The sequence below is a fragment of the Hyposmocoma kahamanoa genome, unplaced genomic scaffold, assembly GCF_003589595.1.
Source record: "Hyposmocoma kahamanoa isolate Upper Pololo Valley unplaced genomic scaffold, ASM358959v1 116, whole genome shotgun sequence".
In the NCBI taxonomy this organism is placed as follows: Eukaryota; Metazoa; Arthropoda; class Insecta; order Lepidoptera; family Cosmopterigidae; genus Hyposmocoma; species Hyposmocoma kahamanoa.
In genome coordinates, this window is record NW_020653391.1 from 3,014,732 (window position 1) to 3,078,386 (window position 63,655).

The 63,655-nt window shown below is 38.0% G+C and overlaps 2 protein-coding genes across 3 annotated transcripts; one reads left to right on the forward strand and one right to left on the reverse strand.

Annotated features, from left to right (window-relative positions):
* Positions 1 to 7,095: 7,095 nt before the first annotated feature.
* Positions 7,096 to 25,229, reverse strand: LOC113239781 (trypsin-like). The gene is made up of 7 exons (XM_026476893.1): positions 25,121 to 25,229; positions 24,196 to 24,430; positions 15,036 to 15,217; positions 12,317 to 12,414; positions 10,622 to 10,789; positions 9,556 to 9,674; positions 7,096 to 7,290 (listed from the first exon to the last, which is right to left on the reverse strand). The coding sequence occupies exons 1-7, from the start codon at positions 25,215 to 25,217 to the stop codon at positions 7,107 to 7,109; spliced, it is 1,083 nt and encodes a 360-aa protein (XP_026332678.1). The 5' UTR covers positions 25,218 to 25,229; the 3' UTR covers positions 7,096 to 7,106.
* A 5,436-nt stretch (positions 25,230 to 30,665) lies between these two features.
* LOC113239780 (facilitated trehalose transporter Tret1-like) lies at positions 30,666 to 60,726 on the forward strand. 2 transcript variants are annotated; one of them, XM_026476891.1, is made up of 8 exons: positions 30,666 to 30,744; positions 37,386 to 37,463; positions 38,067 to 38,218; positions 39,763 to 40,086; positions 42,053 to 42,179; positions 49,507 to 49,724; positions 50,983 to 51,165; positions 57,930 to 60,726. In XM_026476891.1, exons 1-8 carry the CDS (start codon positions 30,672 to 30,674, stop codon positions 58,167 to 58,169), a joined length of 1,395 nt encoding a protein of 464 aa, XP_026332676.1. In that variant the 5' UTR covers positions 30,666 to 30,671; the 3' UTR covers positions 58,170 to 60,726. The 2 variants fall into 2 exon arrangements, with proteins under 2 accessions (XP_026332676.1, XP_026332677.1); XM_026476892.1 differs by lacking the exon at positions 57,930 to 60,726 and adding an exon at positions 54,497 to 54,640.
* Positions 60,727 to 63,655: the final 2,929 nt, after the last annotated feature.

The following is a 63,655-nucleotide window of genomic DNA, read 5'->3' on the forward strand; positions in this document are numbered from 1 at the left end:
ATAGTTTTTTATGATATTTCAAAACATTATTTTGTCACTTAGCCGCATTTTAGGTAGCGGACGGCAGTAATGGTTTTAACTCATTTCCGCCCAAAATCGGGAGCCGAAACGGCGAATACGGAATTTGGTATAATTCCATACTTCTTGCAAATTTCGATGTAAAAAATCTTTTTGGACTAAAACGAGGCTACTCCATACCTCGCAATCCAGTGAATTCTAACTACTAAGGTTACGCATTACGATTCGTATGAAAATCAATTCAAATGCATACGATCTAACGATTTTTTGTGTCGATTTATGTTAATGCGATTTTCAACGAATCGATTCAATAGATAGGCAAATCGAATCAGTAGGCAATAAATGTTTTGTAATAACATCATAAAATTTGAACAAAACCGATTTACAACAAATATTTAGTTGTGTTTTTGTCTTCGATTTCGGGTATTAATGAGTTTTAACACGATTTAAACCCGGCGATAACAAGCGCTGGGTGCAAGCAAAAGATGAGCAATCATCCAGGTATTAACCCGGACCCTTGCTCATCTCTGGGCAAATTGTAATATTCATAATTTCATTTTCTTTCAAATTTCATTTAATTAATATTCGTGGTTTTTTCGCCTGTCATCGTTTTTTCACCTTTCGTCATTTTTTCCCCTCATGTTGCTCTTAATTTTTCTTCTAGGACATTAATATTATGGTTCTTCATGACGACAATGGTTCTGTAACTTAATTTTAATTTAGAATATTTAAAGTTTCTAATCCAAAAGTCTACAAATTCTTTACAAATACGCCTCCTGACTCCGATTGTGATATTTTGACGAATTACTAACTTTTAGTGTTTAGTATTATTAGAGGATAGTGGTCTGCAAAGACAATAAAGTATTTCTATTTATAAGAATTGTTGCATTTTATTTTTAACCTTGTTAAATCTACTACCACTGGAACTGTGGAGCTATCCAAAAATTCAGGCTGTGCCAAAAATCACAAAATTCCTTACAGCTTCTATGTAAATTATAAATAAATATTTGGACATCGTACACGTTGCTCTGATCCCAGAGTAATTGTGCTTTAGAAATAGGACACGTACCACAAACACCCAGACCCGAGACAATATAGAAAAGTTAGTTTCTACATTGACCCGGTCGGGGATCGAACCCGGGACCTTAGAGAGTGCGACACCATGAAAACCGGTGTGCAAGCCACTCGATCAAGGAGGTCGTGAATATAATGAAAAACCGTTAAACGCACAAAGCCGATATAAAACGTTTTAGCGACCCTGCATGGCCCAGTCACACAATCAAACTTCACCGCGAGTTAACTTGCGCAAGCCATGTACGCTTAGGCGATATATCACACTGCAACGCGCCCCACGACAGAACGCGGGACGCGGAATAGCGCGCGGTGGCGGAGACGCAGATCTGCATCTGCATCAACGCGCGGTTTAATGAAAAGCGGGCGGGCGCGAAGAAAAGAGTTAAAGTACTCGCTTCGTAGTTGATCGCCGTAGTGATTGAACATGTAGCTGAGACCTTCCTTTGACAAGGAAGGTCTCAGCTACATGGTTATGGTTAATAATACAGAACTCATTCAGGACGCTGCAGTTATACTGTCTATTTGGTTGGTGTCCCTATCTACCCGAGGGATAGGGTTTTCCGGAGAGACTACGGGCTCGACGGCAAGACAGGGTACGGCGGGCGTTCGGGCCAAGCCCTCCGCCAGTGATACGCCTTTGCTTTTGTCTCTAGCGGACCCGGACTTGGGGAAGGACTCGCTGGGGTTTGTGGTTAGCTGCAGAGACGGACATGTTTGTCTGCCCCGGTTTTGCTTGTAACGGGGCGTCTGTCTCGTAAGCAGCTAGCGCGTCTTAGTAGCGATCTAGTTGAGGGCTTGTTTGCGAGGAGACGCGCGGGGCACGTGAGTTGCCCTTTAAGTTGGAAGCTATGTCCGTACATTGTCGCAGGACACTGCGACTGGCATCTCCGACACTAGCCCGGAAAGCTAGTAGAGGATAAGCTAGATATCCTCCGGTCCCTCCAGCCGTTTAGGTTATTGGGAACTGGAGAGACGACGTTTTTCGGCGTCGGGAAGTGAGCGTGCCTTACAGCTCCGCCAGCAATGAGAAGATTTGGTAGTGGACTCAGAGTCGACGGCTTAGCGGTGGCAACTGCTGGTAGTGCAATGCGCAACGGGAAGTGAGCGTGCCCACAGCTCCAGTACCTATCTGGAAAATTCCCTATTTTCCAGAGGGTACTGTACGCACACCCGGGGGACTCAACCGAGGCACTAGTCTCTCGAAAAACCGGATGAAGTCAAGTGACAGAGGTCGGTGACCCTGTGAACCCTATGCACTGGCTGATCTGGGGTCAGAACCTGAACTTGTAAGGTTCCTGTGCGCGCACGGGTTATAGTGTCCTTCTCGTATGCCCTAAGGGTAGGTAGGGAGGGTCACTATAATCAAAACTAACATAGAAAGATATGGTGCTTGTCTATTTGGGTTTTGTTTACTCAAATAAAAAGACCGCGAAGATATTGGATACATCCCTTTTTACGAACCAGATCGACAAATGGATAAATAATTTCAACTTCATTACAAAGATTTAAGAAAGTATGAAAATAAATTTGGTCGATTTTCAATAGCAAATATAAATTTATCGACGTCGAGATCTATTGTAGAAAACTGAACATGTCCTTAAGGTTAAAAATCTGCGCGGTAGTGCGGAGCGCAGTGTGCCATACCCTGAGGTTCGCTGCGCCTCTCCGCGCGGGGGCGCGGTAAAACACCGCGCGCCGCGGAGAAGCGTTCGATTGTGTTCGATGGCGCGTGTTTTCCATACAAACTGAGGTACTTCAGTGCAACGTTAAAAAACGCAGCTCCGTCGCGGGGCGCGGTGCATTGTGATAATCGCCTTAGAGTCTGTGATACCGAACTATGGTACCGTCGTTATTTCCGAGTCCCAGAAGCGCCCAGTTACACGACGCGTCTACCACGCTTTCACGTACATTAATGGCGAATCTGAATTCTATATACTAGCCAACAACATTTAAATTCCTCTGAATAATATAACCGTGCGATCGCCGCGCGGTAGCCACGCGGTAGCCGCGTCCGCCGCGTAGACCAAAGACAAACCACGGGACCTACCATAACCTTTCCAAAAACAATCTTATTTCAATGTAAGCTTAAAGTAAGCTTATTATAATATTACTCATATTCGTACCATGACGAACCTGTCAACCAAGTAATGTATTATTGCTTGAAAAATGATTGAAAGAACGAATGATTTCCCAATATTGTCTATTCCTTACTAAAACTCTGAAAGAAATAACGCTATGTGAACTATTTAATGCCACTTCTTTTTTTTCTTTTTTTTTTAGTTCCGAATCGTCTTATCGTAGTATATACAATGTTTAAGTACTTAATGTTATTTGCATTCAGAGAATTTTGACTGTTAAAAAAAGAAAAGTATGTAATAATAAAATCTATTAAGATTACGTTGTTTTCAATAATTTTTCCGCATTTTCATGAAGAAAAATAACTAAAACAATTAAGTCGTGATTAGTGACGAAAGACACTCAGTCTATTAGGCGTTTTATAATGACTCGACTCCATTTTACAGGACTAGACTCCAAAATTAATACTGGGGGTTCGAGTTTTTATTAATAAGACTCAGTCGTTATACTAAAAGACTTGAACGACTTTAAAGACTTAAACGACTCGAGTTGTTATTAAACCCGAAGTTCATAAATAAAAATGAAATAAATAGTATGTAGTAAATAATCACGTTTATTTACTTACAATAAAAATCGTAAAATAAATACCTTGTGGGTAGAAATAAAATCACACCAATTGGCTCATGACTCGCGACTCCCGAGGCTATGAGGCGCCAGTCGTTTGAGCCTTTTTAATCGTTTTAAACCTATAAGTTTTTAAGCTTCCTAGTGTTAAAAGACTTCGACTCGCATTAGTGTTCAGTTTTAGTCTTATGACTCAAGACTTGAGGGTTAAAAGACTAGACTAGTCGTGAGGCGTTGAAAATTAGTCGAGGTTTTTTAAAAGGCCTGAAAAGACTGAGTCTCTTCATCACTAGTCTTAATAGTCACGTTGTGAATTCGGAATTATAGTCTAGTGACAACTGTTAGCTTTGCCAAGGAGCCTATAGGTGGCGCTGTCATAATTTTACGAAATTAACATAGCGTATTTTTATTTAACGAGAGATTATTTCCTATTTGCTATTAAATAAGTTCAACTTAACTTTTAATCATTACAAATCAATATTAAGACAATAAAACTGAAAATAATATTGTTTCCATTGCATCCGTGTAACTATTTTAAGAATGCTAAATTTGACGTAAGAGCAATATTACTTTAATGTCAAAGTCGCGTCATAGTGAGTGAATGAATAGTCACAAAAAGCTGCCAATAAAACATCATAGTTTTAACATTACAATAAGCTTACTTTAAGCGCGTTATGGTGCGAAAAGTCAATGTAAGGTTTAAGTAATATTATTTTAAGAGGTTGTGGTAGGCCCCTAGGCTCCCCCCCCCGAAGGGGTTCCCGCCTTGTCGTGGCGGGGGGGCTCTAGTAGCCGTGGTCGATTTCATCCCACGGTGAAGCTAAGAGGAACCCACGGGGCCGGCCGATGGTGCTAGGCTGGCCCGAGGAGGAGGGCGTTCCGCGCAGGGCTCGTTTGGCCAGCGGGAGACCGCGCGGATTCGCGAGGAGGAGGGTCGCGGGGGGAGAGACGTGTCGGTGTGTCGTTGCCGCTCGTCCTGTCCTCCGCGACCCTACACCGCTTTCAATGATGCAGTGGCGGCGGGGCCGCGGGGAAGAGACGTGTCGGTGTGTCGTTGCCGCTCGTCCTGTCCTCCGCGGCCGAATGTGGGTGGTTGGCCCGTGGTGGGCGCTCCAAGGGACTCTCTTCGGAGAGTCCGCGCGGAAGCGCGTTAGGTGTTGCGGCGGAGCCTGTCATCAGATCCGCCGCGGGGGCTGGGGGAGCAGCCACTGAACTTCACAGTTGAGTGGATGCTGTCCTGGCCCCCCATGGCCCCTGTGTAGCGGACTCGGGGGAGTTCGTTGCCCAGCATAAAGGGGCCCGGGATGGAAGGCTCGTCTGGTGTTCGGCGAGCCTCACATTCGGAGTCGGGGGACCGATGTGTCTCCCTTCTCGAGGAGGGGCTGCGCAGGGCGCGGCCAGCCGCTGGTGGGGGCGCGGACGAGTGCAACAGCGTACCCGTACCCCCACCTACAGCGGAGAGGAGGAACACTCCGGGGGTTTAGTGCGGTCGGGCTGCTCCCCTTCAGGGTTCAGCCCAGTCCCACATAACCCCGGCTCTGCCCCCGCGGGGGCGGGGTATCTGTAAGCAGATTCCCCCGGATTAACCAAAAAAAAAAAAAAAAAAGGCCCCTAGGCTCGCCCGCGCGCCATATTTGTTTACTCATTCAAAAGTCGATACAACACAACGACTTTGCTGCTGCGCGGTTAAGTGACAAGTGTTCAAATAACCATATTTAAATAGCAAAAAAATAGAGGACAAATACTCTTTTACAAACAGTTAAAATTGGTTAACGTATTCGACGTATAGGAACTTACCCTAACGATGCATAGCTGAAATATCATTAAACAATTCCAATATTCTAAAACTGGGTTATGGTTTCGTATGATATCTCAAAAAAATATTTTGTCATTTAGCCGCGTCAATTTGGTTGGTTCCGCATAACAATGGAAGTGTTGAATCAATCACTTCGTAAAAATATATAGTAAAATTGAAGATATTACACTTATTACCATACGCAGTAAAACCACAATTCCTGAACATTTTCACGATAGAAAAAAAACACAAAACTCACCTCGAAATTTTATAAAAAACACCATCGATTTTTTTATATCAACTGAACTAATTAGAACACGTACATATTATAGGACATACATTTTTCAAATGACTTTAATTTCGTTTATAAAAAAAATAAATTCCGAAAAAAGCCAGTGTCCCTGTAAAATTAACCGTAATAGTATGGTATGCATATTTTTAACCGACTTCAAAAAAGGAGGAGGTTCTCAACTCGACTATATGTTTTTTTTGTATGTTACGCGATAACTCCGGTATTTGTGAACCGATTTTCATGATTCTTTTTTTGTTTGAAAGGAGGTACTTCCATAGTGCTCCCATTTCATTTTGAAAGAAATCATCCACCTCTAAGGATGGCTGTTCACGCATGAAGATTCATTTTTATGAATAGCGCCTAAATTTTCTTAAGGAGCAATTATTTTAATGGTTGATTTCGCTATTTCTCCAATTCAAGGCGTTTTTCTCTCAATATTCTTTGAGTAGTGAGAACCGATTTTCGTTATCTCCAGTGTCAAGTCCTGTATAGCGGCGAATTTCAGGATATTTCAATAAAACGTAGCAAATAGACGTAATTCCACGTACTTTTGAGGTCGGTTTTTTTAGTACTCTGCACTGAAATTATGCTATAACAGTTCGGTCTCTAAACACATGTATGTGGTCGCCACTACAGACGGGGCCGCGCGGCGTGCGCGCTATATTCGTTTCAAATAAACGCGCCCTAACGCAAGTGCTTTAGCTACCTACTTAGAGATCACAGCAACGTATATGGTGTTGTCTAATGTTTATTATATGTATATTTTTTTATTATTATTAATAGCCTTTTCTGCTCATTACACACACGTAGTTCATTTTTCGAGATTCATTAGCATCATCATTAACCCTTTGATACGTCACACTATTGGGTTCTTCTCAGGCGAGAGTTTAGGCCATAGTCAGCCACGCTGACGCGCTGCGGGTGGGTACATCACACATTTTTCGAAAACGTGAGCCTTCGACGCGCAGCTTTCCTCACAATGTTTTCCTTCATCAAAAATTCATGGTAAATTTGAAATTAAATTTCGCACTCAAAACCCGGAATTGAACCCACGACTTCTACTTGAGAGACAATAGATTAAACCTACTACGGCTTCATTGAATCAACATTGGAGTAAAAAATGGGCGTAAAAACTATTGTAGTTGAAAACCAAAAACAAGAAACATGATGTTCTAAAAGATCTCAATCTCTCAAATAAAAAGAATAACATCCAATGCTCCAATCAATTTATTTATCGTGCTTCTGGTCCGGCTCGGTGACCTCGTCACGCTGCCAGAACTCCACGAACTGATGTTCACGAGGTTGCTCGACAGTAAGTAAAGGAGGCCGAATCGTGGGATCCACAACCTTCATCGCCTCGATCAGATCTTGCGTTGACTTGTACGCTGATATTGTGTATTTTACAAACTCCCTGTACAGCAAATAAAGATGGCATAGTATAAATTACTTATTATTATTTTATTATGCTGATGGTCCCGCACAAGGTAAATCCATGCCCTATCAGTACTCGGACCGCTCAAATAAAACAAATTAAGAAAACTTTGTTTTCCTACATGAAATAAATGAAAAATTTTCTTTATTTAACCATGCCTAACAAAAAAAAAACGTAATGTTATTCTCATCTGATCCCGTACGACTAATCCACCGCCAATTAAATACCAACTGATTCTTTCTCCATTTTGCAACTCCCAACGGATCCCCTCTACGTAATAAGTAATAAGTTTTAATATCAAATATTCATTTATGGAACAATTGTGATCAAATGTTATAATTCTCACAGACAATTTTCTGTTTTTGTGACAGTTTTATTAATTTTGACATAATATTGCAAGTCACAAATAACAAAAAATCTATCTTAAGTAACATTTAAAATCTGAATTTTCCTAAACGGTGACTAACTGTGATATTCCCAGTAAAAAGTTGTTCAGTGACGTATTTGTGCCAATTATTGATTGCTATTTCTTTTGTTAATCGTCGCCTTGTTGGTAGGTTTGTTAACAGTAATTTATATTCAATTATTTGCAAAGTTGCGTTATCTCTAGAGCTTTTAAAAGATGTTCTTGTTGACTGCACAACAATACCTACCTATAAACATGTAAGTAGGTGTCAGGGTATCATAACATAAATAAAAATATTTATTCTTAATAAAAGAGGATCCGATGGGAATAGAAAATAATATAAAATAAAACGGATCCACGAGGGGATACGTAGTTACCAGGGGATCCGTAGGCACCTCAGTAGTGGTCTCATTTAAATTTGAAGAAAAAATTCCATCTCTAAGGGTGGCAAACTAGGGGATGAATTTTGTTTCGCGCACTTTCCGGTAACCGATTTCAATGAAACTTTGCAAATAGATACATCTCCACGAAATTTTGAGATCAATTTTTTTAGTAGACTATACTGAGATTATATGACTCACATTTCACACAACGAGTTGATTGTGTGTACACCAACATCTCTCACTCAACATCTGGACTTACGGAATAGAGATCTGGAGCTCAGCTAGAAACTCAAATCTCGGGATATACAGAGATTTCAGACCATCTTTAAACTTTGAGATCATAACCAATTTAGAAAACTACGTTTCGGGAACTCGTCATCTAACACCCCTAGTGTTCACCGCTGGGCCACCAAAGTCGTCAAAGACGTAAATAAATAAAAAACGTGCAACTAGCCTTTCATATTTAGTAGGTATCGAGAATAACTTCAGTACACTTCAGACACTTGTACAAACAACAATAAGCACGTCTACTTGATGTCATTTTTTAAACATCGAGTGAACACTTCAGTTTTATGAAGAATCGTTTTATGCGACGCAAAAGCACTTCGTGTTTATTCGAATTCATGCGTTCGTATACGGCGAGCGGCGGGCGTTTACGCTGTCACGTTTGTATGGAGTTAAGCCATTTTTTCTTAGTACATTATGCTTCAAATGTCTAACTCCACTTTTTTTGCATAGAAGGTTAAAAATGAAAATATACTATAGCTCGTAATATAGTAGAGCTCGAGTTCGTCCAGGGAAGTACTGCCACCTTACCTATTTCTGCCGCCAAGCAGTAATGTTAGTTAGCATTACTGCGTTCCGATTTTGAAGGGTTGTTGGTGAAGGGGTGTTGGTGAAATTACAGGCACATGAGACTTGTCAAGTTATGTCTCAGGGTGATGGGTAGTGCTCCTCAGATTTATGCGATTTAAAGCTCTGACTGGCATTGTAACTATTATGGACAGGCGTGTGGCTTACACTCAGGCGCACGACTCGTTCATCCCGTCACTTGATATAATAAAAAAAGTACATACTAACATAAGCAAAAAAGAAATTCACATACAATGAAATAATTAGATATTTCATTGTATGTTACATAATTGTTTTAATACACAAGAAGCATATAAAAAAGAAACACCAACATCGTGGGTATCAATTAGGTAATTGCAACCAATGAAGAATGAAAATTACTTGAACATTGTTGCAGCGAACAGCCAGTACCAAGTAAACAACTATGATAATTAAAATTGATATTAGTGTAAAAGACATGGCATAACATTTTCGTCTAGACGCTCTTCTTTTAAAGTTGGTGAAATAGGACTACGTGACTGCTAGGTCAATGTATATGACAATTGAGTTTGGTTGGCAGAACCTACCTGCACCAACACTACTTGTAAATATTTAGGTACCAACCTGAAATAAAAGGCTTTGATGAAGACAGCTGGCTGGTACTCATGGCCGCAGCGCTCAGGACCAAAACTCATGATGCCCATTAACCGATTTTGCTGCACTGCTGGCGCACCTGCATCGAACTGACCACAAATTATTTTACACACGCGGTAGTACACAGTAAAACATGGAAGACGACATCTGTATGGACTCTTTACTGGCTGTGTGAGAGTTGCGGGGATTGTATCTGTCCACAACCGGATAGGACTTCAGAATATGGAATTGTAAACTAAGAGGCGAATTTAAAGCTGATGCTGAGCAGGAATGTTTCTGCCATCGCGGTTTACAAGGATTTGATTTTCACTGTAGACTAACTTTCGAGTAAGATAGAAAGATGCCACATGAAGTGTTGAAACCACTGAAGAAAAAAAAAGCGATGAAAGTGTTCGTGGAAGTGATGGAAAACTCACACATTCTTAATTTGACAATCTACAAAATCTTGACAATGATTGGTCGTAGTTTCAAATTTAAAAAGAAACAACAAATTCTGTGTTGCTAAAAGAATTTAAACTTTGCCCCGTTTAATAAATTTTGAAAATTGAAATTTATTAAAATCCGACTTACCGATGATATGAAATACCACCGGGTAATATTATTAGTGTGGCTATTATTTTTGCACTTCAAAACAGCACAATAAAGCATTTTTCAGGAATTTTAGAGAATTTGCATGAAAGAATGATACAACCATACCTTTATGGCGGACTGAGCTCTGATAGGTCTTTCGAGACATATAGTTGGCACGCGTCAGACGCTAACTAACCACTTCTACTGTATTTATTGTTCTGTGGTTGAAACGTCGCGAGGCAACGGAACATCGGACAAGGGGGCCAGGAGACGAAGCAGGGAGAGTTCGTTAAGTCGAGAAGCGGTTCGTTAGTACGCGGCCGCGTTACTTTGCGACACCGCATTGCTCGTGTGGCACTCGGTACGTTGAAATCATAGGCAGCGCTCGTAGGCCCCTGATTTCTTAATTATTATAATACGTATTTTGTGTTTCAATATTCTTCACTTTACATCAGGAAGATCTCACCAGACAAGCATCTCTGCTTCCGTTCCGAAGCGATGCGCAGAAGAAGTCATCTGTGAACATGAAGCCGTTGACGAGCTGGTACGCGTCCATGCAGTAATGCTGAGTTCGGACCTTCAGTCGAGCGGTTAGGAGGTCTGGAGTGTGGTCTCTGAAGGCTAGTTCTGAACCCTGGGTACGTGAAATCATAAAATAGATAGATTCATTTCATAACTTTTTTATGATACAAGTGACGAGACGAGCAAGTCGTGCGCCGGTAGTAAACGACACACCGATCCATAAAAAATGCAGTGTCACTTAGAGCTGTAAATCGTAAAGATGTAAGGGACGTTGCCACTGTCCTCCTGAGACATAAATTGACAAGTCCTTTGTCAGCATTACTGTGTTCCGGTTTTGAAAGGTGCTGGTGAAATTACAGGCACATGGGACTTGTCAACTTATGTCTCAGAGTGACGGGAGTAGTGGCAATGCTCCTCAGATCTTTGCAATTTAAAGCTCTGAGTGGCCCTACATCTATTATGGACAAGCGTGTAGTTTACCATTAGGCGCATGACTAGTTCGTCCCATCACTTGATATTACAAAAAAGTCCCGTAGCCTGTAATGTCACCATTTTCACCAGGACCCTTCAAAACCGGAGGGCAGTAATATTCACATTTCGGCTTGGAGGCAGAAATAGTAAGGTGGGAATTCTTCTTTGACGAACTTTCACAAGGAGCTCTACTGCTATTAACTTTGTCGCTAGATGACAAAGCGGGATGAGAAAGAAAAGTGAAAAAAGAAGATGGCTAAAAGTCCCTTAAGAGAATATATTATATAGAATAAAATGTCTTTTTTTCTAAATATTTTAATCTCTATAAGACTTCGTTTTGTTTTGGCATTAGATAGAAGGAAATTTTGGGTTTTTATCAGGCGCCATAATTTCAATCCATCATTTTGTAAGCAAATCATTTTAATAAATACCGTGAAATGAATTCCTCAAATATATTCACAAAATGTTTATAGTTATTAATTACCTTTCTTTTAAGAAATGAATCAATTTTTCCGGATTTAAATCGCGTATATTTGTTTTTACAAACAAACCAACGTTTCGGGCCCTTTACAGGTCCCATGGTCACGGTTGACTGATGAGACCTGTAAAGTGCCCGGAACGTTGGTTTGTTTGAAAAAACAAATATACGCGATTTAAATCCGGAAAAATAGTTTCATTTCCTATTTGTAACAATCGCGAAAACCTAAGAATTCGATACCTTCTTTTACTTGTAGTATTCGCTAAAGATTGAATGAAAACTTTCTATTGTACATACATACTTAATCTATTTCAAAAACTTGTTTGCAAACGTTGAACGGAAACTTTTTATGAAATAATAACATATTAGGTATACTGTCTTTTATAAATGTCGTTTGTGATCAATTCGCATGATGTTTTCCTTTACTATAATTTGTTGTCTGAAGAAAAATGTTTATGATCACTGCTTCTTCGTTTACGTTTTTTCCGATACAAAAAAAAGTTGCGACCGTTTTAGTGCGTTGATGAAGATCAATTTTCATCAACGTACTAAAACGTGGTTTCATGATTTTCCGTCATAACGTTACCGTGTACTCGTAAAATCACGTGGGGAATTTGGTGTTCACGTTTCCAATATCAAGGGAATTTATATTGTGCGCTGTGTTGAAAAAAGAAAGCAAAATGTAGTTACCCTAGTGGCTCCCCAACCGGTGATAACGACGAAGCTCTGGGCATACGGTTCCCTGGATCCGTCATAGATTTTAATCAGGTTCACGTGCTTGTTAAACTCTGAAACATTTTTTTTAATAGGATCACGTGAACTATCAAGGTACTCAAGAGTAGACCTAAAAAAGGACGTTTTCTAACATCTCTTTACAAAAGGCCCAGTGGAGATTATTATGATAACATGTCCCTGCCTCTCGATCCAAGCACAATGAACCGTAGATAGATAGATAATAGACCTTATTACTCATATGCAAAAAAAAAACAAAAACAATACATAGAGAACTTAGTACTAATGTGGGCAAAGGAGGCCATGTCGCTGAAAGCGATCTCTTCCAGGCAGCCTTCGAGGCAGAGGAGAACTGAACAGAGGGAGACGTAGTGTGCCAGTGATAAAAATTGAAATGTATTATTAAAAACTAACATTATCGTATTATGAAATAATAAATGACCATAATATTATATACCGACGTATATATTTATTTACATACATAAATATACTTAAAAAACTTCTACTTAGTACTACATATACAGACTAAGTTGCAGACTAAGATTGAGCCAGAAGATGCTACGTAATGCAGTTTTAAATATAGGAATTTATTTTACGATTTAGAATATCGAATTTCAGACGGGAGTTCGTTCCATAACTGCGCAGCCTTAACAGTAAAGGAGTTTTTAAATTACTCTGAGCGGGTGAAAGGAGGAACCGTATTAAAACGGGAAAAATTTGAATTCTGAGGTTAGATGCGGTAGTATACTCTTAACTGCACATATTCGCGTCGATTTCGCCAGGTCTGTACGTACCCTGAAAAGTTGTCATTTTGCAAATGTGGTCTTATTACACTAAGGACGCGCCTTAACCTAAACTTGTGAGTAGTTTTACGCGAAACAAAAACTTGAGTTTCTGGAAACCACTAGTCATCGTAATTGCAATTTATCATAATTACACTCCTGGACACATAATTCGAGCCACCTTGCATTTTTACCCTTAAAGGGCTAGAATATAAAAATATAGTTAGCATCGAAGAAAAAGTTTTCTCCGGTTTTTTTAATTCATATTTTAATTAAGGACGTTTAATATACCAGTTTCAAAGTTGCATAATAGCATTTTTGATCAATCAAACATTGTTTAAGCTAAGCATTTAATATTGAAAATGCAAGGTGGCCCGAATTATGTATCCGGTAGTATATTTGCTATTCTGTTAAAATCTTGTTGCAATGGCAGTTGAGTCTCAGTGGAATGGCAAATGTTCATTCATGCAATTACTAACGATCGTTGTTGCTTTACTAAAACTACCATACATATCTTAATTTTTATCTCGTTTATTCAGCCATTTATTTAATTTTCCCTACTTTGTCATTTATATCTACTACAATAAAATTCATGTGGACTGAGGATATCTATCATTATTACGCAAGACCTCCACCCCAAGTCTACCAAATTGAAATCATCTCAGTTGTATGTCGATACAGTGCCATAGGCAGGATTTTGTACATTTGGTATTCTGATAAAAGACTTTATTCTGATAAGAGGCATATAGGTGAATTTGATTTGGTGAAGGCGAAGATGTAGAGCCTTGAATACCGCCCTAAAGTTGCCTGCTTATCGGTATTTTACGGGATATATCACGGAGAGACGTAGACTTGAGTATCTGTATGTCGTGGATATTCCAAAGATTCGCACGAAGCGTTACGCTTTCACATTGATATGGCTAATGGCTATGGAGTGGCATTCTCTGCCTGCAGACTTGTTGCCTGTTGAACGGTATAGCTTGGTGCATGGACGTCATCATCGCTTTCCATCAGTAATGTAAGTGCGCGTTTGATCTCCATCGTGTGCTGGAGGTCAAACGCGCACAAAAGGTCAAACGATATAAAAAAAAAGTGATGATTAGCCATCGAGCTACTATTCAACTGTCATTGCAATTTTTTTGGTATTCTGCTCTTCAATGGTGGGTCGATGTTACGCCATCGACCTAATATTAATAATCGATAACATTAATGCACTACGGTGTATTATGTAATATAATAGAAACTATATTTAATTCGCCGATTAAGCGAGATAAAAATTAAGATAATGCATAGTAATTTCCATGGTAGTTTAAGTAAGGCAACATCGATTGTTAGTGATTGAATAAATGCCATCACCGCCGTTGCACTGACATTCTATTAAGTCTCAACTGCCATTGCAAATAGATTTTAGCAGAATAGTAAATATTATCATAATTTTAATACAATTTCAGTGGAGTCTCAGTGGAATTATAATGACTACTAGTTTCAAAAATTAGCGGAATTATCAATAATACTAGCCATTGAAGAGTAGAATACCAAATAATTGCAATGGCAGTTGATAGCAGCTCGACGAAAATCCTCGACTCTTAACTTTTAGCAGAATACCAAACGTACAATAGTAATTTTTAGGTAAGTTTTTTGTACTCAATTTTGGTGACAATTTTTATTATTTAATTACTCGAATATTAAATAATACTTCATGATGATGTTCTATAAATATATAAATAAAAATAAATTGTCACCAAAATTGAGTACAAAAAACTCACTTGAAAATTACCCATAAAGTCTTGCCATTTGGCACTGTATCGTCATACAACTGAGATGATTTGAGATTAGCGAACGTGGGGCCCTGATTGATGTCTATCAGATACGAGCCATGTCTATTAGAAACCTACCAAGATTATCGGCAAGCTTCAACAACGCGATGTCAGCATGTGGAACTGGCTCCTCCTCGAACTTCGGATGTCTCACCGCCCCAACCACTTCCATAAGCTGTCCCCCCTCGTGCGGCCTGCTGCTGCCCACGCGCACTTTCACGTACTTGTGTAGAGTCTTCATTGGGGATACGTGAAGGACGCTGATAGAAAAATATTGTTACTGTCCTTTTCCTTTTGTAAAGATTATAATTTACCTTTTTTTATGATACCAAAGACGGGACGAACAAGTCGTGCGCCTGTCTATAACAGTTGCAGTACCACTTTAAGTCACAAAGATCACCACCCTGAGACATAAGTTGACAAGTCCCATGTGCCTGTAAATTCACCGTTTTTCAAAACCGAAATGCATTAGTGCTCACATTAAGCGATTAACACACCGTTCCGCGCCATGCACCGGTGTGCGTAGCTGCGTTTTTTAACCGAAATACCTCAATTTGTACAGAAAACACACGCCGTACAAAACACACTGACAACGCGTTTCCGTGTGCGGGGCGCATGATAATCGCCTTACTGCTTGATGGCAGAAATTAAATCCCTGGACGAACCCATAAATAAGGAGCTCTAGTATTACTGAAGGGTGAACTCTTAGAAAAAGAAGAAAACATAATGGCTATCTGGCGAACCAGCAGCTTGATTTTGATTGCCTCTCCCGATCGGAAACTGCGTTTTTTCTGAGTCGAGGCGTATAATTGCGATTGACAATTGGCCGATCGGAAACTTTGACATTTCAAATCGGAACGATAGTTGATTTAACTCACAAATGAAAAAGATATAGTAGGAATCAGGTTCATCTACTCGCTCGGAATCCCATCTGATTTCGAGAATACCCGATCGGTTCGATTTCAATTTGAACCAAAATCAGCATGCAAGCCAAAAGATGATCTACCGCACCCCTCGTGGTAAAATTTAATTCGAATTACTTAATTTTTTTACTCTTTGGATATGTGACAAAATAACGGGCGTTCCCTCTAATGGTGCGTTCCCACGGCCCGTCATGGCAAACGTGCCGATTTGTATGGACGAACCCGAGAAAAGGGCGAGTCCGCCGCGGGTAGACGCGCGTGGCGACGCGTATTCGAATTTGTATCGAGAGCATGCCTATGCCTTTGAAGTTATCGGGCGAGCACGGGCGCGCTCGGGCGGCCCTCTTTCCAAGGCGCGTTTTTAAGAAACTTAACGTGTGAAAAGGCTGCGAAACGGGCTGTGGCCCGTGGGAAGCCGCCTTAATTCGTATAACTTTTTAGGCAATATTAATTGACTTATAGCGAAAATATCAAAACACTTAAACATGTTCATTGTTTTTGTCACGTGGAAGTTATAAATATTAATACACATTATGTATAATGAGAAATTGTGAGAAATTGTATAACTCTCATAGTTGAACAAGCGTAATAAAATGAACTAAACAACTGCTTAAACCTTTAAACTTCTCTCCTGAAAAGTTGTAATTCTGCTTAAGGAGTCTTACACCAACAGGTACTTACGGAACAATTAATCGTGAAAGAAACTTTGCATGTTTGAATCTTTCAGGCGCTCCGAATGAAATAAAACATAATCAAAATAACAAATAAGTACATAGATAAGACAATGTCGCGTAAGCCACACCGCGAACGAAACTAAGCTAACTAAAAAAATAAAAAATAGATAGCCTTTATTTGGCATGCATACATTTGACACAAAACTAAAAAAAATACAATTAAAATAAAAAAGAAACCATGGGACTTGTCAATTTATGTCTCTGTGTCGGTCGCAGTGGCAGTGCCCCTCAGATCTTTGTGATTTAAAGCTCTCAGTAGCACTGCAACTGTTATGGACAGGCGTGTCGCTTACCACCTGGCACTCGACTTGTTCGTCTCATCACTTAGTATTATAAAAAAACCTTAACAATGGCCAGCTTTAAAAACAGGACACACGTAACATTAATAAAATTGGCGCGAAAACTAAAGATAATAAAGCCTCCACCAGACTACATACAAGACTAGTTTTTTTTTATAATATCAAGTGACGGGACGAACAAGTCAAACGCCTGATGGTAAGCTACACGCCTGTCCTTATGGACCTTACGAACTGTTATTAGTTGCAGTGCCACTCAGAGCTTCAAGTCGTAAAAATCTGAGGGGCACTGCCACATTAATGTTCACATTACTGCTTGGTGGCAGAGTTGCGGCAGAGACGAACTCTTTCACAAGGAGCTCTACAAACATTTTTGATCATGAAACATTTTTAGGTGAGTTTTGAATGTTTTAAAATCTTTTGACATTTCGTAACTAACATACACAAGTATTTTATTTTTAAATAATAAAAAAATTTGCAGACGTCCCATTCTGAGGGAAAAAATAATTGGTCACGTTAACCACCACGCCTTTCCCTGAATAGGGTAGCTTGAGGTCCACAACCTCCTCCTCCTTCGCTCCACTTTCGCTTCCTCCACTTGTAACATTTTTTTATTTATCTACCACGAGTTCCTTAGTATTCTTTAAAGATATAACTGGTTGAACATATACCAATGTCAACCTTTCCCGATTATTACAATATTTATTAGGTAATACCCACTATCCTAAATATTTTATACAGGGTAAAAAAATAATTTGGACTTAAATGGGAAAACTACCTTAAATGCTTAAGGTAACTAATTTTACTTACGGATTCTTTTATTTTTCATAAAATATGCATTTTATAAAAATCATTGGTTTTAAGTAAGTTTAGATACCTGTGTCGAAATCAAACAAAGTAAAAATGCAAATAAACACTCACCTTTTATTATACTAATCGATAGGATTAATATTAAGGATAAAATCTCTCCAATAAACAATGGACCTTACGATTAAGACGATCGTCATCGTCTAATGGTAACCTACCACAAGCTCGAATTTTTTTGCCGAAATAACGTTTGTCCGAATTTTCATTACACCGAAAACCGAATTGTAACAAAACCGTTATTCTTTCAGAATACGTTACGACTTGATAAGGTGGCCAAACTCTTTGAACGCATCGTAGCAAATAGAATCTTGGGACACCTATTTATGGAAGGATCGGATATTTCGGATCACCAGTTCGGATTCCAAAGCGGTCGGTCGACAATTCACGCTATCTTACGAGTAAAGACTCTTGTAGAGTAGACAGTTTCCCTAGGTGGGGTGGTCTTAGCAGTGTCTTTGGACATCGCCAATGCTTTCAACTCCCTACCTTGGAATACCATTAAAGAGGCTCTTAGGTATCACCAGATACCAACGTACCTTTGTAACGTAATTGGGGCATACGTTGGTCAATGCTAAAGGTGAGACTTTTGAAGTAGCAGCTCGCACTGCTACGGTAGGACTGGCACTGGTTGTGGACAGAATCAAGCGCTTATGTATAGAAGTAGCCCTTAACAAATCAGAGGCAATCTGCTTCCGCGGACCAAGAAAAGCACTGCCACCGGGGTCCTATATAGTAGTTGATAGAGTACGTATTGGTGTAGGGTCGACAATCAAATACTTGTGTATTGCCCTTGACAGCCGGTGGAATTTTAATGCCCACTTTCGTCAGCTAAGTCTAAGATTGATGGGAGCCACAGCAGCCCTGGGGTCATTGTTGCCCTATCTCGGTAGACCTAACACCACCTGTCGGAGCCCCTGTTTGTGTCACTTGTGTGCAAACCCCAGAGGCCGATGGCGATCAAGGTCATACGGGGCTACTGTACAATATCTCTAGAGGCGGCTTGCACTTTGGCAGGAACTCCGCCTTGGGACCTGGAAGTTAAAGTCTCTCTGCTTTGTACTTCTGGCGCGTGGAGTCGCCGAATCGAGACGATAGGCCTGCACCTAGGGAGGTGGAGGTCTGTAAAGCGGAGCTGCACCAATTAATGCAAGAGGAGTGGCACCAGAGGCTGATGCAACCCAGCGCTAGCTTTAAGATCGTCGGGGCAGTTCGTCCTATACGTGGGGCGCACTGTAAGTTTCCGGAATGAATAAGAAAAAAAGTACTATAAATGGTGAGAAATTAATTTATTGTTTCTCAAAACATTCGCTGTTAGCGATAATGCATTTTTTCATACGAATGAACCAATTTTGAAAACATTTATGCCACTCTTCCGTGACAATCTCTGAAGTATATATTTCATACCCTTCGACAGCCTCTTCAGGTGATGAAAGTCGTTGACCGCGTAACTGGTTCTTAATTATTGGAAATAAATAAAAATCACATGGTGCCAGGCCGGGACTGTACACGGAATGGCTCATAAGGTCAACTTTTGATAGGGTTTGGCATGATAGCCTGTTAAACAAGCTTCCAGCTTACGGAATTCCTGTTGGCTTTTGCACATGGATGGGCGATTTTCTGAAGGATAGGTCAATCCGTGTAGTTGTAGATGGTTACTCGTCTGCTCCTCATGGTATAAATGCCGGTGTACCTCAGGGATCTGTCCTCTCCGCCACTCTATTCTTGCTGCATATCAACGACCTGCTGCTGATGCCCGGTATCTTTGGGTACGCAGATGACAGCACAGTGGCGGTGAGTTATGTGCCAGACGCCCGAGACAACAGTGAAGAGATCCGGTGTAAGCGAGAGGCGATGGTCACCCGGTTGAACCTGAGTCTGAAAGCTGCTTCCGACTGGGGAGATGCTAACAGGGTCAGGTTTAATGCGGCTAAAACACAGGCGTGTCTTTTCTCATCAAAACGGAGTCCCCTACACCTTACTCCGACTTTCCGAGGTGTATCCGTGCCGATAAGGGACCACCTTGAGCTACTTGGTCAGGACTTATCATCCAACCTCAACTTTGGGCGATACATCGAGTGCTTGGCAAAAACTGCTGCCAGAAAACTAGGCATACTTTTCAAGGTCAGGCGGTACTTCACACCTGAACAGCTTTTAAATCTGTATAAAGCACAAGTTCGATCCTGTATGGAGTACTGCTGCCACCTTTGGGACGGCTCTGCCCAATACCAGTTAGCTGCCTTGGACTCGGTGGAGCGTAAAGCAAAGAGACTTATTAACAATAATCCTCTTGTGGAGTCGAAGTTCCAAAATCTCGATCATCGCAGAAAAGTAGCCTGCTTGTCGGTTTTCTATCGGATACATTTCGGGGAGTGTGCGCAGGAACTTTTCAATTTGGTTCCGCCCTCACCGTTCCTCCTTCGGTCGACTAGAAGGTCCGGAGCACTCCATTCTTATGTCGTTGATATTCCACCTATTCGCACTAAGCGCTTTGCCTCCTCCTTTCTGATTTATTTTTATTTATTTATTTATTTATTTATTTATGATAACTTGTTACATTATTAATTCATAATCTTAAACTTAACAGTATTTTACAAACTAAAGTAAGTTTTTCTAAATACCGACGATTAATCGCTAAGCGGTTTTAACAATAACAAAAAGAAAAATGATGAATGTATGTTGTGTTTGTGTGAGTGAATGGTATGATGTCATGTGCGATCATGATATACTAATCCTATGCGTGCGACCTGCGTAATGATAGTGTCGTTGCAATGTGACTTGTGTAATGTCTTAGTGTGCGTTAGTTGTCAGGTAAGTTTGTGGAATCGAAAGATGTGTGATAAAGCGTGTTTTATTTTAAGTTTGGACTTATTGATGGACTTATTGATGCGTACGGCAAAGGAATGGAATGCTCTGCATCTGTATTTCCCGAAAAGTACAATTTGGGGCTATTCAAGGCTAGAGTGAATAGGCATTTTTTAGGCAAACGCGTCCCATCGTCGGTCACATCGTCGCTTAACATCAGGTGAGATTGTGGCCAAGTGTGTGTCTATTATATATTAAAAAAAAAAACTTTGTTCACCTTCAAAAATTCATTTGTCAGTCCGGCCGTGTGAGAACTGGCATTGTGGTGCACGATGATACGGCGTTTATGGCTCCGCTGAGCTGTTAAATTACACTTGAAGTCGTAAAAAATCATACTACGAAAATTTTCACGAGTTAAATCCATAGTGATGTAGACAACCAATTACTAAAATGACACCACAATGTAAAAACAAGTGACAGTCAAATGAAACAAACTGTATTCTACAGCCAAAGAGTTCCATTTTCAAATGTTGCAATTACTTTTTAAATATTGTTTATGTAAGTGGCCAGTTCCGGAAACTTATAGTGCGCCCTATGTACTTGGTTCAAGACTACGAATTGAAAAGATCAAGTCCAGTGACCCACAAGTAGCTATAGCGGGTACTCTGTGGGCCTAGTTTCGGTGGCGAAAAATCTGGGTGTTCTTGTGGATGGTTCTCTTCATTTCGAGGGACATATCCTTGAGACAGTCCGAAATTGTTTCTATCGCTTGAAGGTATTGTATCGCGTGAGAAATTTATTAACGTTGATTTGCGTATAAAACTATGTATGTGACTCTCTAATTCTGTCTAAACTTAATAACGCCGATACTGTGTTTGGAGGGTGTCTACTTTCCCATACGAGATGTCTTATCCAGCGCTTGCAGAATGCATGCGCTAGGTATTGCTTCCTAATTCGATCGGGCGCACGTTACTCCTTTTCTGAGTCACGTCGCCAGCTACATTTTGCTATATTGCTGTTTGGGGTCATTAAGACCAAACAGGCATCGTACCTTTATGACAAGCTCAAGTTCCCATCCGTGCACGTTAGACATGCCTCTCGTCTCCAAGTCCTCGACACAGAACAGCGAGCTTTCGAGGTAGCTTTCGCTATGCTGAAATAACCTACCGCCAGCAATCAAAAACGCTTCGTCACGTATTACTTTTTAAAAATTACTTAAGGCGTATTTGTTTGATATTCAGCAATCTCCAGCATAGCTGCCGATGTGTCGGAGATGCAGGCGTTTTATTGTTAACTTTGGCTAGTACTAATAGAATATCTGAATGCTAATTATTACAATGTCACAAATTGAGCTATTATTTACAATTACCTTATCATTCACAGTTGCTTTATTATTTACAATTGCAAACAATGTAAACAATAAAATTACACTTTTACTTTACAATTATACTATTATCCATAATTATATCAAATTGAACATGTTTGTGTCGTCTACTGTGTTCCGTGGCATGAGTTCGCTGTTGCCGAATCCACTGAAAATCAGCGTCACCGCCATAGATTTAGTATATAGGTACCCATAGATTGGCAATGCAAGTGAAAGAGCGTTAGTATACACGTATGTTAGAGCGAGATGGATAGACGAGACCACTTTATTACATGCTATGAGCCTGTATGAACCTAGGGTCAGCTGACAACGAAACAAATTTCATTTATTTTTGAAAAATAAATGGTTTGTGAAAATGTGAAATAGTGTTAAACAGACGTTTATTAGTCATAGTAACGTGTTCAGTGCCCGGATGTAACTCATATAAAAAGGAAAACTCGCAGAATTGTACATTTCACATGTAAGTACTATTTAAATTTTTAGCTGTCTAAAAGCACCACCACAAAAGTTTTTATATAAATATATCCGTAAAATTATACCATTCAAATACATTAATAACCCAAATGTATACGATTTTAATTAAATAAGAAATATCAAATACGTGAATTTCTGAAATTCATAACCCCACTTTCATAGAGATTGACGCAATCGATAATATGTTATCGACGTATCATTAACTGAAAAAAAAGAAAGGCAAAGGTGTGGTTTGCATACAACCGAAATCATCTTCATGCTTAATATTATTGAATCAGAAATATCTGGATTTAGTACTTTATATTTAATTAATATTGCATTAGTGCATTATTTTTTGTCTACATTAAAACAAAAATTTCTTTTAATAGCGTAGTTGAGGCACCCATTTAATTATTTTTTTATTTTTTATTTATTAATTATTGTTGTTGATTCAGATTTCCTCAAAACATTGAAGTACGACAGAAATGGCTTATAATGCTAAAGAGAGAAGACTGGGTTCTCAAAAAGTTTTCAAAAATATGCAGCAAACACTTTGAGGAAAAATGCTTTTCCTTTAGAGGCAAGCATAGAGTAAATCTACGTTCTGGTTCTGTACCCACATTATTCATATGTACGTATGTCTTACAAATGGATTTTTGTGTAGTGCTACTCTCGTCAACAACCTGAAGTATTGGAGACGAGAGTCTTCAAATTGGTAGACGATTAGCGATTAGCGAAACGCGATTGCGAATGATTTCGAAATTCGACTTCCTTAGTAATTACTAATCCTGTCATTCGAATGACAAATTAGTACCTACTAATTTTCCTATTCGAATAATCGGAATGATCATTCATTACTAACAAAGTTTCTGCCCTATGCGATTTTGATTTGTTTAACACAAGCTGTGCGTACGTTAACAAAGTATTATCTAATACTTTTTTTTAATAAAACGAGTTAATTCGCGTAATGTTACTTTGCTGCTATAATGTGCCATGTATGTGTGTATAAGTCATTTTAGTTGTGTATGTATTTTGCTACTATATTTTTAACAGTAGGGAACTGTTTTGCTTATATTTCGCTTTTACAAGCTGTTTATAGCCTCAAAAATAAAATAAGTAAATAATCCATCGATTGCATAGAGCACAACGATACTCGTGATCACCACGCCCCCTCTCGCGATCGCCCAGTTAAAGTGCTTTCACGTACATTACTGGCGAATCTGAATTCTATTTACTAGGCAACGACATTTAAATTCCTTGGAATAATACAAAAGCGCGGTCGCCGCGCGAAAGCCGCCCGGTCACCGCACGGTCGCCGCGTGGCCGCCGCGTAGACCAAAAACGAGCCAGCCTCACTCGCGCACCCGAGACGCTCATTTAAGTTAAAACGTAAAATCTAAATAAATAGAGCGTATTTTGCCATGACAGTTAAATGGACGCGGTCGCTACGCGGCTGCCACGCGATCTCCGCGCGGCTTGAGCGCGATGAAATTCGTGTCGAATAAACGCGCCCGACCGAACGGCAGGGGCATTCGGTATCGGTAATCGTTCGACTTGAGTCGAATGATTGCGCTTAGATTCGACTTAGGCGAATGATTTGCCCATTCGAATGATTAGTATTGGTAACATTCAAAGTCGCGCGACAGTATCGCTGCAGACGCGCGTCTAAAAGTCGCCATTTATAATCGCTGCTATACATATATTTTTTACATCGATTAACAGAGTGTCAGCATCCACGAGTGTTTGTTCACGGATACGAATACGAAACGAAAAACTTACTAATTAAGACAATGCGCAGCTGTGACGATCCAATTCTGATCTATAATCGCTCCCGCGCACCACAATCTGCCATTTATTATAATAGCAGCCATGTAAGGGAAGTTAATAGTGTCCGTAGAGTTTCCACCTCTAATGCGCAACGCAGCTTTGCCGAGAGGGTCAACGTTGCGTATGCGCAAGCCGTCCACGTTGAATTCATCGCTGCTGAACTGCCGGCGCCCGTCATTGTTATTTACTTTGAAAAAAGATAGTGGTGACACATAAACATATATACCAGACATTCAAACTTTTATGTCAAAGAACCAGAATAACAAAACCTGTCATATAATTATAAATAGCGCAATTGATGTAACAAGGCCACGTCTGCAAAATGAGAACTTTTCAGGATAACTTTTTTATGCTCAAAAGGAGAATTTTCAAATTTCACATGTACATAATTTGTTTCATGTAGATCTTATTATTGTGACTATCAAGAGATAAAAGCACGTTTTTGACGTATGATCACGTGTGGTTCAGGGCTTTATTACGCCAAGGGTACAAAATAATTATATTTTGCATTTTGTTTTTATTTTGCATTTTTGCGTCTCGAAAACATTTTATTAGTCCTACAAAAAACACAATACTTATAAAAAATATCAAAAATTCATATATAAACTGAAAACAAAATATTACAATAACTTTGGTTACATTAATCTAATAACCAATTTACGCTAACATACGTTTAATTTCAAATACGCGGGATGTCCCGATTTCGGGGACCTAATATACTTTGCCTATGTTATTTACGAGCTCTACAGTACTCCCGTGGAGTCAGTAAGGTGCTCTACATGTATTAATCCCGCTTTTGTGCATAAATTATTAATAACAGTAATGATTATTACCTATGTTTGGGTGTGTATGTGTGACCTTATCGCAATAAACTTACATCCGAAAGGATTTTTGCCACTGACGCCACTCCGTGATTTTGCAACGGCATTCATATAGAAACTACCACAAAGCAAAGCCAATGAAAACCGAAACATTATTTTTAAATCAGTGCTCTTGTTAAACGGAAAATTCGAATGTGAATATACAATAATACACTATCAAGTTAAAATTTTATGATCCATTTTACTTTGTTGTGAAATTATTACTGATATGGAAAAAAACACTAAAGAAATCGTCGTTATTTTTATTCATACTTTCTGATAAAAAGTGTTTCTGTTGTACTATTTACTTTGTCCTAGTTTTTACTTTGCTCAGCAAACTATGAATATATTAAGGTAGCAGTATAGAAAAATTTAAACGCGATCCAAATTGGAAGCCGCATAATTAGACTAAATGAGACACGGAAGTAAGCTCAGCTGCAATAATATATCTTGTCATCGCATCTTTAAGCGATAAAACCGAATAGGGATTCCGTGGATTCATGCTGTTTCGTATTCGGCACACCTTCAGACGCAATACACCCAAAAATGTGGCTAAGGCCCCGGGCTCGTTGGCTGTAGTGTGAGCCTTGACGAATTTAAAGCCACAAAGACTTCCTTGCTTGTTCGCAGTAAAAAACAGGGCCTCACATACTTGCATAAGGTTCTTCATGGTGAGATCGAGTCTTCTTACCTCTTAAATAAAATCGATCTCTGTACAAGGCGTAACTCAGTATACCGAACAAGACATTTTACTTGCGGACGTATAAGAATATGGTCCGGCGCCCCCTGACGGGACGGGGATCCTTCGGCATCACTGCATGCAAGACGGCAATTATGCCCCGGTGTCCTTAAATATACCGCGGTATCCCTATGCACGGTCTCGAGCACATCAAGTTTGACACTTTGTACTTTGGGTCGTTTTTATCGTAAGCGGCATAGAGTTGGATTTAAGTCTTAGTGTAAAGCTTGACGTGCTCTAGACCAGAACACTGTACTCACTCTCTGCCTTCACTCGCCCCGTATAGACGCAGTAGTTCTCGAAAGCCTGCCGAAGCACCCCGAAGGCTACCAAAGCACCCCAAAGGCTACCGAAGCACCCCGAATAGAATAGAATACGTTTATTTGCCAGAATACAGTAATTACAAAGGTCTTAAGTAAAATTAGGTACATTGTATTCAACCTGCAAGCAGATGTGCAAATATTAATGGGATTCAATGTTTCTTTAGTCTCTATAGTTTCTAATTAATGTAATAAATTTGTAAATTCTAAGTATTCTTTATTATTATAGAAGCAATGTGTCAAAAGCCATTTTGTCAATTTTAATTTAAAAGTATGTCCTTGTAACAATTTAATTTCGTTTGGTAATTTGTTGTAAATAATTATACACATGTTGAAGCAGTTATTCTTATAAATTACTTTATGGCAACGAGGTTGGTATAAGAGATTCATAATTTTTGCTCTAGTTTGCCTTTGAATGACTTCACCGCGTGTTTTAAAATATTTGAGGATGAGAGTTGACAAATACGCAGATATCCCTAATGTACATGCATGTTCAGCTTTTTAAACAGCGGTTTGCAACTGTCATCGAACCACGCACCGCAAATTGCTCGAATACACTTCTTCTGGACTTTAAACGCTCTTTCTAAGATTACTGCGTTACCCCATAGTACAAGACCGTAGCTGAGCACGGACGAAACGTAGCCGTGATAAGCCGTCAACGCAGCTTCTCGCGAGACAGTTTGCCTTAGTCTTCGTAAAGCGTAAACAAATCTGTTTAGGTTCATGCACATCTGTTCGATGTGTTCCTTCCAGTTAAGGTTCTTGTCGATTGTTAACCCAAGAAAGTTAAATGTGTCTACTTCATCTACAGTATCAGAGTTGTAATTAATTTTAACCGGTATGGGATTTGAGTTGTAAGATCTAAATGTCATAACTTTGGTTTTACTTATATTAATATTCAAGTCATTGATGTCCATCCAACTTATTACGTCTGTCAGTGCTTTATTTACGTCAGTGTTAAAAGTCGCTTTGTTTTGGCATTTTATTATAAGAGTTGTATCGTCAGCAAATTGTAAACAATTATGATCAATAGCATGTGGGAGGTCGTTAATGTAGAGTAGGAACAGTAACGGACCCAAGACGCTACCTTGCGGTATTCCAGCATTAGTCGTCTTAAGGTGTGATCTAAAAAATTGTTTTTCTAATCTATTATTGTGTTTGTTTTTTGTTAATCTACTTATTTCAGTATACTGTGTCCGATTTTTTTTAAGTAGCTCGCTATCCAATTTTGGGCTGTTCCTCTAATGCCGTATGCTTCAAGCTTGTAAAGGAGTTTTGAGTGATTTACAAAGTCGAAGGCTTTAGTCATATCTAGAAAGACTGACATTACAGGAGTAGAGACGTTTATACTTTCCGTTACAATGCGCAAAAAAGAAGGCTTCCGAAACGTTTCCAAGGTTGCCGAGGCATGCTGGAGGCGGCCGGCTCCATATTTCTAAGCATGCGGCAGCTTTGTTTATGTAATTACGACCATTATCCTCCATCTTTTCCAGTACCTGTCATGCGTTATATATAATTTTTTTTTAATCTACTAGTAGTAGAGTTTCTTGTCAAAAAGGTCAAGCAGCAACGCAAGAATACGGTTCTGAAGGGTACTAATAAACGTTTTCCCAGGGTTCCCAGGGTTCCCAGGGTTGTGGACCTTCTTCGACGTACAAGTGTCATCACAATGTTTTTCTTCACCGAAAGGCTCAGTAAATTTCAAATTAAATTTCTCATAATTATAAGTTACGAGAAACTCAGAGGTTCGAACCAGGAATCGAACCCACGACGTCTGCTTGAGAGGCCGTTTACTTTAATTACTTCCATAGTATAATATCTTACGGGATTCTCATGTGGGGTAAAGCGGCAGACCATACAAACTACATTTGTGTGGCAAAAATGAGCGATTCGTTTAGGTTCTCGGGTTTCTCTCAGAGACAAGTTTAGAGAAACAGGTACAAGTATCATGGCATGACAATGCGTTTACTCAAATATTTTGTATGTCCGTAAAAATATACATAATTTCATTAAGAAAGAAGATATCCGTAATATTAATATTGGAACTAAGTCCACACTCATGCTACAATCAAGAGCACATCAAGCTTGTACTTTTCTTACCGTTCTTACCTTAAGCGGCATAAAGTTGGATTTAAGTCATACGTGTCAAGCTTGAAGTGCTCTTGACCCTGTACCACGATTTCGTTTAACTAAGGTAAACGATTCTTTTATGAGAAACTGTATACGTTATTACAACAAGATTCCGGAGCACATATTAAAATTATCATTTCCTATGTTTAAAACTTACATTAAACATATTTTAATTAAAAAGTCATATTACAAAACTAAAGACTCGGGGTTCAGAGGCTCTAGATTCCACACAAATTTGATTCAAAGTGTACTCCATAACATTTAAGTTTATTTTAAAATAGTAGAAGAGTTTTAAATTTTTATTGAATTGATATTCAATTATTTTTTGTGAAATCACTCCACTAGTTTGTTATATTTATTAATACAAAGATCGAACACTCAGAAAAAATTCCTTCGATCCGGCCGGATTCGAACCGACGTCTTCTAGCTTACCGTGTCAGACGCTATACCAACTAAGCCACGGAACGAACCAGCGGACCTCACGAATTTTTCTATGTGCATGCGTCGTATCTTTGTATTTGGTTTTTTTCAACGACTTTTTAGTCGTAGCGCCATCTATGAGAAATCTATGAAAGTTTTATCACCCAGTTAGATATCATTACAATTACCAGTCCTGGCGAGAGATGTCGCTATTCACTGTATTTTAAATTTTTATTGAATTGATATTCAATTATTTTTTGTGAAATCACTCCACTAGTTTGTTATATTTATTAATACAAAGATCGAATACTCAGAAAAAATTCCTTCGATCCGGCCGGATTCGAACCGACGTCTTCTAGCTTACCGTGGCAGACACTATACCAACTAAGCCACGGAACGAAAGCCTAGTAGTAGAGTTTCTTGATCGTTCTTCTCAGGGAAGTCAGCATAGTGAACGAGCAGTAGCTTAAAACGTATTTTACGTTTTCAAGTGCAAATTTATTTTACCTTAGAATAAATGATTATTTGACTTTGACTTAGAGGCGGTAGGTGAAATCATTAGGCTGCCACGGCTTAATTTCCACTAAATCTTTACTTAGCAAGTAAGTGACTTTCTTGTCTCTTAGTTCCTTACTCCAACACCCAATTGAAAATACAATGATTGAGCTCGTTACCCGGAACCAAACGGTATTATATTGAATAAATACAGTTTTTGATTACATTTTCATATCACGCTTTGCGAAATCGATAAGTGCATGAACTCTATCTTTGCAGTGACTAATGAAACATGGTGGTACAACTTCAATGTTACATGCAATTTCTTAACATTGGACTTTTTGAATAGTGTCTAATATGCCAATTAGTTCCTACAACATTTAATTTTTTTTTGCGCAAAGTAATTTCTATCCTTACACAAAAATTTTGCAACAAAAATTAAGTTTCTAAAAGTTTACTAAAAATGTTGTCTACCTAGTTCTACTTTTAAGTCTCTTACCTAGTACAGTCGTTAAAAGCTCATTTTAACAATTATTATGACATACAACCTTGAATTCATATAACTACCTGGTGTACAATGTTTTTGTTACGACATACATACATTTGTTCATTATTATCATGCAGCGGATATATTTATTTATTTAAATAAGACCAACAACTTAAAACTATATTAAATAATAATAATAACAACTGAGAGCCAATTAAAAATCCTCACAAGTAAATATAATAATAATTCGTTTATTTGTTTAAAACATTGTCGTAACAAAAGATATAGCAAGAGACGGTGCCAGCACAAACATGTTTCACATATATTAAATAACATGCAAATATCTACACATCATTATACATTGTCAGTATTAGACTACACCACAACATGATCTGACATTTTTGTAGCACCCAGTGCACTTGATTGTAATAATATACCCGAATAAAAACATGTATTTAATAACACTTAAACGTAGTTAAAAATAAAAACTATTTTAAGAAGTTTTGGCGATAAGTTCACATTGGAAATTAAGCTATACAACCCAACGTTTCGCGTCCACAAATCCATATAAAAAAATTAATTCCTACAAAAATTATTGTTCTTTACAGCATTAAAATCTAGCCATTTAGCGAAACACATGACGCAACAATGTGTCAACAACGTGTAATCATACACATGAAGTTAGGTAAGTTTTTTTTAGTACAGTCTCTGTATGTGTTCTGTGTTCTGTAGTTGCCTCGCGTTCAGGCAAGAATGCTAACGTGTTTTTGTTAAAAAAAGACTCATATAAAGAAATTGAATCATGACTTAAATCTAAAAGTTACACTTTTAAGCATCGTTTTTTTTAAATTTCTCGTAGACTTCCAAATTAAAATTGTTGGTTTTTTCATTTATTACATTGAAGTAGTGTTTTAGAAATCCTAACCTAAAAAAGCGGTTGTGTTTATATTCTTAATTGTGTAACGGAAGCTCACGCAATGGATGAAAAGCAAAGAAATCAAGTCAGCACGGTGGGTAGTGTTCGGAAACAAATTTTGACAGCTCTATTAGGTAAGTCAAACTTGGGAATATGTGTGATATTACCTATAACAATCTATATAGGGTGAACGTTCTTAAAGTTGATATGCATATTTGTTCCCGGTTAAAAATAGAATGTTACGGTTTTTTTCTTCACTGTTTTATTTGCAGAACCAACTGTTCTTCAACTCGTGAGTTTGGGTGTAATTTGTGGTTGTCTATGTGTGTGTCCATGGCACCCGCGACCCAGGGTTTCCCTAGTGCGGGGCTATGTTGAATGTGTGCGTTATTATTATTATTATTATTATTATAAATTGTATGTGTTTGTATTATATTAGTCTGTGATGTGCTTATCAACAGAATGTCCTGTGCGCTCATAATTTGTTTGCTCTTACTATCTGTGGTTCAAAACCTCTCTTAGATTGTCGTAAACGAAAATTTACAAGACGAGCCACAGATTAAAAAAAATAAAGGTTTTACTTCTTCTGCTTCTTGTTATCATATCGATGACATGCTTACTATAATGCTTGGTCATCATGGTGTAAGGTCCAGACGTATAGGAAAAGAAGGGTGGGTCGTGCAGGGAGACTCCTTTCGTGCACCCGGTTCTGGTTCATACTTTATTAACTTATATATCTATATTTACGTAAAAAACTACTTATAGAGAACAACGAAATATGGTGTTCTTCGATCGATAAATCGCTTGAAATTTTGACCCATCATTATCGATAACGTATTGTTGATAAAAATGGCTTTTACACCCTTTCTTTCCGTATGTATCAAATCAAGATTCATTTCGTATATGGAGTGAGAATTTAACCCGTCTCACGGTGTCCCGAACGATATTGGTAGAAAAAAATTATAAAATTTTGTAAATGTGAAAATCAAATAAACTTAATTTTAATAGATATTACACTTATTTCATATAATTTTCAGTTTCAATACATGCACTTCCTATAATTTAATTTCATATAATTCTCATTTTATGTAAAGCTCTTTTTATATAACAATAATTTTGTATATTATCAGTTCAGATAATTTTTACGATTATTCGTATATCTGAAAATGCCTATTCATTAGTAGTTTAGGGTAGTATATAAAAAACACAACTGAATTCGTTTGCGTTTCCGAACATTAGGTCAAATTTATTTCAGTTTAATATAAAATAAATATAAATAATTAATATAAATAAATAATTATCATAACTTTTTTTTTTAATCCAGTAGCAATAGAGCTCCTTCTGAAAAAGTTGGTCCAGGGAAGTACTGCCATCTTGCCTGTTTCTACCGCCAAGCATTAATACAAGAATTACTGCGTTCTGAAGGGTAACAATGCTGGGGAAATTGCAGGCACACGGGACTTGTCAACTTATGTCTCAGGGTGACGGGTGCAGTGGCAGTGCCCCTCAGATCTTTGCAATTTAAAGCTCTGAGTAACACTGCAACTATTATGGACAGGCGTGAAGCTTATAATCAGGCACACGACTTGTTCGTCCCGAAAAAAAATTGATAATTTTGATTTTTTTGAATGGTAGATGAAACGAAACAAAATTGTAAGATTTTATTTTATATTGATTTATTTTATTACATATCTCATCCAGCATGTATTTCATATTCCGAACTCGAATTACTATTCGAAAACGAATGTTTGCAATCCCTTCCTTCAAATAAAAAAACATTGGGAATGACAGTTTTATTAGGGCATGAATTTAAATGATCTTTTTAAATTTGCAAAAACAGTAGGCGAAAAAATCTAAACGGTTATCTTTTTAAATGATTGATCATCTTTCTCTGAGACATAAAATAAATTAAATCAATCGATATTTTAATCTGTACTGACCTACGCAAAAAATATTGATTCGTATAATAAATAAAGTTTGGCCTCAAAACTAAGACAAACGAGCATTAACTGCCTCCGTGGCCGAACGGTAGCCATGCCGGACTGCCACGCGGAGGTCCCAGGTTCGATTCCCGGGCCGGGAGAACTATTTGTATGGCCTACATTTATTTCTCTCGTGAGTTTGGGTGTATTTTGTGGTTGTCTATGTGTGTGTCCATGGCACCTGCGACACAGGGTTTACCTAGTGCGGGGCTATGTTGAGTGTGTGTGTTATTATTATTATTATTATTATTATTATTATTATTATTACTAATAAAATTTAGACACCTACTTTTAAAACTCAGTAATGTTAATTATGTTTGTGTACTAGTATTATTTAATTATATATAATTTGACCTGAAAACATGTTTGGAAACGCAAGCAAATTGGCTTCTGGCCTGCTTTTTCATATACTAGCCTTTTTTTGGTTAATCCGGGGGAATCTGCTTACAGATACCCCGGCCCCGCGGGGGCAGAGCCGGGGTTATGTGGAACTGGGGTGAACCCTGAAGGGAAGCAGCCCGACCGCACTAAACCCCCGGAGTGTTTCTTCTGATCATCGAAAGCGGTGCAGCCCCGCCAGAGTCGCGGAGGACAGGACGAACGACAACGACACACCGACACGTCTCTCCCCCCGCGACCCTCCTCCTAACGCGCATCCGCGCGGTCCCGATGACCAAACGAGCCCCGCGCGGAACGCCCTCCTCCTCGGGCCAGCCTGCCACCATCGGCCGGCCCCGTGGGTTCATCTTAGCTTCACCGTGCGATGAAATCGACCACGGCTACTAGTGCCACCGATAGACCGTGTTCTTCTCAATCCTCCTATCTCACACTCCCGCTTAAAAATTCGTTAACATCACTGACGTTTCGTTCCGTCTGCCTTTTCGTACGCTGGTGGCGCCCCCTATGAACTCGTCTATTCTTCGCCTTACAAACTTTCCTGTAATTTTAATGAAAGTTCCATTATTACAATACGTAGCACAGAAATTGCTCTATTATAATTAAATATAAATTTAAATAGGTAACGTGTTGATGACTGTTGCGAACGCAACAATTTTTGTAATTTTAACATAATTTCCAAAGCAGTAACAAAACGCTGCTCGTCAATGGCACATTACGTAGGTCTATTTTGAACCAATCGAGTAACACCACATATGTCTTTTTCATCCCTACCACATTTGTAACGAATTTTGTACGTAACTAAAAAGGTCAAAAGGACCGTTCACTTTTAAAACTGTACCCCTTCAGAAACTATCACTGTATCGATTTAACATCACTACTCCTGTAACTAACCAGTCACCTATTTTAAAATATAATACAGTTAACTAAAATCGTCTTTGATTTTACGAGTCGTCGAGCTCCTGATCGTCATCTACTTTGAGTCTGGCGGCTCCAATGACATTTGTATTATCAATAGCACAATGGAATTTGGTACAAAAATATTGAAAATTTCAATATTACTGTAAATAACGCACACACTCATAGCCGTGACGTGATGCCCTGCACTAGGGAAACCCTGTATCGCGGGTGACATGGATACATGCATAGACGACCACAAATTACACCCAAACTCACAAAAGAAATAAATGTAGGTCATACAAATGCAGTGCTAGTTGTTTAATTAGATACACTTCTTATGATTGAAGGAAGTTTAACTTCAACGTACAAATGTTCGTGAAAATATATAAATTCAATAATAAATAATCATCCAATAATTTAGCCACTCAAATAAAAAATCATTAAATGCCTAAAAAATAAAACATATCTTACTTTTAATTATAAAATGAGTCTTACACAATGTACGAGTATATTTTCTGTTCCTGGCCGCTTGGACGTCTAATTAGAAACATTTGAAAAAAACATCTATAGCTCGTTCTTTTTTTGAAATTGAAGAATAACATTTCTTTCTTGATGTTTGCTATTAATTTGGCGGCAATTCAAAATTTGATCTGAATTTAATTTTGTTCAAAATGGGCAAAAATAAAAGTAGTGACGCGTCAACTAGGCAAATAATTGTTAATTTACATTTAGATCAAAAGTGGAAGTACAGAAAAATAGCTGAGCATTTAAATTGTTCTGTGAAGAAAGTTTTTAATGCAATTGATCACTATAAAACACATGGAACTGTTGAAAATGTTCTTAGAAAGGCTCGGCCAAGAAAAACCTCTCCCAGAGAAGATAAGCTAATCGTTCGTGTTGCTAAAAAGACCCATTTAAAGGCTCAAACCAGATTAAAAATTAAGTTTTTTCGCCTGATGACCCCAGAAACATCTCATCAAGACTGATACGCCGAAGATTAGTGGAAGCTAAATTGTTTGGAAGAACCTCTCGAAAGGTACCGCTTCTTACCAAGCAACATCGAGAGAAGCGATTATTATTCGCAAAAAAATATGTTAATTGGATGGTACGAGACTGGAAAAAAGTTTTATTTTCAGATGAAACGAAAATAAACATGGTAAATTCAGATGGAAAGCGCTATGTTAGACGTCCTGTAAACAGTGCTTTTAAATATAAATACATAAGGAGCATAGTCAAGCACGGTGGCGGAAACATTAAATTTGGGGTTGTTTTTCCGGATGTAGAGTTGGTCCCGTTCGGAAGATTGAAGGTACAATGGATCAATGGCAGTACAAAAATATCTTAGAGGACACAATGATTCCCTACTCGGACGATCATTTGCCTGTAACCTGGATCTTTCAGCATGACAATGATCCTAAACACACTGCCAATAGCGTCAAACGTTTCCTTATCGAACAGCGTATATCCGTTTTAGACTGGCCAGCAAATACAATACGGGATTTAAACCCGATACAAAATCTGTGGTATATTGTTAAGAAGAAAGTCTCAAACAAGCGTAACACCAGTCAAAACGAATTATATGAAGCATTTGTTGAAGCATGGAATTCAATCCCCCTAGAACAATGTATGACATTGATTGAATCAATGTCACGTCGTTGCAGAGCTGTTATTGAAAATAAGGAATACGCCACTAAATATTAATTATAAATATTGGTAGGCTGTGGATAAATACTAATTGCTAATAATTAAAAAAATGTTGTTTTTTTACACTTTTTTGTTGTTGTTTCTAATTAGTTGTCCATTATTGTTTATACCTTAAAACTGATTTAAGTGTTTGTCCGTAATGTAATATTGAAACTGCACTTGTGTAGTGGGATGTATATTGTTTTTCTAATAAATAATAAATCGTTGAACCTATTGTTGTCCTATTTATTGTTTAAATTCAAAATAAAAACGATTGCGGTGAAGTTTCTTACATAATGTCAAGGACCGTTTGTAGGGTTTCTAATTATACGACCACCACTGTATTTACAGTTATTAAAGAAAACGAATTATTTTTCTATGGCAGTAAAATCTGAGGAATGATTAAAGGTCAGTTAGCCTATTCTAACCGACATAAGGCTTTTTCTAACCGACTCAAGCCGCGTCGGTGAGTGTGGTGCTTCCCTTAGCAGGTTCATAACTTAAGAATCTATACAAACAAACGGCTTTGGTTGATTCCGCACAACAGTGTCGAATCAATCACTTTGAAAAAAATGTTTAGTAAAATTAAGAAATACTCTGATTACTATACAGTGTGAAAACACGATTGCTAAAAAGTTTTCACGATAGAAAAAAACATAAACTTACCTCGACATTTTACAAGAAAACCGCTATATTCAATAGGTACTTACCTATAATATTATATACCAATGATTTTTTTTATATCATCTGAACTAAATGGAACACGTACACTATACGATATGCATTTTTCAAATGGCTTTAATTTCGTTTGTAAAAAAATAAATTTTGAAATAAACCCGGGACACTTTGCCGCCGACCAACCCAAGCAAATTGAACCGTATTAGTACGGCCAAATTTGCATTCGAGCTTGAGGTGTACCGACTCTTAATTGTAATTATTATAATCAGTACAGAGTACCAAAAAAAACCGACTTCAAAAGTACGTGGAATTACGTCTATTTGCTAAGTTTTATTGAAATATCCCCTAGTTCGCCACTATACAGGACTTGACACTGGAGATAATAAAAATCGGTTCTCACTACTCAAAGTACATATATTGAGAGAAAACGCCTTGAATTGGAGAAGTAGCTAAATCAACCATTAAAGTAATTGCTCCTCAATTAAAGTTAGGCGCTATTTATAAAAATAAATCTTCATGCGTGAACAGCCACCCTTCAAGGTGGATGATTTTCTTCAAAATGAAATGGGGACCACTATGGAAGTACCCCCTTTCCAACAAAAAAAGAATCATGAAAATCGGTTCACGAATACCGGAGTTATAGCGTAACATACATACAAAAAAAAACATACAGTCGAATTGAGAACCTCCTCCTTTTTTGAAGTCGGTTAAAAATTAAAACAAATATTTCTTAAATTCATCCTACCGAACATCGAACCCGGTAACTCCTCATCAAGCGCCTAGAATTATCCACTAAGCCATCGAAATTGTAAAACTTAATAATAACTCACACCCTCATAGCCCCTGGGAAACCCTGTATCGCGGGTGCCATGGACACACACGTAGGTAGACAACCGTGTATAAATATAAATACGTCTCCCGGCCTGGGAATTGAACCCAGGGCCTCTGCGTGGGAGTCCAGCATGGTAACCGTTCGGCCGCGGAGGCAGTTGAGTTGCAGACTTATTATGTATTTGCTTAAAAAATGTCAATATCCTGTTGAACAATTCATTAGAATTACGTTACTAAGAACTGCGTCTATAAGTAGTTCGGTTCTTATGCATATGACTTACCAAGAATTCTTTGTTTGTTCGTAGCGACAATTCCAACATTAACTTACGGTATTCAATTGGGATGGTTGTCACCGATGCGTCAGCTGCTTAAATCACCCACGGGTAAGTTTTTATACCACTTCCTCACAGTTTCTACGATTAATAATGTGCCAAACAACTATACCAATTCTTCATGTAAGGAATTAATTACACATGAGTCGTTGAAACCAAATAAAAAAATCTGCAACAAGCACGTAGAAAAATTCGTGAGGTTCGCTGGTTCGTTCCGTGGCTTAGTTGGTATAGCGTCTGGCACGGTATGCTAGAAGACGTTGATTCAAATCCGGCCGGATCGAAGTAATTTTTTGTGAGTGTTCGATCTTTGTATTAATAATTATAAAAAATGTACTTTGAGTACTTAACGTTAAAATAAAAATACAAAAATATGAAAAATTAGACAAGGAATTCGTCCTTTACAATTTCGAACTGTATAGTACATTTTACTGGTCACTAAGTTGTTCAATTCTTAAGTTTTTCTCAGATCTTAGTACTTTTGGTAAATAATCATACATTTAATTAGCATGGTTTGCTAACGTCTACTAGGCCATAGTTTCCCAAAGTTGACCCTACCGCTCCCATTGCGCCATGAAGAGTCCTCCGGTGGCGGTAGGGGCTTCGGGGTGTATGGTCACGTTAAGCATGACTGACTTAAATTATGGTCTCCAGGTCCAGCATCTCCGCCAATAACCGATGGCACAATATCGTGGATGGCGGCGGCGTTACCGCTCGCCGCGATATTAGGAGTACCCTTCTTCAGCTATAGCTCTGACAAATTTGGGAGGAAGATCTGCATTATTGCTATATCGCTGCTGCATTCTGTGAGTTGTATACATTATTCAAAGTGAAAAATAGACACAAAATTAACAGGAAAATATACTGTTACATTATGGAAAAGTTAAAGAGTACATAAAGCTCTTTGACATCGTCTATAGGAGATTTCAAAACTCACTGTCACACTGTAGTACCCATTTATTAAGAAACACTTTAATTTGGCTTGGAGTATGTATCATTTTCTTCTTTCTTTAGGGAGTCTGGTATCTTATTATAAATAAGGTAATATGCGGTCCTAGTCAAAAGTATTGAAGCACCCTAAAGGAGGTTTCCTAAGGCCCGTGTCCCTTTCGCGGCCCTCGCCGCGTGTTTCTCGCAAACGCGCCGTGGCAAGTGGGCTGCCTGAGCGCGCCTGTGCTCGCCCGTGGCGACCTGCTCGGATTCGCCCACCTGATCGGTAACTTCAAAAGCTTTTCAAAAGCCTAGCTCGCCATACACACTCGAATACGCGCCGTTACGCGGTTCGGCCCGAGGCAACCCGGACTCAACAACAAATCACAAATCGGCGCGTTTGACATCATGGGCCGTGGGAACGCGCCCTAAGAATTCCAAACGTGCGCAATGAGTATTACAGAAAACAGGCCCTGTTTATGTTTATGTACCATTTTTTCGTAGTGTTGTGTTGTTTGATTTTTAACGATCGACACGTGTCGATCTACAAAACGTATCGTATCGTAAATAGTATATCGTATCTATCTATATATATCGTATATGTCACCTTCTTACATTATGTAGGTACTCAATTTGATTTGATCACACCTGTATTCGGATGTCTGTTGCATACAAAACTCGTTTTGTTTGATTACACGTGGTGGTTGTCACGAAATCGAACAAATCTGTAGGCACCTTTACGTAGTCATAATTATGCTTTAATTGTCACAAATGTTAAGTAGACGTAGGCTACCGTAGTGAATAACCCAAAAATCCCTTAAGTAAGCATATCTTTCCCGTGTTTGCCTTAAAAGACCGCCTAGAATTATTCTGTCTTCTGTATCCAATATCCCGTTATGTGATTTTCTTTCATATTTACAGTAGTTACAAATTCCACTAGAAAACCCCATGCCACACGAAATTTTAAATTCCAAGGCCTTGTGTACATCAAAATGTACAGTCGATGACCTCACGTATGTATCCACTATTTGTACTAAGTGCTATACAAATAGTGGATACCTAAGTGAGGGCACCGACTGTACATAATATGTGAAGTAATTGAGACCCAGACAATATTATTCCTATGACCACGTAAACGCCCAGTGTACAATATAATGAAAATACCGCACTCTAATTTAATAACCTTAGGGTGTCCAGAAAAATACGTTTTGTTTTCATGCGAAATTAAGGGCCCCGAATTACTTACATTTTAATGTATATTGGGCGTTTAGCACTTTACCCATTATAGTTTGCTGGATCTCAGGAGGTCAAGTGCTGTCTTTGTGATTCCGCTGGCTCTCTCTACCCATTGATGCTATTCTGCATAGAGAACCTCCAATGATTAAAGATTAGGTTAACAAACCTCAAAATTCTCTTCCAGATATCATGGACAATAAAACTAACATCAGTAACCCCAACATCACTTATAATCGCTCGTGCGATCGGCGGTCTCGGCACTGGTGGATGCTTCGTAGTAATACCGGTCTATATCAAAGAGATATCTCAAGACTCGATAAGAGGGGCTTTAGCCTCTCTCACGATGACTATGTGCAAAGTCGGCGTCATATTCGTGTATGCTGTTGGCATGTGGAGCTCATACAAAGGGAACCAGGCAGTGTTTTTGACAATTGCTGTGTTACACGTGATTGTTTTTTGTTTTCTGCCTGAATCGCCGAACTATTCGTTGAGGTTGGGTAAAGAAAAGGTGAGAGATAGTGAAAATTCTGATTGCACATTGCCAAGAGTCAGATTTGGATGGCTCGTTTCAGAACAATTTAAATCTTAGAGCCTGTACGCATGGCGTATTTTATACGCGCCGCCGACGCGCGGTAGTCGCACGTATGTATCGAATATAATAATAATATAATATAATAAGTTTTATTTATTTTCTCACCACAATATAGGTATGTATATGTATTGATAAGAGATAGCTTAAATTTTAGTTTTGTTTGTTAATTTCATTTAGTTTTTGAAATGAAGCAACTACATGAAATTCTAAGTGTAAACTCCTGTGGCGTATATAAGCTTCTTACTTATAACGCGATGTTTCGTGCGTTTAAATCGATTATACGCGCGTAAAACGTGATACAAACGAGCTTCAAACGCGCTTCTCGCGCGCGTCTGTATTGCATTTGAATGGCATTTACGGGCGTCATCTGCGCGTTGTCGGCGCATATAAAATACGACGTGTGCTTAGGCTCTTACGTGCTCTATTTGAATAGAACAACAACGAATGTACTTCTCCAATATCCATTTGCACAAAATTAAGGGCCGCTTATAGAAGACAGTTTATAGTATTTACGTATTACACTTCCTGAACGCTTCTTCTACAATCGTTTAATTTCAAGGTGCCCTTGAGTACGTCTTAAATAAATGCTTAAATTGGTTCTTGGTACAATGTATTAAGAGTGTTTTTTGTATTGCAAGCATTGGTTTAAGACGTAAAAAGACACAGATTGTATAGAAGTCAACGTATTTTATTTTTTTTAATTAGCTTACCGGCACGTCGGACTTCTCACCTTATATATTTTTTACTGATAGCAAGTGACGGGACGAACAAGATCTTTGCAATTTGAAGCTGTGATGTCCACTTGTACTCAAGTATGTCTGAAACTATGTTTGCAGTGCACAAGACACACTTAATACATTGATTTATTAGTGTGTTCTGAATTTAAGCATTACTTTAAGACGTACTTAAGTTTAGTGCTAGTGAGTGACTTGGTATCTTAAAAAATGTATTTTAAATTTTTAGTGAATTGATATTCAATTATTTTTTGTGAAATTACTCCACTAGTTTGTTATTGTATCATGTTACAAAAAATAATTGAAAATCAATTCAATAAAAATTTAAAATACAGTGAATAGCGACATCTCTCGCCAGGGCTGGTAGCTGTAAAGGTATCTAAGTGGGTGATAAAACTTTCATGGATTTCTCATAGATGGCGCTACGACTAAAAAGTCGTTGAAAAACTCAAATACAAACACACGACAACAAGCACATAGAAAAATTCGTAAGGTCCGCTGGTTCGTTCCGTGGCTTAGTTGGTATAGCGTCTGGCACGGTATGCTAGAAGACGTCGATTCGTATCCGGCCGGATCGAAGGAATTTTTTCTGAGTGTTCGATCTTTGTATTAATAATTATAAAAAATGTACTTTGAGTAGGTACTTAACGTTAAAATAAAAATACAAAAATGTGAAAAATTAGACAAGGAATTCGTCCTTTAAAATTTCGAACTGCATAGTACATTTTATTGGTCACTAAGTTGTTTAATTGTTAAGTTTTTCTCAGATCTTAGTACTATTGGTAAATAATTATAAATTTTTGGCGCCATTACAAAAATAGTTTAGTCTGAAAATATACACGTGGGCCATTGACTTACAATTATATGGACGTCGGGTCCGCGCTAAAAAGTGTCCGCACTTGTAAGGCGCTAAAATCGTATACAGAGCGCCAAACTCCGCTTTAGTCTTCATTTGTTCGACTGACAGCGCGATACTGCGATGACATTACAATTTAAATTTCGAATAGGTTGACTTGGGACATTTTTTTCGTGGTTTTTGTATTAGACCCGTCGTCCATTTATTTGTAAGTCAATGGCGTGGGCCCTGGATTTAACTCTAGTCATTTGAGTAATTGCAATCCTAATAATAAGTAGGTTCTCAATTCCAGAAAGCATCCCGTACAATAGCCTGGCTCCGCAGCGTGCCCGAAACCCTCGTAACCAGTGAACTCAACAAGCTGAAGGAAGAGCAACAGCAATACGAGACCGCGAGCAAAGTCAGTCTACTTAGTGCAAGTAAAGTACAGTCTAGTCTGTGGCTATTATTAATCAAAGATCGAACACTCAGAAAAAATATATATATAATTAACTAAGCTTAGTTGGTATAGCGTCTGGCACGGTATGCTAGAAGACGTCGGTTCGAACCCGCCCGGATCGAAGGAATTTTTTCTGAATGTTTGATCTTTGTATTAATAATTATAAACAAACAAGTGGAGTAATTTCACACAAATAAATATTTATTTATATAATAGTAATAAAATAAATATTTATTTTTATATTTATAAAATTCATTGGAAACACAAAATACTACCGCTAGCCATGTCGTGCGTTTTTGTATCAGACACGTGTCAAATGTCAATTTCAAAAAAATCACAAAAATAATCTCTTACAGAGTACTAAAAAAACCGACCTCAAAAGTACGTCTATTTGCTAAGTTTCATTGAAATATCCCCTAGTTCGCTACTATACAGGACTTGACATTGGAGATAATAAAAATATGTAGGTTCTCACTACGACACTACACAAAGTATATTGAGAGAAAAACGCCTTGAATTGGAGAAATAGCAAAATGAACCATTAAAGTAATTGCTCCTAAATTAAAGTTAGGCGCTATTTATAAAAATGAATCTTCATGCGTGAACAGCCACCCTTCGAGGTGGATGATTTTCTTCAAAATAAAATGGGACCACTATGGAAGTACCCCCTTTCCAACAATAAAAGAATCATGAAAATCGCTTCACAAATACCGGAGTTACCGCGTAACATACATACAAAAAAAAGAACATACAGTCGTTTTGAGAACCTCCTCCTTTTTTGAAGTCGGTTAAAAATAGTTTTGCCAAAGATGTTAACTCTTTAATAATGATTGGGTAACACCATAATTAACTTTTTAAATTGTAGGATTCATACGCATTCCAAGTCTACTTATAAACGTTTAAATTATTTACTTCTCACGGCTGACACAGCTTAGACCCTGGGACCTGTAAAAAGTCTTACGTTGGTTTGTCTGAAAACCAAATATTTACGTTATTTTAGATCCAAAAAAAATTTATTTTCCAATGTGTAGCAATCGTGGAAACCTAAAAAGTATTTATTAAGTTGATACAGTACATAAGGCTCAACTCAAACTGGCGCGGATTCGAAGACTCGTGGCGCGTCATGTTTTTCACCTATAGCATATTCATCTATATTTTCCCATTATTAAGGTACAAATTTGTATTTTGCAAATATGGAATCGAGCGGCTTCGCGCGTCACTTAGGCGCCGTGAGGCGTCAGACGCCGGTTAAGTGGTGATCCCGGCGCACTAATGCGAGCAGCAATTCATTGTAGAATAAAGCTCAATTTATATTGCAGCGGAACGGAATGGAAGCGAATTTTTGTATCTAGTTGGTACGTTACACAATAGATCATGAAGTTCATTGTGCAATGTATAATATCGTTAAATATGTCACCCCCTTCGCCGTCGTACCCATTGCTGTTCCGCCCGAGGAAAGTGACAATGAGGTCGACGATGTAGCACGCGCACCTAACAATATCTATTTACTCTCGCCTTGAAAAGGCCCGAGTTATAACGCTCAGCGAATAAGTCTGCAGCAGGGAATACCACTCTATAGCCGGTCGCCATATAAATGTGGAAGGATAGTAGTGGGAAGGAGTAGTGGGATTAAGGGCGCGTGTACACGCTAAGACATTCGACGTGTCTGCTACAGAAAAGATGAGAATGGTCTTGTACACAACAAGAACTTTGCCAGAACATGTCGTGTCTGTTGCAGACAAGAAAATTATGAGTATGTACACGATACGAATGCTGTCGGAAAATGTCTCAGTGCATTACGAGTCTTCTAGGGTGCCGTCGTTTTACTACCGACTGTGGGAAGAAATATGTTGATTACTAAGTCACACCCGTCCACGCGCATAAACGTATATCCGTGATATACATTATGTATGTAGTCAATAAATAATACGAACTACATGATATAATATGTGAAATTTTATAACTCTCCTATTTTAGCATAAAAAAGTTTTCCATTATTTTTGGTTTGTAGAATATTTACCCTTTCGGCTTTCTCTTCAAAAGTTGCCATTTTGCAAGTGTAAGATGACAAATTTATTACGACTTCTGTAATTGCTTTAAATATTACCAATTTGAATCTTAATAAAAATGGAAGTAAATTAATTTGCTATTCCGCGAACCTAGTGAAGGTTAAATCGTGCAAAATAGCTGCGCTTGTGTTGAATATTTTTTCATGCAGTTAATTATCCCACCCTCCCTCCGCATAAAATTAATAAAATAAATAACACAAGCGCAACTACAGTCACAAACCATCACCAAAAATATACCCGACACGTGTTTCGCCTCTCCACGAGGCATCCTCAGGGATGCTCGACGCTCAGCCGAAGAGTGAGAGTGACTAAGACCGCAAAGTAACGGCTGAATCTATTAATTAATTTTAATCTTGTTTGTATCTCCATTTAATTAATTAAATATCACGGAGAGTGTGCGATGGAATTGCATAATTTATGTTTCAGGATACTAGTAATGCAATCCATGAGCTGAATTTGACCGTGAGTGTCAAAATATGACCTCATATCTCTGATTCAGCTCTGCTTCCGGTCTCAACTCTCTTCTCAGTCTCGATGCTCGTTGCAGAATTGCCTGGAGATGTGTCTCGAAAATGCTGTAAGGTGTGATGTCTTCTGTGACAGTTTTTGCAAGCCTTTTGCCTTTATTTCTATAAAATTTCACACTTGGAGATAAGCAATTTTCTTAGAAAGAAAAAGATTCGATTAAATTATTTTGGTTGATTAGTGACTGTCTCTCTCAATTCTCTCGAGGTTGAAGAAGCTTGGACCATCTCTAGTACTCCAAATCTCGCTTCCAAAAATTTGGTGAAAATTGCTAGTGAAGGTAAGTTTTGCACTTGCAATGAACCAAGCTCTTCTTCCCAACTCTTGTGACCGTGTGTGACTGCGACTGGAATGTGACTCCTTGTCTAACTTGTTGTTGAAACATCGTTGCTCTTCAAATTATTTATACACTTATTATTAATATATATAACAATAATTCTTATTATTTATACTTTAGTGGTATTCATTAGTTCCTTGATCTACTAGCTGACCCTTTTCTCAGCTTTTCCTGATTGAACAATTTAATTCCGCCTTCCCCTTTCCTTCATCGGGGGCGAGACCTAGGCTGGGGTTCCCGCTCTATGTTGTGGATATTCCAAAGATTCGCAGGAAGCGTTACGCTTCCACATTTATATAGCGAACGGCTATGCAGTGGAATTCCCTGCCCGCAGACTTGTTCCCTGAACTTTATAACGTGGACCTTTTCAAGGCGAGAGTGAAAAGGCATTATTTGCATGTGCATGCTCCATCGTCGATTTCATCGTCATTTCCATCAGGTGAGATGAAAGTTAAATGCGCACTTATTTTTTTATTAAAAAACGTTTCACAACATACCGACATTAAGTTTTTGTTCAATGTGAGGATGTTTCATATATTCAATAATTTTTTTGTGCAATTAATTAAAATTGAAAAATAATCTAGTGAAGTAATTTCACAAAAATATAATTATTATTACAATAATATAATAATTATTTAATAATTAAAACCACGGAAAAAAAACAATGGAAAAGCTTTATGTCTCGATTACCTACTACCGATGTCGCCCAAACTCACACATTCTTTCATTTGAAACACTACAAAATCTTAATACTGATTGGTCGTAGTTTCAAGTTTAAAAAGGAATAACAAGTTCTGGATTGTTAATATAATTTAAACTCTACCCTGTTGGCATATTGTTGTTACGACGTTTTGATATTATATTGAAATTTCAATCAATGTGCTGCCATGTAGCGGTTAATTGCTGAACGACGACGAATTGGACTTTTTGATTTAGTTCTCCAAAAAAGAAATTCGTTTCTTGTGACAATTTTTTTTTTAAAACAGAAAATTTAATTTTTATTAAAATAAAACTTTCCGATGCATTGACTTACAAATAAATGGACGACGGGTCTGATACAAAAACCACGAAAAAAATGTCCCAAGTCAACCTATTTAAACGTAGTGACATGTAAAGGAATATGAAAAAGCTAAAACGTTGAATTTAAATTGTAATGACATTGTACTGTCTAATTTTGCTAGCTTCGCTGTCAGTCGAACAAACGAAGACTAAAGCGTGAATGATGCTCTGTATACGTTTTTAACGCCTTATAAGTTCGGACACTTTTTAGCGCGGACCCGACGTCCATATAATTGTAAATCAATGTTCCGATGATATGAATTACCACCACGGGTAAAATTTTTGGTGTTACTATCATTCTGGCAGTCCAAAACAGTACAGTAAAGCATCTTTTTAGAATTTTAGAGAATTTGCACGAAAAAATGACACAATCATGCCATACAAAGCGAAAATGGCAGACTGAGGTCAAGTTGGTCTTTCGAGACCTATAGTTGGCACGCGTCGGACTAACTAACCACTTCTACTGTATTTATTTCTTCTGTGATTATAACAAACATTCACATTTTAATTGGTGAGTTCTAATTTATTTTTTATTAAAATGTTTTGTTTATAGTGTTTATGAGTATTGTAATAAATAATTGAATTATTATTAATTATTATTATTATTATTATTACACCAAGGTTGCGAATTCTTTAAGAAAATTCAATTCTTATTTATTGTAACTAATTCATGTGTTCGTACAGCTAACTAAGAATAGTTATTATTCTAAGACAGCTAATGATTTTATTTCTTATCTATACGGTACCTCAAAATAGCGTCGTAAGTATTGACAAGATTCTATATAATCTTGCCATACAACAATTAGCGAGATTACATTTAACAATAGGAGCAAAGAAAATAAAGATAGCTATGAATTAAAATATTTGTTCTATGTTCGAATGTTATTCAACGGTTGGCAATGTTATTGCCAGGTATTAAGTAGCCTAGAAAAACATGGTAGGTATATATATATAGCGAAAATAATCCGACTTAGAAGAATGGCAATCAAAAACCACGAAAAGTTTACTAACAAATCATATTATTTGATTGGATCATCATCCATTATTTGGAGTCGATGCAGTAAATCTTCTTCAATTTATCTCTTTCACTCGACGTCTTCTCTTTGTTCACTCCCTTCAAATACATGTTATCTTTTACATAATCCGTCTGTCTTTATGATATGTAAGGTATAAAACCATAACACACAATTATACTGTATAAATATATATATACTACATGAAACTGCTGCAATACATATTCTGCTTCTATTTAAAACCCACAAGAAATCGACATTTACAATTCTTTTTTAATTATTTATTTTTTTATTAGTAACAATGAAGAAATTACAAAAACACTCTGTTATTTATTATCTTACATAACATTGTTCAGAGCTATCTGCCACATTCGTCAAAAAGCCCGGGCGCAAAGGTGCCCATCACGCTTGCCGCATTTCCTCGCTGTATGGCAATAGGCAATCTTTGCACCAAGAACAACCCAGTGCGGGAGTCATCTCCACTCTCTCTTAACCATTGCCGGCAAACTTTTTAGCATCGCTACCCTAATAACCCGCCGTGAAGCGACTTACCAAATCTCGACATTTGTCTCGTTGCTTGCGAACAGTGGACTCAGCCGCTGCACCAGCTGAAGTCACTGTGCCACTCCGATGCGAAACTGCAAACGTGCTAACTAGAGGTGGGCGTTTAAACGAAAAGTACTTAAAAAAGTCTGCTTTTTAAAATAAGCACATAAGCACGCTTTTCATTTTAAGCGTAAGCGTTGGTCTGTGCGCTTAAACGTTTTCCTTTTTGTCTTCTTTCCTGCTTTTAGCACGCTTTTTAAACGTACGTTTTAACGTTAAAAAAATAAGCAGTATTTTCTAGTTTTTTTATGTATATATATTAATATTTTTAAATAGCTGTCATAAATAAAAATATAACTCGTTTTTTACAAAAAAACTTACTTATCTTAAAACCTTTAGTGGTCTACTTTTGCTTTTCTCTATAAACACAACGTTGCAAGATTTTTTTAACGTAAAAGTCTATGCGCTTAAACGTTTTTTAAACGATTTTGTTCGCTTCAAACTGAAAAGCGTTTAAGTGAAAAAGCGTTTAAAAAAGCACGCTTTTTTAAAAAAAGCTTAACGTTTAAACGTTTAAAAAAATAAGCAGTTTTTCCCATCTCTGGTGCTAACACATATTCCATTTTTTGTTGGAAAGGGAGGTACCTCTTTGGACGGCAAATTAGATAATGAATCCGGTTTATAGGGTTTCGGTTTCATCCGTTTTCCGTTAACCGATTGAAATAAAACTTGGTAAATAGACGTAATTCCAGAAACTTTTGCTGAAAAAGTTATAAATATTTTGTTTATACTTTTAATTTGGTGGAGTATTATTTTATTATAAATTTTTATTACCACGAAATGCGGACCCAACATTTTTTTTAATACAACACCAAGTGACGGGACGAACAAGTCGTGCGTCTGGTGTTAAGCGACACGCCTATCCATAATAAATCACATAGATCTGAGGGGCACTGCCACTGCACCCGTCACCCTGAGACATAAGCTGACAAATCCCATGTGCTTGTAATTTACCCTTTCAAACCGGAACATAGTAATGCTCACTTTACTGTTTGGCGGCAGAAATAAGTAAGGTGGCAGTACTTCCATGGACGAACTCTTTCACAAGGAGCTCTTCTACTACTAAGATGTAAATATAATGATTACATTAATATTTACTATATTGCGATTACTTAGATGTCTGTGGCGATACCCAACCAGCATAGGTGTGGATACTGGAAAATTTAAATGTACATCATATTTACCACATGTTCGCAATAAACATCTTATCTTAACAAATTATTTAAAAAAAAATTAAGTTGACTTACTGTTAAATATAATTGTAGAATGTTTTGACCTGAACTAGTTTTTAGATTGTAATTTATTATTATATGACATATTTAATACATATTTATTATGACCTTTTGACGATTGCAAAAATGTATATTTTTAATTCATTTAAATTCTCATAAATTGTAACACAAATTATATTCTGATTTTAGATTTGACATTGCTGCGCCCTTACAGGGTTCATGTGGATCTATACCACTAATTTAACACCTATAAATGTAACAACGTGAATGCAATAAATGTTTTGACTTTGACTTTATATACATATTATGTTCATAGTTTTGAGGAAGGTATTTTTAGTTTGTGTTCATTTCTATTGATGAAAAACCTATAAATTGTTTACTCTTTAGATTTAATTCGAAATAAATACATCACCACTGTTCGAGTTTCATATCAATAAATAAATGTATACATTTTCTGTACCAATAGTGCGTGACCGTACCGTGTTCTCGGCGTTACGTATGACGTTGACCTTAATGGCGATGCAGACGCTATCCGGCAGTTTCGCTCTGATGAACTTCGCAGCAGATGTCTTCGAGAGGGTAGATGCGCAATGGAGCCCTAACACATTAGCCTTGTTCATGGGGTCTCTACAATTGGCTGGGTCGTTTTTCACTACAATGTCCATTGAGAGGTTTGGACGGAAGGTGCCTTTTTTCTTTTTTTTTATGATATAAAGTAACGGTACGAATAAGTTGTGCGCCTGGCGCCACTGGACAGGCGCAGTTGCAATGCCAATCAGGGTCGTATTCCAAAACTCTACTCAATGCTCAAGTCAGGATTTAAGCAGACTTGAGTATGATTTCAAGCACTGTAAATTCGACCCTAATGGCAAGGATTTGAGTATGATTTTCAGTGCTCACTGCAATACTCAAGTCCTGACTTGAGTATTGAGTAGAGTTCTGGAATACGACCCTAAGAGGTTTAAATCACAAAGATTTCAGGGGCATTGCCACTGCGCCCATCACTCAGGGATTTAAGTTGATAAGTTCCATGTGCCTATAATGTCACCAAGCTAATTTTGTTATTAATAACAATATGTAATGGCGTGTTCCCATTATGTCGTAAGTTTTATTTATCGTTGGACGACTGTCGCGTCTAGCCTGTTCCCATATCACAACAGTGTCGTGAACGTTTTTTTATTGTTGAACGACTGTCGTGTCTATCTGTTCTCACTACAACATCACGACAATTTATCAGTGCACGTGCAGACAACGATAAATAAAACATAACGACAATAGTAGCTGCGACTATCTGTCGTCACTTTTTATCGTGACCTTTTATTTATCGTCTGACGACTGTCGTTCTATCTCTTTCCATTGTCTCGATAGTCTCGTAACGTCAAAAAAATCATGAACGACATTTAATCGTGTGGTACTATATGTGAACAATATCATTTAAATATACAAAGCATGACACTTTAAACTGCACGACTTAATGGGAATGCGCCATATCACGAATGTTATTTTTGGGCTATCAAAATCATTTTCTAATTGGTTGTAACATAAAAACATCAAAAAAACTTTATTTCACTGCAAATCTTCGCTTTAGTGGTCAGAACAGAAGAAAATGTTGAAATTTGCGTACCATAATGGTAGCGTACGAATTTTTGTGTTTCTCTTTATTTAAAGACAAGAAGGGAACATTATACTTAAAGTCCATGGTATGGGTAATTTTCTGATTACTTTTCTCAGCCTAATTTCGGTGGCAATTTTCATTATTCAAATAAATCTAGAATATTAAGAAATTAACCAAGTACTTATTTATTATTTGCAAACCAAAATAAAATTAAGTCTTTGAAAGTTATTGAAACTAAAGTGAAATTACTTTCTTCATTTAGATGTCATAAATAAAAATTATAAACTTGAAAACGTTCTCATTCATTTCACATTATCATGTTTTTAGATTCCGCTGGCCTGCAGTTCTCTTGCAGTTTCAATCTGCATGATATCGCTAGCGACATGCTTCCTTGTCGGGATGACGTCGAGTTGGCCGCGCGTTGCGGCTGTGTGTATTGCAATACTCGCGTACGGGGTCGGCCTTGCCCCCGTGCCTATGGTTATTATGGCAGAAGTGTTTCCTTTCGAGGTAAGAAATATAACACATGTTACAAATATTTTCAATAAACACTGTAGCGGCAGAGAACAAAAAAGTAATGAGACTGGACCCTCTCCGCACCTCTCTAGAATTAAATACCTCATCACGCCCCGCACATTGACGGTCACATTGACTGAACGACAACAAGGTTGTTCGCAGAGGCAGCTCGTCCTAAGGAACGCTGGTGCAATGAACTCCCACTCCTATCCAACCCACCAAAATAAATTTATTAATTGTGCTTTCACATTATATTAGTAGCCGCAGTATTTTTTTTTATCAATGAACGACAAACATACAATTAGATTTTTTTTATCTTTCTCTTTTATATAGTATAGCATACTGACCCTAGAGTGGAGCGCTTCGCGATGCGCTCCTATGAACCGATTTACATGAGTGTGAGAGAGAATGAGCAATGAGTGCGAAAGAGAAATTTCTTAACGGCGCGACACGTGAAACGAAAGAAGAAGTAGGTATAAGGAAATTTAGCAAGATTTAACGAGATTTTTTGTCGCGCGGATTTTGTTGTGTTGTAAACATTCTTATTATTCAATCGTTGTTAAGAAGCGTAATGTTGTTTAGTGGCATGCGAGTTTCATTTTTTGTTTAAAATATGTATAGGTAAGTGAACGCCTACTGAAATGTCCCACGAGCCGCCTTTGGCTGTCGGCGAGCCGTTTTCGCGCTAAGACGGCTTTAATATTTGAATATATTTCATTTGATTCATTATGAAACTTGTACGTAATATATAACATCATTGTACGTTACTATTTACAATGGCCGTGAATTGTGCTGTGTACGGCTGTTTATTATCATCAAAACGGGTTAAAGACTGAGTTTCTTTCGTTTTCCGAAAGATGAAACGAAGATGACAAACACTTACGTCTGAGACTCATTCAATTATTGTTTTCTCCATTTATTTAGTCCAAAGTACCATAACTTACTAGACGCCTTAACTCGTGAGCTAGTAGACAAAGATTCTCGAATTTTCAATGTGTATTGCCGATAAATATTACGTATTGATTATACCTAATTATTAAGTAGGTAATGATAAACTTGGACACGCAATTTCAATACCTTGGTTACCTTATTTGAAAGTACCTGTCCAAAATACAACATTTTTAAATACTTTGAATATATTTTTAAATAAATCTAATTCTGCCACTTCACGCACACATTTGCGCGTGTGCAGATAGCGCCTTGCTGTATGCAGTAGTAGTAGGTAAATCACTTAATTTCGACCGTTGTATGGAGTGGCCGAGGTGTGTAGCGGATTATGTCAGTGAGTTCGAGTGGGTGCTAACAAAGAGTGAGAAAGATCAAAGCAAATGTACTTCACCTGTAGCTAGCTGCTAGTAATCGTGTATATCCTCAATATACAACAATCCAAAGTGATTAATTAAACACTTTCAATGTTATACGGAATCAACCAAGGCTATTTAAGGTTATATAAACTATTAAGCTTTTAAATAGGACGATTGTAATATTTCACAGATACATAATTCGTTTCATGTAGTATTATTTTTGTGGCTTTCATGTGATAAAAGCACTTTTGACGTGTGATCACATGTAGCTTTGTTATACCAAGGGTACGAAATGTTGTAGTGATAAGAAAGCCTTTGTTGGACGTTTTGTAATTGTAGCGAGTCACAGCAGTCGCTACAAATCTCTTTTGTATATATTTTATAATCTCTTTAAGTTTTAGTTTTATATTTAAATTCTAAATTTAAGAGAGATTACACACGCGCGACTTTAAGCAGCGATACAAACGCGCGACTGCATCGATGCAAACGCGCCATTGCATCGCTACACTTATAATTTATAAGCGACTGCATCGATACAATCTCGCGTTTGTATCAAAGCCGTGCGCAATAGCTATTCTTTTAAATAAGTTTATAAAACACTTAAATTCTTATAAAACACTAGAATTGCTAGAATGTTTAACCTTACATGCATATCCACAAGGTCCCAAAGGCGTGATTAATATTACATTTTAAATGCAATTGACTGTGAGATTTTCACAAAAGTGGAACATTGCAACATCGAATGTTTCTTTATTGCATATAAATAATCTAATATAGTTGGCGTAAATGAATTTTGTAAACGTTAAGATTTCGTTCTACTTGAATATTCTTGGTGCCAAAGCCATTTGTAAACATACTCAAGAACTTTTATCAAATGAAGTCATAAAAATAATGTTAACTTATTAAAAAAATTGTGATACTGTGACGGTACGAACATAAAAAACACAGAAAATCACAATACTAGAAAACGGAAAAAGGCCAAGTCAGATTTTACACATAAAGTATCTTCACAGTCGGCGAGGGTGAGTGATCACTTTACTAGTACAATGAAATTACCAACTCCCATTATTCCCGTGACTTCTGTTTTGACAAATGGTGATAGTGACCAAATAGCCCCGAAAAAAATTGATGCTTCTCTAAAAGTAACCAATATATCTCATGACAAAGATGGTTAGACTGAAGTGAAGAAGAAGCGATTACGAAAGTCTCAAAGTGAAGTTCTACGTGGCACTGCATCTCCCGGCACTACCCAACTTGAAGCATTTAAACGGCGTCAATACGTGCACCTGTATTATGTAAAGACAGGCATTACTGAGGCGCAAGTGATTGCGCACCTGAATCGTCTATGTGGTGTTGGTCTGTGCTCGATTGACACGCTTGGGTCACGTGGAAATTATGGTTCTTTTAAGCTAAGTGTGCCATCTCGGATGTTAAACGACGTAATGTCTCCTAATAACTGGGCTGAGAACTTCTGTATAAAGCCTTGGCTGGCAGAACTTTCGTACCAAAAATGACCAAGTTCAAAAACCGTAGCAATACTAAAACTATCGAAATTTTCTATCAGAACGTTAGAGGTCTGCGAAGTAAGACTGCTACTTTTTATAACAACATCTGTGCGTTCCGCTCTAGTGACATTATTGCCTTTACTGAGACATTTTTAAATAGCTCTGTAGTTAACGCAGAGCTGTTTCCGCCGGGATACGTGGGGATTCGAAAGGACAGAGTTGGTGAAGCCGGCTGGGGAGGCGGTTTACTGGATGTAAAAGACACTTACAAAGTGAGGCTGGTAACAGACATAGACGGTCTAGAATCTGATAATGAGTTATTATTTCCTCTGGTTACTTGTAAAATCGTCAAATTCTAATTACGTGTAGCTTATTTACCACCTAGATAATAATGAAAGCCAATATCAAAATGTATTATCTTGCCTAGAAAACGCTATAACTTTATACTCAACCTTGAATATTGTAATCGTTGGTGACTTTAACTTAAATTCATGTGGTGCTCCTGTTAAATTCCAGTTTGAAGAGTTTGCTGAATTCTGTAGACTAAAGCAATATAATCAAATAAGGAACAGTTATGGAGGTGTCTGGATCTTGTTCTGTCAGATTTAAATGGCTACGATGTCGTAGTACGGGAGGCGATGGCCGGAGCACTTGTACCGACCGACGCATACCCGCCCACCGCTTGAGGTAGTGCTGCGCATGCCGCGCGAAACGCGCCCTCCATCGTCCCCCGGCTTGACAGATCAAAAATCTTGTCTTACTGACTGGAACTTTCGCAAACTTTCGAATATTATGGGACTGTACCGCGGTATTTCTAACTTGGACTGGGCAAACGTACTCTTCCAGCAAGAAGTCGATGTAGGTGTGGAGGCTTTTTACGATAAGTTTCACACCGTTTTTGAACGTGCTGTTGTATCCCTGGTGCATTAGTATCTGCCTTGGCACACGCCCAACATTATAGGCAGGCTCAAAATTAAATTTTTCCACCTTTGAAAATATAAGGCTTTGGGACTGAATTTCAACTGCGAAGTATACAAATATTATAGAAACCATATTAAATATTTAATAAATGTGATACATAATCGATCGATTGAGTATTTTTTTAATTTTATTTATTTAGACATTTATTTCAGGCCACATGACCCATATAATATATACCTTTAGGACTAACATACATACAAAAAATATGACAATAAAATAAACTAAACAACTAATCTACACGTATTGCACATGTCGGCGAAGTGTGGCGCAATCTGGTGTCAGGTAACCGGCCGTGGAATCGCCTATGTATGACAGACACCCTTCGGCCAAAACTCTTCTCTCACGAAGGCCGACAGATGTTCGGTCGGCACACCACAAACGAATTGAAATTTACGTTGTGGCGGGACTCCAACCGCTCGACCCTCAGGGTGTGTTTGGCTTTTAGCCTGATGTACTCCACTATCTCCTCAGATTTCGTAGAGTAATGTAGTCTCGACAGGTACAGCAGCGTCGTCGGTGTTGCCGAACGGAGCAAAAAGTTCGATCCTGGCGGTGCCGTGCCACACAGGTTACGGCTGGTGGGCTTCCTCTTCCTCTTCACCACCTTTGTGAAGCCGTCCTCGTCGCATTGATCCGTCTGCCTCTGTGGTTTTGCAACTTCGGAGACAGGCACACGGGGATTACTTTTACTCTTAGCCGATTGCCGCCTCTCGAATTTCGAAGTAGCGGGTCGGCTGGTAGAAGCGGCTACAACGGCGTATGCACGCGAAGGCATACGGGTGACGTTTCCGCCGGCACGGAGGCGCGGGCAGCAGGACGTGGCGCATCACACGCGACGGCAGCAGCGATCGGTGACGCAACCATTTCTGCCAACTCAAAAATCTCTCGACTTGTACGTTACAAAAATTCATGAGCCCGGAACGCTTCTGCGGCCGCCTCTGTGCGGCCAGTGCATTAAGCTAAGCGGCATTACAATTGTCATGAATAGGCGTGTCGCTTACCACCTTCTTGCCACCAACCGCATGATATGTTCGTCACGTCACAGTATCATATTTTTTTCAAGTAGTTAACATTATTTTTAAGAATTCATGTGATAAATGTTCTTGAGTATGATCACATGTGGCTTAGATACCCAGAATATTCAAATGGAACGAAATCTTAACGTTTACAAAATTCATTTATGCCAACTATATTAGATTCTTTATTTGCAATAAAAAACATTCGATGTTGCAATGTTCCACTTTTGTGAAAATTAAAGTAAGGTTAAACATTCTAGCAATTCTAGTATTTTATAAGAATTTAAGTGTTTTATGAATTTATTAGAATTTATTTAAAAGAATAGCCGTTGTACGCAACGCAGGCTTTGATGCAAACGCGCGATTGCATCGATGCAGTCGCTTATAAATCACAATGCAATCGCGCGTTTGTATCAAAGCATTTATCACATGAAGTCATAAAAATAATGTTAACTACTTGAAAAAAAATTATGATACTGTGACGGGACGAACATATCGTGCGCTTGGTGATAAGAAGGCGGTAAGCGACACACCTATTCATGACAATTGAAACGCCCCGCTAAGCTTAATGCTCCGACCACACAGAGATGGCCGCGAAAGCGTTCCGGGCGCATGATTTTTTGTAACGTACGAGTTTGTGTGAACTCTGCCACATTGAAACGCGCGGCGGTCGCGTCGTATAAACTCACAAACATTACAAAAATTCCCGCGCCCGGAACGCTTCTGCGGCCATCTCTGTGTGTTCTGAGCATTGCCACCGCGCCCGTCACCTTGAGACATAAATTAAAAATCCGTATATGCCTATAAATTCACCAGTACCCCTTTAAAACCGAAACGCTAGCTTCTTGTGAAAGAGTTCGATTCAACTAAAACGTGTGACGTGCCAAGCATAAAGTATAAATATATACCAAAAATAAACTTTTGTCAAAAGTCACGGCAACTCATCTTTTGTCAAAACTCACGGAACAAACGTTTTTGTTTAAGATGTTAGTAATCTAGAATCTAGTCCTGCAAGGTTGTTAGTTTGTGACGGTGTGACCTCCTTACATCGTCATCCCACCTTTTTGTCGCCTTTCTCCAGTTCCTGGCCACTCGTATTTAAATTTAAAATTTAAATTTCCATAGTTCTTTTGCCTCGCATTCTGATTTTGTTTCGTTCCATCGTCACTCCCTGCTCGATAATTTATAATTTTTATAAATTTATAAAATATATACATATAATTTTTTGAACCGTTTACCAGTTACCAAAAATCTCTTGTGCAATAAACATTTTAAAGATCATAAATATTGTTAAAACCGGAATAAATATTTATAAAACTGAATTTATTACCACTAGTTCTTTAACCTTTTGAATTTTGAACTTTAAACTTACTAAGTAAGGGGCTGCGGAGGCTACTACTACTCTCCCTGACAACATTACTATCCTACAGAACTCCACTAGCACCAGCAGCGCCCTTTCAAGTTTATATAATAAACTGCCTCCATGAACGAACGGTTACCATGGTTGGCTGCCTTGCAGAGGACCCGGATTCGAATCCCGGGCCGGGAGAAAAATTTGTATGGCCTACATTTATTTCTCCTGTGAGTTTGGGTGTAACTTGTGGTTGTCTACGTATGTGTCCATGGCTACCGCGATACAGGGTCTCCCTAGTGCGGGGCTATGAGTGTGTGTTATTCTTTTATTCCCTTAACCTAACTTCATAATAAGTACTCTATTTTGTAGGTCTCTATCACGCAGTTCGATTCCTACATACTCTAAGCCTACATCGGTTCAAACTGGAATTAAAACCTTCTCAGTTTCTTTTTCGTACAGTTATAACACTTTTGGCATAAAGGCATAAAGCTATACAACCTATGTTAACTATGTAGTTGTTACTTGGTGTAACGGGCTGGTGACCGCAACTCGACGTCAAGGCGCCTATTTTGCGTGTAACAATGTTTTTGTTTTTCAGCTCCGTGCACGCATGGCAGGAGTATCCATGGCATTCTCCTTCTTCTGCAGTTCAATGACAGTCTTATTTTACACACCGATCGCGAACTCATTTGGTGAACATGTCGTGTTCTATACATTTGGGGCAGTAACATTGTTCGGCGCAATCTATACTGTGTTATTCGTGCCTGAGACGAAAGGGAAAACTCTAAAAGAGATTCAGGCATATTGGAAGAAGGAGGAAGAACCAGTGTTTGTATAATAATAATAATTGGATGTGGTGTAATCGAGATGACTGGAACTGAAATTAAAGGAGGTTACGATTTTGCATAAGTTTCAGTATAGGTACTGTGGAATGAAATGGAAGTGAATTTTTGTGACGAAATTGTACATAGCATAATGAACATGTATCATTTCAAATTATTTCGAAGCGTGACGTCCACAGGGAATAAAGCTCCAATGTAGTTGTTAAAAATCTTATTGTATCTTTGTCATACTACAACGTTTATAGACTTGGCAATGTTTATAGAGTAAGGTGTGTTATTTAGCGCTTTTGTGCAACGCTGCGTTTGTTAAGCGCAGGCCACACCGCTAACGAAGCTAGCTAAGTGGGCTTAGCTCAGTTAGTTTCATGCAAAGCTAAGCTAAGAAAATACATAATTACTCGTGACTATGGACACGTGTGGGGTTGAGGGGCGGCAGAAGGGCGACATTTTTTACATAGCTAGCGGGAGCATTGGGTTAGTTTAGTTAGCTCGATTAGCTTAATTCGCGGTGTGACCTGCGTATTACTTATTTTTTTACTTAATTTAACAGAATTTACAGATTATGCACAACGGCATCGAAACTGTACTTAAACGTATTAAATAGAAAAGTGTATACAGGTAATTTCACTTCCAGGAGTTATTTCCACGCAAATTGTTTTAATTTTTTATCACATTTATCTGGTGCCCGCGACTTCGTGTGCGTAGAAAAAGTACTTCGAGTAACGTTCTCTATACAAACTGTCATCCCCTATTTCACCCCCATTATGATTTATTTTTGGGACAAAAAGTAGCCTATGTCCTTCTCCTAGGTCCTATGTATCTCTATACCAAAATTCATCAAAATTGGTTCAGCGGTTTACTTTCGCAAATTTAGTATAACAAACAAAATGTCTTGCACGTTATATGAAGTGAGATTTTTGTATGGTACACGGAACACCGGATTATTTTCGGCGATTTGACAGTGTCAGTGTCAGTTCCTATAGCAAAAAAGAGCTGTTTAATTATTCTTCTTTATCCTGGCCTTATGGCCAATTTTCTTTGAGGTCGGCCCTCTAAATGCGCGTGCCGGCGCACGCACCTTTACGTAAACTCAGGGTCTACATCACACACATCGTCTTCATGTCTCTTTGGACGGTTCCAATCGAAGTGGTCTGGGGTCTGCCTGGTCGTTGACAAGATTTTTTTTTTGTCATATGGCTGTCATCCCTACGCATTACGTAGGGAAAGTATTATATGTATAAGTATAATAGTCACGTCTTTATGATGAGATTAATATATAAATTTTATATAACTAAATAACCTATAAAAAACCATATTTACGGAACTTCAATTAGGTATAATGTATTATAATAATATAGCTTGTCTCCAAACGGGGGAGACAGGACCAAACGAGAATAGTTAGAAGGGTATATATAACACTTAAGTCATCGTTACGTGTAAAAGCAAAATTTGACACAGGTGTGTAAGTGTAATGTTATGACATTGCAAGTTCTCCGAGCCATAGTGGGTCAAGGTTCACTCATCGACGGTTTGTCCATGCAAAAACCACATTAAGTTTAGTTAGCATCGACGTTGTGCGTGTTTCCATACTAATCGTGCTCGTCTTCACTCTTATTGGACACGTGTTGTAATTTTAATAATAGAAATCCCATTTTAAATCTAAGGTTCAATTTACTTTGCCGTGGAATGGAATGGAAGCTAAGTTTCGTAACGAAATAGTGCATTGCATGAAGAATTTTATATCAATTGTGTAACGTACAAACTGTATTGTGTAACCTAAAAACAGACTGCGCATCTCCCGGAGCATTCTCGCGCGTTCTCGAAAGTTCCCGCAGCTACCGTCTCGTACATGTACATACAAAAAATTCCATTTCCAATTCCATTCCATTCTGCGGCGAAGTAAATTGAGTTTATAATGGAAATTAAGAATTGATTTATAGATAATATAAACCTTGGGTCCGAAGTGAAAATCGGTACGTTCCAACACTGGGTCTCCAGAAAATGCGGCGTTAGTGACCTTTTGGCTATCGTAGCTGGCACCTCACAATGTATATTTACTTTTAGTTTTTGTAAATAATTTATGTTGTAATTTTATTTTGTTTCATTTGTAATTTTTTTTGTTGAAATTTTGTCGACCATTTAAATTTTTTAATTTTATTTTGTCGTTTTAATCTATTCTTTTTTTTATATTCTTTCTCATTATTACCTATTTTACTTCTGTGTTATCATTCATGGTAACAAATAAATCGTCGGCTGAATTCAAAAACCTCTCAACTAGGTACGTTTCTGGGTGACATCCTTTCTTTATTCTCCAAGCGCAATGTCGGGCAATTAAAGCTTAAAATATTTGTAGAACTTTTAGTTATAAAGGTATAATCATATGTTGTCACTGGATTGTCATATAATTTCTAGTAATTCTGTTATTTGTGCCCATTCAAAATTCGCATTAACGGGGGTTACCAGGTTTATGAATTTAGCCGACGAAATGACTTCACAGATGTCAAAAAATCAATGGCAAAAGTTCAAAAGTAAGGAAATAATAATAACTTGTCATACTTCACTTATATACTTATTTATTATTTTAAATTAAGCTTTAAACTCGTTTGATATGGTGCTGTTATTTACGTATGTATTTAGGTGTAGAATTGTTGTTATGAATATTTACAATAAATTATTACAAAATTAGTATTTTTATCATTTCTTATATCTTTAGATGCGTTATATTATGCAAATGTCAAAAATTCTCTATTGAAAGTTGTCATATTTAATCTTAGAGAATGGAAAAAAATTTCATGTATTTGACCTTTGAAATTTGCAATTGGTTGGGTTACCATTAACGCCCAAAATTATATTAAAAGTTCAAATAGTTTTTTAACGCCATTTATTCTCAAAAAATAGACGAAACAAAAAATGCACAAAGAAAAATAATAAAAAAATCGATTATTTATGTGGTGAGTTATGGGAGTGCACCCGACTGTGTACAATGGGCGTTTAAGTGTGAAACCTTCCGAAACAAGACCGCTGAACACATAGTGTCTTCATACATAATGTATAACGACAGCGGACTCGGTTGTGGCAAATAACACATTGTAGCGGGTTTTCAATTCGCTCCGGGTTGTGGCCATTGTTGATACGCTCTAATCCAAGCGATGCTGATGACGATGGGCAAATCTTGGCTTGGATACCTATTACAGGATATGCAGTTAGCGACCATAGGAACAACAAGATCTTTATCCAAACTCCAGTTCGCGCGTTCTGTAGGCATCTCGTGGTAACCAGAAAATATCAAAAAACCCAAAAATATTTTTAAATCCTCACTATCCAGTTCAAAAATGTGTCGGTTGTTTTGACACGCATACAATAAACTCTTAGATGTTATCAAATCTGTTACGTCCTTATCAAAAAATCTTCTCAAACAACATTACGGGACTATGATTTTTCAAGGATTCTACAATGTTTGCTTTTCTGTTTTTGATAGCATCTGATCCTTCATGAGTTGTGCTATGTATAGGTGACATCTTTTTCCACACAGATGTCTCAGAATCTTGAGTTCTAGCTCTTCTTGAAGGTCTTTTTATCACTGTCGTCCCAGTCTGAAATACCGTAGTCGTTACTTCTTGGAATTACTTCCACAATACCTGACACGTCTCTTGGCAAAGTACAAGTAATAAGATCATCTTCAGTTCCTTCTTCATCGGTTACGAGAGCTGGATCTGGAGGCACTAACACCATATCGTATTCCATATAATCGTCATTTTCCTCTGTCATTATCGCCTCAAGAGCTTCTTCAAGTCTAGAATAGTTATTGTGGCTTTCAAAAATGCGACCATTCGCATTGTATATTTTTCCGGTAGACCCTGACAGCATTTATTTTAGTCTATAAGCGCCCATTGTACCCGCTTGTGTACGCTACAACAAAGTGATGCTTAGTTCCTGTGTTTCGTAATAATTAATCCAAATTATTATTTCGAATGATATTATATACCTACTCTAAGTATTTACTGTAATGATAAAAAACTAAATATATTGCAAGATTTCAAAAAAAAACATTTTAATAACTTATGTTTAAAATTGTGTCCCAAGGGCAAAACAGCAACTAATACTATGACAGTTTTGTTTTCGCGCTACCGCATTTTTTATTTTTTTAGGGTTGCTAGAACTGTCTAGTGTCGATAACACTGATTATTGTTTATAGAATTGTACTCCATGTAGGTAGTTTTTTAAATAACTGTACCTAATCGTGTACAGCGGGCGGTAACGGGTTAAGTGACTGTTTGAATAAAATTAATTTTCAAACTATTCAAAAACATTCATACTTTTGGGTTATGGTCGTAACGCGTGTCTTATTCCAGCATGAACATGGTCGAGTTCTTGAAATTTGATTAGCCAGATATAAAGTCGCTACTTAGTCGATTCTAGTCGCAAAAAACTAGGTTTAAGGACTATTCACATTAGACCGTGTCGCGCGATCCGAGTCACGTAGAAGGCGCGGAATGGAAAATTTTAAAACAACGTGCCGCGTCCGTGACACGTAACGAGGAACGCCCGAGCTGCTTCCGAGATCCTTCGAGCCTCGGAAGTGGCCCGCCCGTCTCGGTTCGTTGTTGAACACTGCGTGCGACTTAAAAATTAAAACGTAGTCTATACGTTCTATTTTTAACCGACTTCAAAAAAAGGACGAGGTTCTCAATTCGACTGTGTTTTTTTGTATTTATGTTACGCGATAACTCCGGTATTTGTGCACCGATTTTCATGATTCTTTTTTGTTGGAAAGAGGGTACCTCCATGGTGGTCTCATTTAATTTTGAAGAAAATCATCCACCTCTAAGAGTGGCTGTTCACGCATGAAGATTCATTTTTATAAATAGCGCCTAAATCTTATTATAAGGAGCAATTATTTTAATGGTTGTTTTTGCTATTCTCTAATTCAAGGCGTTTTCTCTCTCAATATACTTTTAGTGAGAACCGATTTTTATTATCTCCTGTGTCAATTTCCGTATAGTGGCGAACTAAGAGATGAATCTAGGTTTGCGCACTTTCCGGTAATCGATTTCAAAAAAAACTTGGCAAATAGATGTAATTCCACGTACTTTGAGGTCGGTCTTTTAGTACTCTGTACTGAGATTATATTATTTAAAAAAATGGATGATGAAAAATTAATTGAGTGCGTCAGATATTACCCAGTGCTTTAAAATATGATATAACACTACGTTCGTATTCGAGCGTAAACCGCGTCCTACTGACTGACTTATTCTAATTTAAGATCGTGCAGCACGTACGAGTCTCGGATGCCTCGGACAAAGCTCTCGCCTATAACGGTCTAAAATGAACATGCAGCACGTCTCAGGTTCGGATGACTCGGACAAGGCCCGCGGCCAGCGCGGTCTAATGTGAATCACCTTTAGTTGGTCCACCGTTCAAAAGTTTTGGGTGTTTTACTGTCCACGCTTAAATAAGCTCATTCCAGTGGCACTATTCCTCA

Coding starts and splice junctions, on each gene's coding strand:
- LOC113239780 (XM_026476891.1), top strand. CDS start 30,672: ATGGATGAAAAGCAAAGAAATCAAGTCAGCACGGTGGGTAGTGTTCGG. Junction 42,180..49,506: donor AGTCAGTCTACTTAGTGCAA/GTAAAGTACAGT, acceptor CTGTACCAATAG/TGCGTGACCGTACCGTGTTC. Junction 51,166..57,929: donor CAGAAGTGTTTCCTTTCGAG/GTAAGAAATATA, acceptor TTTGTTTTTCAG/CTCCGTGCACGCATGGCAGG.
- LOC113239781 (XM_026476893.1), bottom strand. CDS start 25,217: ATGTTTCGGTTTTCATTGGCTTTGCTTTGTGGTAGTTTCTATATGAAT. Junction 15,218..24,195: donor GCTGCGCATTGTCTTAATTA/GTAAGTTTTTCG, acceptor TTTTTCTATCAG/CGTCCTTCACGTATCCCCAA. Junction 9,675..10,621: donor GAAGCAGAGATGCTTGTCTG/GTGAGATCTTCC, acceptor ATTTGTGGTCAG/TTCGATGCAGGTGCGCCAGC.